Below are 72,089 nucleotides of genomic sequence, written 5' to 3'. Positions count from 1 at the left end.
GAACACCAAAAACGCCCCCGTTTCAACTGAAAGTGGAGGTGGGAAAAGTGTTATAGAAATGCCAGTAACTCCAGTTCTAGATAAAGAGACATTGTCTGTGTCTGTAATAGACAATGACGAGGATGTAATGAATTTAAATCCAACCCAACTAGAAGAAGGAGAAGATTTGTATTTTAGTGGAGAGGTTACAAGTGGGAATTCATGGGGTAATTATGACAAGGATGGCCAAGTTCCGACAGGAGCATACGATGACATTGATGATGAAATGTTGGTTTTCGATGACATTATTGCCAACGATTTTATTGATGTGGTTGATGATGAAGGTGGGGTTTTGACCCTTTGTTCTGAAGAGGAAGAAAAGGACAACAAAAGTAATAATACTAGTGTAATAAGCACTTCTGATTTGCAATCTTGTTCTTCAGTAGCTTCTTGTCTGAATAATTATGGAGTTAATGATTGGACATGGGAGGATTTAATGAATTTAGACCTTGGAAATAGTACTGAATATATCGATAATAATAACAAGATGGTTTCTTCTTTTATGGAGACTGGTAATGAAGATCGAAAACAGGAAGAAGAGATTGAAAAGAATAAGGAGAAGCAAAATGCACTTGTTACTTGGCTTTTGTCTTAGATTATTACATTAATATGGGATTTTTGTAAAAAAATACTTACTAGCATTTAGATAGGTGGTTGCCTGTTGTTGTTTTGTGAAAATTAATAATGTGAACTGGGTTTGGGTTTGGGTTTGTCTCCATGTAAATAGTATATAAATGAGAGAATGTGAATGTTAATTTTGTTTTACCATATTTTACTATTCTTTCCTGCACAAGTCAATATGTGCAACTTTTCTTTTGCTTTCTAGTCACATTAATTGGATGGTTATGTGGTCCAATCATAGAATAATTATAAGATAAAACAAAATTTGTTACTAAAATAAGAAAGATGATGTGAAATAAAATAATATTAATATATTCTTATTTAAATTTCATACAAAAGACCTTATGTATATCTAATGTATGTATAATTAATTAGGTAACATTGCAAGTACTTGTTCATCTCCGAAAATCCACAGAGACAATTCCTCTCATCAGCAAAAATCTCCTATTGCCACTAGTTCCACTGTTAATCAACTTGGGTCGTGGACTCCGGTGTAACTCATCTCACTTCGGACTTAGAAAACCTTAACTTTCATTCTGAATACAATGGTTTTAATGAAATCAAATTTGGTAACTAATCTAAACTTTTATTGCTCGTGTTGGTAACTCTAATATGTCTCTTGGTCCTCATTCATTTAATTTGCATTATATACTGTTTATTTCGAAAATCCATTACTGATCTTTTATCGGTACATGCTCTTACTACTTCTAAACTTTTTTATATTGATTTCTTTTTACGATTGGTTACACATAAAGAATTTGACAATCGAAAAGATCCGGTTCAGAGAACAGAGTAATAATGGATTATACTCTATGTGTCTTTTTACTCCCAACATGATCATTTAAGACATGCTTTACTTCCTATTGTCACATGATTTTACTTGATTCTAATAAAATTTATGTTCCAAATGGTAAGCATTCTTTGTTTTCTACGTGTTGTTTGAGTAAAAACCATAAATTGCCCTATGCTTAGTCTGATAGCGCATTACATTGTTTAACTTCTTCTTTTTTTTAGTTTTTCTATTATTTAGGCTTCCTCTTGGTGGGAAGCACCAAGAGATATAAGCGTCTAAATATTTAAAATCAATTTGTTTTTTTTTTCCTTTTCAACAATGGCACAAAAAAATCTAGGCAAAAAGCATTCTGAGGCCCCTGATCTTTAATTGTTTGGTGCATTAAGACCTCGATCTTTTATTTAGACACATTGAGCCCCTGATCTTTCACCATTTGGTGCATTAAGCCCTCGATCTTTCATTTAGACACATTGAATCCTTGATCTTTCATATATGGGTGTATTAGGTCCTTCCATAAATCAATTAATATATAGGTTTATTAAGGGCATGTTTGGTTAGGTCTATATAATTACAGCGTTTCGCATTTTCTCTGAACACTGCAACATTTTGGAGCTTTTCACGAAAAGCTCTTTTCATGAACAGTTGTTTATAGTTACTTGTTATTGATAAAATTACCCTTCTTATTTCCACAAAATGTGCTTCAATTTTAACATTATTTTTATTTTTAGAACATAATTATCGAAAAATAAGGTTTTATTGTGTTCAATAAATTTTTAATTTTTAATTTAAATTGTTTTTATTAATTTGTATAATATATTTTTTATTTTAGAATTTGTTATTTTTAGAACATCATTTGCTGTCACATTAAACATGCCCTTAATAAACCTATATATTAATTGATTTATGGAAGGACCTAATACACCCATATATGAAAGATCAAGGGCTCAATGTGTCTAAATGAAAGATCGAGGGCTTAATGCACCAAATGGTGAAAGATCAGGGGCTCAATGTGTCTAAATAAAAGATCGAGGACTTAATGCACCAAACAATTAAAGATCAGGGGCCTCAGGATGCTTTTTGCCAAAAATCTATTATCTAAATATGATTGTATTGGGGTAATTTAATTTTTATACTTTTAGATAGGTTATAATTTTACTCTATAATTATTTTTATTTAATTAAATTTATCTCTCAACAAAAATAAAAATGTGATAAAAAAAAGAAATAATATCAAAGATTATTATCGAAAAAGAAAACAGAAATAAATATGAAAAAGAAAAAGAAATAATAGAAATCAGGGGCAAATTTGCATCATTTTTTCAGCAATCCGTCTAGCAATTCTGACAACAAAAACGGACCCTGAAACAGCGAAATATCGGATGGTCAGTATTTTTCTTAGAAATTTTGGGATGTTAGCTTTCCGGAATGTCAAAAACGGAGCAAAACGGAGCTGTAACGAAGCCGGTAGAATTTTTCAAAGAGCACTAATGCAGGGGCGGGGACAGCCCGGAGCCCAGGGGGGTTCCAGCCCCCCAGTCTCCGGCACCACCTCTGAAAAACAGTAGTTTAGTCTCGGGTAGCCCCCCAAGATTATTACATTGGTACCTATACTACAGAAAGCGAAAAGTTAACATAAACTTAAAGTGGCATGGATGGTTTAACTAGTACTTAAAGGTTACAGATTCGAATTTGCCCTTCCTCGTTTTTCTTTCCTATTTTGATTTTTTCTCAAATCTGCCCTTCCTCATTTTTCGGTTCCATTTTGATTTTTTCTCTTAAATTAAAATGTCTTTTTATCTAAATTTAATTTTTCCCTTCATAAAAATATCAATGTAAACATTTAATTAATAAAAAATAATATATTTGTTGGTGTTAATTTAGAAAAATAGCATTAAACTTATAGAAATTTTTTATGTCTATATTTTTCACGTTAGATATTTTTAATTTTTTAGTAAACACACTAAAACGAAACAGTTTTATTATGTAGGAGGCTAAATTTTTTTTTGCCAAATCCTAACGGGATGGACTCTCGAAAATTAGTCCATCCCGTAGAGTTAAAGTTAGAACGAATTGATTAAAAATAATTTGGTAGCCAATTTTAACATTATAAACTCCATTACAGTAATGAATCTAATAAAGCTTAGATCATGTAGAAAATTCAAGCAAAGGAAACGACTTAATCAAACGAATCTTCTAACTACTAAACAGATAAGATAAAAGACCAGAATCCCATCGGTGTAATTCTACGTTTATAAAACTAAAAACTGAATTCTTTTTGTTAGAGTCAGGAATTCTGTTAGGATCCGAAAATGTTACGCTAGGCTCAAAATTGAATTTATGAAAAAGCCTTATAAATTGAATTTATGAAAAAGCCTTAAGCTTTGTCCTTAAAAGGATAAAATGAAGTGTAAATCGTCCCACATTGTCTAAATATCATACGTGTGTGTGCATCATCGTTGTCCGACAGGGCAGGGTTAGTATGGTGTGGACACTGTTAGATGTTGTTCTACCTCACTACGAAGAAGGTTGCTTCTCTTCTCACCACTAAGAAGCTTGTTGTTTCTAAAAATTTTATTGAGGTAGAAACGCATGTCATTGGAAAAAAGACCAGAGACCGATTTTCTATGCAAAAACTATATACTTGAGGTAGAGGCAAAACAATTGATAAAGGATATAGGCCTAAGGCAGTCATTCCATCCAACACAAAGATCTCACAGTTAGTATGACATGGGACTGAGAGGAGACTATAAGACACCGCAATTTTTTTGTTTTTAATTAGATTTATTTAATTGAGTTAAACGAATCAACCTGTGGAACCCAATTAATAAGTGGGTTGGGTCATATCAACCCATATATAAATGGATTAATTGTTTCACCCCGTTTATTAAATAGATTGAGTTGAATCGATCCATTTATTAAATATGTTGAGTCAACTCATTTACCCATTTTAACACCTCTAGATAAGAGGATAGATGGTAGCGGAAATCTGTTGTACCAAGTGGCGGAGCCATGAATTAAGATTTGGAAGGGCTAATTTTAACCGTGCGGTTGACGGTAAATTTTCAACGTCCAGCCCGTTAGGGTTGGGGAAAATTTTTTAGCCTCCAACGCGTTAACTGTAAAAATGTTATCATTTTTTAGAAACTAGCATTGAACTAATAGAAAATTAAACATGTTTACTTTTTTTTAATGGTAAGGACATAATAAAAATGAATATTAAATATGTTTACTTTTTTTAATGGTAAAAACATATTAAAAATGAATTCAAAAGTGTTATCAAAATAAAAATAAAAAGTCCATTTAAATTAATTAATAATGGTAAAATGTTTTTATAATTATTGAAAAATAAAATTAAAATAAATAATTTTTTTTTAAAGAATAAGGTTAGAAAGAGTTAAACATAGGACCTCTAAAATAGAAGTAAACATCATTAACCATCTTATCTACCTTTAAATATTAAAATAATACTACATAGACTCAATATAATTCTTTCCAAAATTCAATTCTCCAACAGTCTACTGAAGCTCGAGCCTACCCCAACCCTTGGTTCCGTCCCTGGTTGCATCCTTCTATGTCCTTGTCAAAGAAGAAAAAAAATAACATTTTATATGAGAGGGACAAAAAGAAAATAACAAGGAATTCAGGATAGCAAATTTTTTTTTTCCCGATGACAGTCTTGCTGGAGACCACAAGATGGATGGAAACAGTCCAACTCTCATCTACTTGTCAAAACTGAAAACGATACAGATTCAACACATTGCACTATTATTGAAATCCAAGTAGGAGCAAAACCAAATGAGCCGACATACCTTTTAAAAAATGCAACTCTATTTGATCATGTCCCTTCATTTGACCAAAGTTGTGAGACGTAGAGCGCTTGATGCGCCGGTTAGGAGGACCGAAGAATAGCAAAGGGATGTAGTGGTGAGGGGTAGGGGAAGACCTAAGCAAACTTGGAGGAGGGTGATCGAGAGTGATATGAGTTTAATGGGAATTGAGGAAAATATGGTAGTGGATATGACGGAGTGGAGGGAGCGAATTTGTGTCGCTGACATGACTCGATTTCACGGTTTTATATGATGGTTCATGTTAGCTGACCTCGAATTATTTTGGGACTAAGGCTTTGTTGTTGTTGTACTCTTATTAATGAGTTTGATGCTAATTATTCAATTTTCTTAATTACTGAGTGAAGAACATTTTATCCATCTTTTATAAATTCAATGTAAACTAATTATGGATAGGTATAATTTGGTGAAATATAACAATTATTGTAAAATGAAGGAAGTAACCTATTCATTGATAAAAGCTCGAATTAAAACATTAGATACCCCTGATTTGTCAAGTTGTACAGAAAACACCATATTGTTAATTTTTTTGGATCGTGTAAGGAGCCAGTAGATAGTGGTTGTTCGAATTAGAAACATATTATTGAACAAAAGAATAGATATGTGCCCTAACGCCACCTCTAGAATGTGAAAATATTTAGATCATATTTAGTAAATAGTTGTTAGCTAATTACCTTTTTTACTAACAGATCGTGCAAACTTGTTTAGTAAAACTTAGCTGATTGCTAATAGCTGTTTATATAAAATGACAAATAATAACATGTTAAAGCCTTTATTTGGGGTTAAAAAGTAGTAATTAGGGGTAAAAATGCCATTTAGAAGAGATGGAGCAATAAGCTAATTGAAAATACTTCTAAATCAGCTTTTTCAAAATTAGATTTTTAGATCTAAGAAGCTATTTTAGACTTATTTTCATCAAACACCACTATTAAAAGTTTGACTAATCAAAACTTCTTTTTTTAATAGGGAAAAGAAAGAAAAAACAAAACACCAAAATGCCCTAGCCCGGGATTAGCATAAGAAAGTTAACTCCCACATTATCTTCAAAAAGCAAAGACAGCAGGAACTCAGGAGGAAGAGAAAATAGACACGCCCATGGCCCTCTCATGGCCTTCCGCAGCAAGCCAATCCGCCATCCGATTCTGTTCTCTGTAAATATGGCAAACACTGGTAGTATCGAAAGAGGAGCAAATCATTCTAATTACTTTAATTAAATTCTGGCTCCCTAAACACAGAGCACTTATATCTGCAATCATATTAACCGTTTCGAGATTGTTTGACTCCATGAGCAGCTTTCTAATCCACAGATCCTCTGACATCCAAGCCTTGAAAATATGTCCCAGAGCTCAGCAATAAACGACGAACCCAAACCCAGATTCTGTGCAAAACCCGACAATCAAGCACCACCAGCATCTCTCAAAACACCGCCGACATCAATTCTCCTCTTCTTATTACACGACCCATCAGTATTCAACTTCACCACCCCCTCATCTGGTCTTCCCCATCCTAACAGATGAACAGCGATAGCCCCGACTAAACTATCAACTTTAAAACTCTCAATAATTGATTTAATTTTCCTGAAGAAGAACTCTATCAAATTAGGAATGCCAACATTTCCACCTCCAAACACCTCAACATTCCTCCAATGCTAAAATTGGTGGCAAACCACGGCAAACAGAATAACTCCATGTTCGAGCCCAGCCAACAACTTCCCTTCAATACCCTCCCTGAACCAGTCTTGTTCTGAACAGGAAAAGAAGGCAAAAAGACACTCTTCAGGCAAAACTTTCCTCCACACGGCCTTACTACCAACACAATCTCTAAGAACATGGCAGCAAGTTTCCGCATGAGCTTTACATCTACTACAAGCATCAGAGTCCACCAAATGGCATCTTTTCCTTTCAACATTCCTCAAGAGTCTATTTTTAGCACAAAGCCAAAGAAAACTCCTAATACGATAAGGAAGTTTCAAGGACCAAATAACCTTCCAAACTTCTAAAATAGTTTAAACTTCTAATTTTACTCCAAAAAATTCTTTACGAAATATGGTCTTAGTGTTTTAATCCCCGTCTTTTAGCCAGTGGGCTTTAGCTCTCAACAAAAGAACCATTAAGAGTGAAAACTAAGAATTGTTAATCCAATTTCAATATATTTGAGCGAGGATTGAGCTTATTTGCATGATGATGTATCTATAACCTCACCTATTTATATAGAATTATATTTATTTTAATTGGGGTGATTTTAAGTAGTTTTTAAGTTTGAAAATATTAAATTTGGTTGTGTTGCATATCTATCTATCTATTACTATTATTAAAACAGGAACCTCATTTGCCATGTGTCACTCTATTATTAATTTATCTGATGTGTCATTTTGAGGATTTTTTGAATTTTAATTTATTTTTTCTTTTATTTTTTTTAATTTTACTCGCTCCCTCAATCCAGAGTCCGCCCCTCTCCCTCTCAATCTCTTCCCTTTCAACTGACACCCTCAACTTCTCTTCATCACTACCTCACGTTAGCAAGCATTTGCAGAAATTAGATTTAACTGCTTATGCATTATTAACCATTCCTGTTTATCATCAACTCAATTCTTCTCCCTTCATTTTTACGGCTTCAACAACATATAATCCGGGAGGAAACCCATTCCTGTCGGTGCTCGAAGTGATGTCCTTATTCCGTCTGCTCTAGGTGGAGTTCTGAACAGGTTCTTGCAATTTTTTGTTTCATTAATTATCAGGAAGATGGCTACTTGAGTAAAAGTTTCATTTGTCTAATTTTGACTCGCTCTTTTTTTATGCACCAATTCATTTTGTGTTTGCTCTCTCTTTTCCTATTTCTTTTAATTGCAATCTGTTTGTTGATTGGAATTGTGGGTTCGATTAGAATTCTTTAATTTGTCAAATTCGGTTTTGTAATTCCAAACCATGTGTTGTGATTGCTCCAAACAAATGCTAACCGTTGTTTTTTGGAATTTTCCTCGACTGCTGCTTCACTAACTATTCTCTCTATTTTTTACAGAGACTAAGTCATCAAATGCTACTGTTACTCTGAATTATTTTTCTGTCGCAGCAGGAATAATATCAATCATTGAGATTCTTTCTTCACTTAATCTCAGATATGTTCATCTGCCTGATGATTATCTATTCAATTGATTCTTTTTTTTATAGTACGAATTCACATTCAACTGTCAATGGATCAGTTGATTATCTATTCAATTTGTTTGAATTTTAGGTGAAATTGGCTTGTGGAGATGCTTGGGTTAATGCTTTTTGTGTTATGTGTGCAAATTACATGCCAATCTTTCACATTTGGACTATATCAATTTAATTATATTTTTTCCACAGAAAATTTTTTAGGTGAAATTGGCTTGTGGAGATGCTTGGGTTAATACTTTTTGTGTTCTGTGTGCAAATTACATGCCAATCTTTCACATTTGGACTATATCAATTTAATTATATTTTTTCCATAGAAAACTACATTGGTAGGAGGCCATGGTGATGAAGAGACTTAGTACCAGAAGGCTGAGTAAGAATTTGGATGTACAAAGCATGTTGATGGGGCTATAGCCATGCTTTGGAGATAGTTTTCTCTTCTTCTTTCCAGGGATTCGCATAAGCAGGTTCTCTGCAGAAGAATTTCTTTGTTTTTCCTCTTTTCTGTGCATTCTTAATGTGGTTGTTCGATGCAATTGAAAATGTTGAGTATTGGGAGACATAGAGAAGATACTCTTTGAATTTATGTTGATTAGAGCACTGCAGAAAATGCTATCGGAGAGAGTTATGCAAATGCATACATCTGTCTCCATGCTTTTGTCATTGTGAATGACTCTTCTTCTCTCAAAGTTATTTCCTGAATCATGAATTTTTCATATGCCAAGTGCCCCTCAAAACCTAGATTTTATGTGTATCTCATTTGCTCTCCGTTTCCAATTTCTGACCTCTTTCTCTTATTGTTCAGATATCACATTGGATACGTGATTGTAAATGATGCGCCTAATTCATGGAACTCGTGGATTACATTATGCAGAAAAATACTTCAACAAACTTGTTGTGTCTATGCTCTTCTCTGCTGCTATGTGCAAGAGAATTCTGTTAAAAAAACAGAAGCTATTGTGCAGGAGATGTGAGACCTATGTTCGAACTATTTTATAGGGAAGAAAATCTGCTGTCCCAAATTTCCTTTCCCTTCTCCTTTCCTCCTGCCACTTAATTAAAATATGTATGAGAGAGGGACAGGAAAAGGGACATGGAAAATGGACAGCAGATATTCTTCCATAAACTAGGGATGAAGTCCAATTTTTCTTGGGGAAGTGCAGATCTACTCCTAACGTATGAAATTGTAAAGATTTTGTAACATCCCTAAAACCCTAACATATACATCTTCCCACATTCATATATGTTTTCATGATTGAATACATACATTTTAGATTCATCGCATTGTCATTAGAAGTTTCATATGCATAATGCGATTACCGTGCGATTAGTAGACGATTAGTGTATCGTTAAGATGTAACGATTGGTTAATTGAGTTAGGACTTAAATGAATGAATGAATGAATTCATATGTCCTAAATTGATTAATTTACACTTTAGGAGGGCTGAATTTGAGGTTTGTGAGCAAGCACGAGGTGTCACCCCAATATTAAGACAAAATACACCTCTTCATTTGCCAAATGATGTGCACAACTCATTCTTTATTTATTCCAGCCACACTTTCGACCAAAGCTTCAGCAAAACCTTCCTTGTTCATACCCTAAACCTCTCCAAAGAAAAATCTTCCAATTTCTTCCATTTTCAAACCAAACAAGTCAAGTTAGGAAGCATACTAGGTGATAGACACAAGTTGAAGGTTAGTATGCTGTTTTAGCTTGTTTTCTATGAGTTTGAGATTCTGAAATACCTAGATATTATCATAGGATTTGTTTTGGATGAGTTTTGATTGATTTTGTTGAGTTTTGGTGTTGTTTGAATTGGTTTTAGGCTGTCCCAATGAAAGATATGTATCAAGTGCCCTAAACAGAAATCTAGGGTACCGCTTTCAGTCATTTTGGAGCATGTTTTTCATATTGATATTCTTCGAATTTGAAGATACATAAAGAATAACATATGTTTCTATATGTGTTATGAAACCCTCTGTAAAATATGGGACTTTAATTCCATATATAGATGAAGAAAACCTAGATGGAACATGACTGCCTCGAAATTGAATGTCATATGAGGCAGCCATGTTGATGTAGCATTTTGAGGACCTTAGATTCATAATTTGAGAAAGGTTATTATACAGAAGTGTTCCTAACTACTTGAGGTATATGTCTGTAAAAGTTTTTGGCAATCCATTGTGTTTAGTGTGAGATAGGTTGAGTGCATTTTGGTAGATGCAAATCTGGATAGTCTGTTTCTTGGTTGGAAACAGGACAGAATCATTTTGCCTGCCATATATTGTGTAGAAGTGATATTAAAGTTAATTTTGGATATGTTATATCCATATATGTCTAGTTTCAGTAGGTTCAAGAATTAGGGCATTTGGATTAATATAGAGAAAGTTATGGCAGAATGTGTGCAAGTAGGTCATGTGATGATCTAAGACAAAAGGATTAGATTGCATGAACTTTGTGGAGTTAGTGTCTTGTAAATCATATAGCATTCATTAGTTTATATTTTTTATTAAGTTTATGTTAAGGCTAATTGTATAAATGTTATGTGACATTAGGAGGGCAAGGTGCAATTGAACGCACACCCGATCGTGTTGAATAGATCGAACCAAGTGCGACGGTAAGCATATTGCTTATATATGTGTATGAATGTATTGTGCCTTGTGACTTGTTGAGTGTGAGATGTGGTTGAATATGATGTGAATGATGTGGATAATGTTTGAGTGTTTGTGATACGTCATGATTGATAAGAAAGTGATATGATTGAGTATGTTGCAGTGTTATGAGTAAATACGGCATGTTGGGCCTTGTACACATACTGGAACTGGATAATGGTTGGATTATAAATGAATATAAGCTTGCTTAGATGGATATGTGAAATGGTCCAAGTTGAGAGTGCTATCCGAATATTGTGAGCCGGAAGCACATGTGTTGAGATATATGAGAACGTGAGTTGAGTGTAACTCCTCCGTACAGATGATTGTATTCCGAATTTAGTGAGCCGGAATACAGATTGGGCCCAAGGACCATTTTAAATAGATTGTCTAAGTATAGCAAGGCCTTACTTACTAAAATAAGTATTACTATAATAAGTGAAACAAGTGAATATCTTTCTATTGATAATTCTAACTTGGTACTGATGATATATTTTGATCTGTGTTCTTTACATTACTTTTGTATACATATATGCGTAATATGATTATTGAGTAGGTAGCTCACCCCTTGCCAACAGATTTTACAGGTTAGGAGGAGTTCTTTTTGCTTAAGGTCGCACCGGCAGTGTCAGTCCATTCTCATCTAGGCATTTTGGAGTCTTGTAATGTACTTTTGTTTTGTAAATCCTCTATGCAGGATAATGACTTAAACGTGTATTATAAATTGTAAATGCTTTCTCTTGTGTATAATATGTAAAGTTTATATGAGATTGAAGTTTATATGATTGAGAATTGAAAGCATGTCTATAACTAATATTGTGTGAGATATCATGTGATCCAAGTGAGGGGGTTACATTTAGTGGTATCAGAGCGGGTCTACTTTCCTAGGGATTAGGTTGTGTATGACTTGTTTTGGATTCCTAGGTTAAGACCACATAATCATGTTTTCTTATTCTAAAGCATGTTGACATGGTCATGTTTCATGTAGGGTTATTGAGTCTGATGGTGAGAATGGACAATCCGGTAATATGTCTAGTCATGGTTCAGTTGGTCATGTTCATGAGTCTGGGGGCTCAGAACATATAGGAGCTTCAGAACATGCAGGTTATCCTCAGGGTTACAACCAGTTTGAACAGATGATGGGAATCTATTTGGCTCAAGGTCAGCCTCAGCCACGTGTTCAAGCTCGTCGAGATGCGCCAGTCTTTGATAAAAATTTTGAAAGGCTTAAAAAGATGGGCGCAACAGAGTTTGAGGGTAGTACAGATCCTGATATAGCTGATAAATGGTGGGCCAAGATTGAAGATATACTTGAGAACACAGAATGTCGACTAGATTCAATGGTCAAATATGTTTCTAATCTTTTCACTGATGAAGCTTTAGAATGGTGGAGATCTATAAAAAGGACAAGAATTAGAACTGAAATAACATGGGATATTTTCAAGAAGTTGTTCACTAATAAGTACATGCCAATGATATACAAAGATAGGAAACAAACAGAGTTTTTGACCCTTATGCAGGAGGATATGTCTGTGGCTGAATACGAGCTTAAGTTTAACACTTTAGCCAAATATGCACCTGCAAATGTGGCTACAGAAGAAGCAAAATGTCGTAGGTTTGAACATGGTCTACACCCAGATGTTAGAATGGGGATTCATGCACATGAAACGAGCTTTAGATTGTTAGTAGAATCTGCACTCAAAGCTGAGGAAATTGTGAAAGATAGAGAACAACTTTTTGTAACCAAAAGGGCTAGATTTGATACAGAGGGCCAGTCTAGCAGGCCAACAAAGAGAGGTGGATTCTCAGTTTCTTCTAGAGGCTATTCTCAACAATTTAGAGGTGGTAGTAGTAGTATCCATCGTGGTGGGACTAGATCACGGGGCGAATTTGGAGATGTTTTGAGTAGTGCTCCATCTGTTGGTAGTAACAGATTTTCAGGTGGTCGGTTTAATAGTGGGTATAGAAGAGGAGCGAGGACAACATCTTTTCCAGCTTGTCAGACATGTGGACGGGTACAGAGAGGTGAGTGTTGGGGACCTTCCCTGGTTTGTGGCAGATGTGGCCGATCTCACACAGGAGAGTGTTATGGTTCATTTAAGAAGGGTACATGTTTTGAGTGTGGAGAAACAGGCCATTATCGTAATGATTGTCCCTTATTAGTTGATAGAGGAGAGAGAGTTCAACCTCAGTCTAATATATGAGGTGGTGCAGCTGGAGTGGATAGAGGCAGAGGTCGAGGAGGAGGTAAAGGGGGCAGACATGATGCTCCTATGGGTGGACAGACACAAAATTTACCACGAAATAGAGCCTTCAATATGACGAGGGGTGAAGCTCAAATAGCACCAGAGGTTATATCCGGTACAATTTCTATCCTTGATACCTTAGCTTTTGTTTTGATTGACCCTGGATCCACTCATTCATACATAACACCTGAGTTTATATTGAAAATAAATGGGAAGGTAGAACCATTAGGATATGATGTGGGAGTTATCCTACTAGTTGGGAATAATGTTATTGTAAATCAGGTTCTGAGAGATTGTCCTATAAAAGTGAGGGGAAGTGAGTTCCCTATAGATTTAGTAGTTATGGGGTTTAGAGAATTTGATATTATTTTGGGGATGGATTGGCTGTGTAAATATGAAGCTAAAGTTGATTGTTGTTCAAAGGAAGTTGTGTTACATTTTAATTCAGAATCAACTGTGTTATTTGTTGGGGAGAGAAAGGTTGTGCCGTCTTGTTTAATATCTTCAATTCAAGCAATCAGATGGATTAGAAATGGGTGTGAGGCATATTTAGCTCATGTTGTGGACACTAGGGAGGATGGAGGTAAATTGGAGAATATTCCAGTGGTGAGAGATTTTGCAGATGTATTCGTAGATGAACTACCAGGATTACCACCTCATAGGGAGATTGATTTTCCTATTGAGACCATGCTAGGAGTATCTCCTATATCAATTGCTCCATATAGAATGGCTCCAATGGAATTACAAGAATTGAAGAAACAAATAGAAGAACTACTTGAGAAGGGGTTTATACGACCCAGTACTTCACCGTGGGGAGCACCTGCATTATTTATGAAGAAGAAAGATGGAAGTATGCGATTGTGTATTGATTACAGACAATTGAATAGAATGATAGTGAAAAATAAGTATCCATTGCCTCGGATTGATGATTTGCTAGATCAGCTTAGAGGAGCTCGTCATTTTTCAAAGATTGATCTAAGATCGGGCTATTGGCAGTTGAGAGTTGCAGAAGCTGACATACCTAAAACTGCTTTTCGTACAAGGTATGGTCATTTTGAGTTTCTTGTGATGCCTTTTGGCTTGACTAATGCTCCTGCAGCTTTCATGGCATTAATGAACAAGACTTTTCAGCCATATCTAGATACGTTTGTTGTGGTGTTCATTGATGATATCCTAGTGTACTCAAGGACTGTGGGTGAGCATGAACAACATTTGAGAATTGTTTTGAAAATTTTACGAGATAATCAGATGTATGCAAAGCTGAGCAAATGTGAATTTTGGATGGATGAAGTTGTATTCCTTGGTCATGTGGTGTCAGGTGAAGGGGTTCAACCCGACCCTTCCAAAATTAAAGCTATTGATGAATGGGAACCGCCAAAGAACGTTACAGAGCTTAGGAGTTTTCTTGGGTTAGCTGGTTATTACAGGAGATTTGTAGAGGGGTTTTCTCTGATTGCAGGTCCATTAACTAAATTGCTGAGAAAGGGCGTTGTATTCCAGTGGAATGATAAATGTCACCAAAGCTTTGAGGAACTAAAGAAGAGATTGACTTCTGCACCAGTGTTAGTGTTACCTTCTGAAGGTGGTGGCTTTGTTGTTTATACAGATGCCTCGGGACAAGGTTTGGGATGTGTTCTAATGCAAAATGGGAAAGTTATTGCATATGCTTCTAGGCAACTGAGACCTCATGAGATGAATTACCCCACACACGACTTAGAGTTGGCAGCAGTCATCCATGCATTGAAGGTATGGAGACATTATCTATATGGGGAGACATTTCAGATTCTCACTGATCATAAGAGTTTGAAGTACATCTTTACACAAAAGGAGCTGAACCTAAGACAAAGACGATGGATTGAGCTATTAAAAGATTATGATTGTACAATAGATTACCATCTAGGAAAGGCTAATGTGGTTGCAGATGCTTTGAGTAGAAAGAGTGTTGATATTGTGGCTAGTATGAAGAGTTATAGTTTAAATTCACTAGTGGAGATGCGAGCCATGGATGTGCAGTTAGAAGTAAATGAAGTAACAGGTTTGATGGCTACACTACGGGTAAAACCAGATTTGAAAGAAAGGATCCAAGAAGCGCAATGGCACGATCCTTATTTACAGAAAATGCGAAATCGTGTACAACAAGGTAAAAGACCTGATATTTCTGTGGAACATGATGGGACTATGATGATAGGTAGTCGATTATGTGTTCCAGATGTAGCAGATTTAAAATCAGAAATTCTACAGGAAGCACATAATTCTCCTTATGCTATGCACCCAGGAATGACAAAGATGTACAGAAATTTGAGACCTTTTTACTGGTGGCCTACAATGAAGAAAGATGTATCTGATTTTGTTTCCAAATGTTTGACATGTCAACAGGTTAAAGCCGAACATCAAGCTCCCGTGGGAAAACTAAAACCTTTAACCATACCGGAGTGGAAATGGGAGAGGATCACTATGGATTTTGTGATGGGATTACCAAGAACAAGGCGTAGACACGATAGTATATGGGTGATAGTGGATAGACTTACAAAATCTGCTCACTTTCTACCGGTTCAACAGACAGACTCGATGGATAAATTGGCTAGACTTTATGTGGAACAAATTGTGAGATTGCATGGAGTACCTATATCTATTGTTTCAGATCGTGATCCTAGATTTCGGGGCAGTTTACAGCACTCCTTGGGAACAAAATTGCATTTCAGTACAGCTTTTCATCCACAGACAGATGGACAATCAGAAAGAACTATTCAGACCTTAGAGGATATGATGAGAGCTTGTGTTCTTAATTTCCAAGGTGAGTGGGATATACATTTACCTCTTATGGAGTTTGCTTATAATAATGGTTATCATTCGAGTATAGGCATGGCACCTTATGAGGCATTATATGGAAGACCATGTAGAAGCCCTATATGTTGGGATGTTGAAGGAATGAGGCAATTAGAAGGACCTGAGTTAGTCCAGGAAACTGTTGAGAAGATCAATGTCATAAAGAAGTATTTAAAAGCTGCACAGGAACGTCAGAAAGCCTATGTGGATCAGCACCGAAGGGAGATGGAATATAAAGTTGGAGATAAAGTGTTTTTAAAAATATCCCCATGGAAAGGAATAGTTCGTTTTGGCAGAAGAGGGAAGTTGAATCCAAGATACATTGGGCCTTATGAGATCGTTGAGAGAGTTGGACCATTGGCTTATAGGTTAGCTTTACCACCAGAATTGTCTTTAATACATGATGTATTTCACGTGTCAGTATTAAGAAGATATAGATCAGACCCAAGTCATATGATTCCTGAACCTGAGATTGCAATAGTGAACACAGACTTGACTATTCGTGAGCAACCTTTAGAGATTTTGGGACGAGAAATGAAACGACTCAGAAACCGTGAAATTCCAATGGTTAAGGTGAGATGGAGTCATAATCAAACACTTGATGAGGCAACTTGGGAGGTGGAAGAAAATATGAGGACACAATATCCTTACCTATTTGAAGCTTCTGGTAAGTGAATTTCGGGGACGAAATTCTTTAAGGGGGGAAGAACTGTAACATCCCTAAAACCCTAACATATACATCTTCCCACATTCATATATGTTTTCATGATTGAATACATACATTTTAGATTCATCGCATTGTCATTAGAAGTTTCATATGCATAATGCGATTACCGTGCGATTAGTAGACGATTAGTGTATCGTTAAGATGTAACGATTGGTTAATTGAGTTAGGACTTAAATGAATGAATGAATGAATTCATATGTCCTAAATTGATTAATTTACACTTTAGGAGGGCTGAATTTGAGGTTTGTGAGCAAGCACGAGATGTCACCCCAATATTAAGACAAAATACTCCTCTTCATTTGCCAAATGATGTGCACAACTCATTCTTTATTTATTCCAGCCACAATTTCGACCAAAGCTTCAGAAAAACCTTCCTTGTTCATACCCTAAACCTCTCCAAAGAAAAATCTTCCAATTTCTTCCATTTTCAAACCAAACAAGTCAAGTTAGGAAGCATACTAGGTGATAGACACAAGTTGAAGGTTAGTATGCTGTTTTAGCTTGTTTTCTATGAGTTTGAGATTCTGAAATACCTAGGTATTATCATAGGATTTGTTGTGGATGAGTTTTGATTGAGTTTGTTGAGTTTTGGTGTTGTTTGAATTGGTTTTAGGCTGTCCCAATGAAAGATATGTATCAAGTGCCCTAAACAGAAATCTAGGGTACCGCTTTCAGTCATTTTGGAGCATGTTTTTCATATTGATATTCTTCGAATTTGAAGATACATAAAGAATAACATATGTTGCTATATGTGTTATGAAACCCTCTGTAAATATGGGACTTTAATTCCATATATAGATGAAGAAAACCTAGATGGAACATGACTGCCTCGAAATTGAATGTCATGTGAGGCAGCCATGTTGATGTAGCATTTTGAGGACCTTAGATTCATAATTTGAGAAAGGTTATTTATACAAAAGTGTTCCTAACTACTTAAAGTATATGTCTGTAAAAGGTTTTGGCAATCCATTGTGTTTAGTGTGAGATAGGTTGAGTGCATTATGGTAGATGCAAATCTGGATAGTCTGTTTCTTGGCTGGAAACAGGACAGAATCATTTTGCATGCCATATATTGTGTAGAAGTTATATTAAAGTGAATTTTGGATATGTTATACCCATATATGTCTAGTTTCAGTAGGTTCAAGAATCAGGGCATTTGGATTAATATAGAGAAAGTTATGGCAGAATGTGTGCAAGTAGGTCATGTGATGATCTAAGACAAAAGGATTAGATTGCATGAACTTTGTGGAGTTAGTGTCTTGTAAATCATATAGCATTCATTAGTTTATATTTTTTTATTAAGTTTATGTTAAGGCTAATTGTATAAATGTTATGTGACATTAGGAGGGCAAGGTGCAATTGAACGCACACCCGATCGTGTTGAATAGATCGAACCAAGTGCGACGGTAAGCATATTGCTTATATATGTGTATGAATGTATTGTGCCTTGTGACTTGTTGAGTGTGAGATGTGGTTGAATCTGATGTGAATGATGTGGATAATGTTTGACTGTTTGTGATACGTCATGATTGATAAGAAAGTGATATGATTGAGTATGTTGCAGTGTTATGAGTAAATACGGCATGTTGAGCCTTGTGCACATACTGGAACTGGATAATGGTTGGATTATAAATGAATATAAGCTTGCTTAGATGGATATGTGAAATGGTCCAAGTTGAGAGTGCTATCCGAATATTGTGAGTCGGAAGCACATGTGTTGAGATATATGAGAACGTGAGTTGAGTGTAACTCCTCCGTACAGATGATTGTATTCCGAATTTAGTGAGCCGGAATACAGATTAGGCCCAAGGACCATTTTAAATAGATTGTCTAAGTATAGCAAGGCCTTACTTACTAAAATAAGTATTACTATAATAAGTGAAACAAGTGAATATCTTTCTATTGATAATTCTAACTTGGTACTGATGATATATTTTGATCTGTGTTCTTTACATTACTTTTGTATACATATATGCGTAATATGATTATTGAGTAGGCAGCTCACCCCTTGCCAACAGATTTTACAGGTTAGGAGGAGTTCTTCTTGCTTAAGGTCGCACCGGCAGTGTCAGTCCATTCTCATCTAGGTATTTTGGAGTCTTGTGATGTACTTTTGTTTTGTAAATCCTCTATGCAGGATAATGACTTAAACGTGTATTATAAATTGTAAATGCTTTCTCTTGTGTATAATATGTAAAGTTTATATGAGATTGAAGTTTATATGATTGAGAATTGAAAGCATGTCTATAACTAATATTGTGTGAGATATCATGTGATCCAAGTGAGGGGGTTACAGATTTACCCTTAATATCTCTAATCAATATCAATTTTACTTCTACCAGATATAACAGCTGTATAGATTTTGATCGCTGTTGTACATTTTGATTCTTGATATTGCTTTTAAAGTTAATTATTTTGCTTCAACAACATATTAAGTTTCTGATATTATTGCATTTTGATTCTTGATGCAGACGTACATAGAGTTATATGTAAGTGAAACTGAGTCTGATTTCTATTTTTCATGTGTATATATTTTGATCTTCTAATATTGATATTGTCAAGATGAATATTACTGAAATTTAATTTGGATATCTGTAGTCATATTGTGTGGAATTTATTACTCTGGAGGGTGATAACCTTTCCAGGTTGTTTCCTGGAACATCCTTCAATTGGGGTGGCTTTCAACTTGATTCTTTGCATTTCTTCGGAATCTTAACTGCTATTCTTGTCTTGCCAACCGTGTGGCTAAGAGATCTTCGTGTTATCTCATATCTTTCAGGTTTTGCAAACTTTGCTTTCTGATGTTTCTTTAGTATTGATTCATCTAACATTGATAATTGATATTCATGTCATAATTTATTCTTCATTTTTGTTCCTGTTATGCAGCTGGTGGTGTTTTAGCAACAGTTGTGATCATTAGTTGTGTAGCTGTACTTGGTACGGCAGGTGGAGTTGGGTTTCATCAGTACCACAAAGCGTTGTGTTGCTATAATTTTGTTAATGCTAAAGCAGCTACAACTTATTAAGATTATTATTTTTTCATTTAAAACAATGCAAAATAAAAAGTAGCAAGGGGGAGAGTTGCTGACATATGAACTCCAAGTTCTTCCACTTCCAAAAGTGCAGGAGAAATTGTAAAAGAAACTTTTGTTAAGTGATGAGATTCATTTTTATCTTTTATTATCAACCTGTTGAATTTTTTGATTTGTTTAGGCTTAAGCAATTGTCCTTTTTAATTTCCCTTTCTAATTATCCATGTACTAAGTTTAATACGAAGTAATAATTAATTATACTGATCTACTCTACTTTTATTTGAAACTACAAACTTTGTTTTCTAATGTTATATTCTTTTAAATTTTTTTCTAAATTATTGTCACTTAATATGTGTATTATAAATTTTTTTTTTCTTCAAAAAACAAGTGTATTATAACTTAAATTAACTCAAATTTCTAACTTATCAAATCTCAAATTCCTAATTATTGTACTATCAAATTTCTAATTATTGTACTATCAAATTTCTAACTTCTAATCTAACTCCATAAAATCTCATATGGATCAAATTTCTATCTTCTAATCTAACTGAATTTTACTCATTTTTTATCACTAAATTTCAAAATATAATATAAAACTCATTCAATTTTATATTTTTTTTAAATTGTAACTACTAAACTTATGAACTTAAAATTGAAATTTTCAATAATTTGTAATATTCTAAATCAATTTTAATTTTTTAATTTGTTTTTATTTTGAGGCCATTTAGCTGGTTAGGAGGAAAAAATTAAATGTTTAAAAAGAAAAGACTATCCTTCACTAATGGTTAAAATTTACATATGGATCCAATAATTAATAAACAATAAAAGTCAATTTAAATGGTACGTATATATCATTGATTTTAATTATAATAAATTATCAATAAAATTTGAAAATTTATTCATGTTTATCTATGAATCTAATAGCAAGATCCCAAATTTTAAGATTTATTCATATGTTTAAAAGACTTCCCACTTAACCGTCAATATAGATAAATAAGAAATTTAAATTAAAAAAAAAGAAGATAAACATAAGATATATATTAGTTATTGTTTCAAAAAAAAACATATATATTAGTTAGATTTTTTGGACTCTACTTCCCACTTAATCAATCTAACCCAATCTATCTAACAAATCATTCCTATATTTTTTGGACTCTACTTCCCACTTAAACCGAAAAAGATAATTTTATTAAAAAAAATATAATTGTTAATATGGATTAAACTTGTGAAAATTAATAAATTTAAATTAAAAAAAAAAGATAAGCATCAATCTATCTAACAAATCATTCGTATATAAAATTTACCAATTTTAATTTTAAAATAACTCTTCAAATATAAATCTATATATACTATTTATGGGTTCATTGTTTTATTACGTTTTTTTTATATTCATTCCCTTTGAATCTCAAAAAAGTAATGGCTCCAAAATACGATTTCGTCTCCGACATTAATGCGACTAAAGAAAAATGGAGGTTCAAAGCTCGAATCATAAGACTATGGAACATCTCACAACAGAAAAATGAGGGATTAGGCATGGTATTTTTAGATGAACATGTAATTTTTTCAAACTCTTAACATAATCATAATTTTAACATGTTTATTTTGTGGTTATGCTTAAATAAATTTATTTTCATGAAAAACAGGATTCAACTATTGAAGCTCAATTGTATCAAAATTGTCTCAAGAAGTTTGTAGATGTTTTAGAAGAAGGAAAGACATATGCCTTTGAATGTTTCCAGGTGATTGAGAATGGAGGAAAATATAGGGCGTCAGCGCATAAATACGAGTTAAGGTTCATGTATAAAACATGTGTACAAGAAATAGATTGTCCGCAAATTAAAAAGTCTTTTTTTTTATTTTACATCAATAAATGACGTTCTCTCAAAAGCAGTGGATCTTAATTTTTTAATTGGTAAGTTTGTGAATTTCAAACAATATTATTATTATTATTATTAATTATATTTAATTTTCTTATATCTTTTATTGGTTGTCAGATATAATAGCAGTGGTACTGTCTATTGGTGAACATGTAATTTTGATGGACCATCAGTAAGAAACAATACAATTTTTTTTGGATCATTTATCATTTTTTGAAATACGAATTAATTAAACTTGGACATTTTCTCATAATGAGTGAATTACAATTTTTTTTGGCTTAATACTAATCCATTATTATTTTTGTAATTTTATCTAGCCAAAATGAAATTAAGTGCACTTTTTGGGATCACTATGCTGTAGACATTCAATCATACTTTGCATCAAGTAATTATCCAAAAGTAATCATTTTTCAATATGCAAAAATTGGAGAATGGCGAGGTAAAGTTATTATTATATATTCTTTCGATTATTGTATTATTTTAACTTTTGGTTAAATAAACTTTAATTGTTCAACTACATTAAAAAGGTTGTGCAACACTATCTAATTCGATAAATAAACTTTAATTTTTCAATACTTCTCTATTGTTCTCAAATTGCATTACAAGTCCGGAATCAGTTTGGAATCAAACATGGCATTTACTTTCCGATGACATCCTATATCGCCAACGAAGGCTCCTTAATAACCAAGGTAATACATTTATAATGCATTCTTTAATTTATCTTTACTTATATTTGAATTCAAAAATTTCACATAAAACATAGTAGGATGGATATCAACATTGCATTGTTTATTTACAAAATCAAAATCAATCAAATATATGATAATAGAAATGAAAATTATGATCCAATAAATAACACTTTTATTTTCTGTATCATATTTTGTTTTCTAGATTTGCAAATGGATGATGAGCAGTTAAAAAACTTCACACTTTCTGAGATAGAGAAAAATCTGAATAGAAATGGGAAAAGCTTAAGAGATTACCCTTCATTACCATTCCCAGATGCATGCCTAATTGAGGAAGGAAGAAATAGTCTCATTCAAGATGAACTTGGTTATGATAGGGGGTTGTTGGAAGAAGAAAGTAACCATCTTATATTGTCTTTAAATAGTGATAAAAAAATGGTGTTCGAAACAATTATCAAGGAAATTGGATCGAAAAATGGTGGTTTCTTTTTTGTTTATGGATTTGGAGGATCTGGGAAGACATTCATATGGAGGACTTTGTCATCTTTCCTTAGAGCTAAAGGTGATATTGTCCTAACAGTAGCATCAAGTGGAATTGCGTCTCTCCTTATGCCTGGTGGTCGAACTGCACATTCTCGATTTGGTATACCCATACTAATCACTGAAGATTCTACTTGCAACATCAAACAAGGAAGCCCATTAGCTGAACTACTCATTAAAGCACAACTTATTATATGGGATGAGGCTCCTATGGTTCATAAACATTGTTTTGAAGCATTTGATAGGACTTTACGTGATATCATGCGCTTCCAAAATAGTAATAGCATGGCTTTGCCTTTTGGTGGAAAGGTTGTTGTTTTGGGTGGAGATTTCAGACAAATATTGCCTGTTATTCCAAAAGCTAGCAGACAGAACATAGTATCATCTACAATAAATTCATCTTACTTGTGGAGATATTGTAAAGTACTTCAGTTAATCGAGAACATGAGGCTTCAAAGTCGAGATTCAAATACTGATACAGAAGAATTAAGATCTTTTTTTGAATGGATCTTAAGCATTGGTGATGGAACAATTGGTGGGGAAAATGATGGAGAAGCTACATTCGATATACCCGAAGAATTACTCATCAAAGATGTTGATGATCCTATTGGAGCCATTGTCAAAAGTACATATCCAAGTATCATTGAAAACATTCAAGATCCAATATACTTACAAGAACGTGCCATTCTTGCACCTACATTGGATATTGTTAACAAGGTGAATGAGTATATGTTGTATGGATGGCCAGGAGAAGAAATATGTTACTTGAGTTCAGATTCTATCTGCAAAGTTGAAAGTCATTCAAATAGCCATGAAGATGTGTATACTCCTGAATTTTTGAATACTATTAATTCTTCAGGATTGCCGAATCACAAGTTGACATTAAAGATTGAAATACCTGTTATGCTACTTCGTAATATTGATCAGACTCTTGGGCTATGCAATGGTACACGATTGGTGGTAACACAATTGGGAAAACATGTGATTGAAGAATCAAAAATTACAGGTTGTAACATTGGACAGAAGGTTTTCATACCTCGGCTTACTTTGACTCCATCAGACATCAGATTGCCATTTCGATTTCAACGAAGACAATATCCCTTAGTTGTTTGCTTTGCTATGACTATCAATAAAAGTCAAGGTCAATCACTTGCACATGTTGGATTATATCTTCCACGTCCTGTTTTTAGCCATGCTCAAATGTATGTTGCGGTTTCAAGAGTCACAACAAAAAAAGGATTGAAAATTCTTATTTGTGACGAGGAAGATAATACATCTAATTGTACCCAAAATGTAGTGTTTAAAGAAGTATTTAATAATACAGACTGATTCTTAAAATACAATTTGTTGAATTACTTTTATTTAGTGTACAAATAATTTTAAATTATTGTTTAAATAAATAAATTTAAAAAATTTATACATGAATAATTTTAATAGATAACATAATTTATTTTAGAATTTATTTTTTAAAAAATAAAACCCGTGCATTGCACGGGTCTACAGCTAGTTATCCAATAAATGGAACAACTAGTGCAAACTGTTCTTTCAAAAAAAAAAAGCAACTGTTTTGGGCTACAATCAGTCCAATGGGCTGGAAGCGGGTCAAAAATCGGGTAAAGTGGTCTGATAGAGGAACCACGTGGAGAACAACCGGAGATTGTTACTTTTACCATTTATGGTTAATCTTATGATTGAATAGACAAATTTAAATGTATTTTTGGATGAGAACAATTAATTCCAACTGCTTTTTGTGTGAATTATAGGATTTATTAGTACTATAATTACTTTCTCCTAGTATTAGGAATAAATGTAGCTAACCATCAACCCAATTATTTTTTTGTTGGTAGACAAAAGTTTAGGTAAGAGTAGGTCTACTATGATGTTTGATTCACAAATTAAAGAAAAGATAAAACGTAATTATCATTATAATATTTATTTTTACTTAACTAAATGTAATCATAAAATTTTATTTACACGGTTAAAATCAACGTAAAACATAAAAATGAGAAAAATACAAAAAATGGAAAACCGAAAACACGAAAAATATGAAAATGCGATAAAAAAACACGAAAAACAGCAATTTTTTGTTAGATTGAAGGATGAGAATAGAAATTACCATTTTCTTTCCAATCGTACAAAATACTCTGTTCTTGATTGTAGTTCTTCTCATGGTAGATATAAATATCTATTTGAATGTCAATTTTATCATTACCCTATGAGTTTTTTGAATTTCGGATGCAAAGGTTCATCATTTCATATAATGATACAGATATGTGGTAATAACGTTGATTATAATCGTAAATCAACAAAGAATTAATCTCTTCTCTAATTTAACTAGAAGGAATGAATCTCATCAAGGTAGAAACCTTACTACCAATGAGAAAATATATATGAAATATATTTATAAAAGTTAAGTGTTCTTATAAATTTTGGGCTTAAATACATTACCAACCCTAGGTGACTAAAGACTAAAACCCCCTCACTTAATACCACAATCTCAACTAATAATAGGCGCATAGTGGGGTTTTACAAAGCATAATGGCAGGATAGAAAATAAAGGCAAATGACAAGACAGTAAATAAAGAGGAAAAACAGTAAATACGATGTGGCAGGATCAGTGCAGGATTTGTAAAACTTGGTAGCTAAGGCAGGTCACACGACATGTCGAGTGACACATCATGTGGCTGTAATTAGTCTCTCCCACACATTGGAGAATGAAGTTGACTTAGCGTGTGGATGCTTCAAACCAATTCTTAGAATGGCCATCATTATAACATACACAGCGTGTGGCATAGATGACACGCCATGTGAATTAATAAAAAAGAAGCACAAAACAGCTCGAATCCCACACGTCGTGCGGGTAAGGTCACACGACATGTGACATGTTCTACTCATTTTTTGGACCCCTTTGCTTACTCATATGACGTGTTTCTATTTTCACACATCGTGTGAGCCCTGTTTCATGCTTTTCCGACTCATTTGTTGATGCCTTTATCATTCTCTCATTCTCTAGAAGAATTGGACCCCAATTCTTTCGTAATATACTCAAGAGGTGCATATGGCTTGTATGTGCTTACACTAAAGGAGTGTGACATCTTTCCTAGCCAATTCTGAAGTGCAATATGGTAGGCGTTTGTATTGACTTTATTAGTGACCTTGTACAGACCATACTTTTTCGGTCGAAGTTTGCTACTCGGCACGCTTGCAAATCACTTCTTACTCAAGTACACCATGACTTCGCCCCAAACCTTAAATTGAATGTGCCTTTAGTGCAAGTCAACTTTAGCCTTTAGCTTATTTTTCCGCTCTTCACGGGTCTTTTTTACCTCTTTATGCATTTGTTGATATTTGTCGCCCTTTGGGATGTCTACAATATCAAGATTGTGATTGGGTGTCTTTATGTAAACCATTTCAAAGGGTGACCTTCTCGTTCCCAAGTGGATGGCCCCATTATAAGCAAATTTCACTTGAGTCAACACTAAGTCCCACATTCTCGGCTTGTCTTGACACTTGCTTCTCAAGAGGTTTTCTAAAGTCCAGTTGACCACTTCGGTTTGCCCATCGGATTGGGGATAAACAGTGATACTAAATTTTAAAGTTGTATCAAATAAGGCCACAAAGTTCTCCAAAAATGAGTCTGAAATTTAGTATCTTCATTTGTCATAATGTTCTTCGGGATCCCGTGTGACTGCACTACCTCTCGGAAGAAAAGATTTACAATGGCTAAGGCGTCGTTGGTTTTTCGGTATGGAATGAAATGTGCCATCTTTGAGAACCGATCAATTACTATGAATATGGAGTTCCTCTTTGTATTCTTGGCAAACCCAACACAAAATCCACGGATAAGGGTACCCACCAGGGGCGGAGCCAGCCCAGCGCTCGGGGGGGCTCCGGCCCCCCCGGCCGTCGGCTCCACCCTTGAATAGTATGCCTTCGTCAGTGGACAACCCTCCTAATTTTAATTCATATTAGTGTATTTGCAGTGTTATTACAATATGTTAAGATAGATGAGTTGGTTAATACAATAGATCAATGGTTCAAACCTCATAAAGCTCATTTTCTTAAACCTTATTGGCAAAAATCATCCTGAGGCCCCTGATCTTTTATTGTTTGGTGCATTAAGCCCTCGATCTTTCATTTAGACACATTGAGCCCCTGATCTTTCATTGTTTAGTGCATTAAACCCTCGATCTTTCATTTAGACACATTGAGCCCTTGATCTTTCATATATGGGTGTATTAGGTCTTTTTGTAAATCAATTCATATATGGATATATTAAGGGACTGTTTGGTTCAACTATTAGCTAATAGATGTTGTTGTTGCTGTTAGTTGTTGTAGTAAGCTGTTTGTTGTTGTTGTTGGTTGTTTGTTATTAATTGTTTAATTATTAGTGTTTGGTAAAATTATACTGAACTGTTACTGTTAATTTATATTTATTTATAATGTGGACATGTTTTAAATTAATCTACAAATAAATTATAAAATAAAAAATATATTATACAAATTAATAAAAATAAATTATATAAAAAATAAAAAATAAAAAATTTATTGAACGCAACAAAACTTTATTTTTCGATAATTTTGTCCTAGAAATAAAAATAATATCAAAAAGGAAACACATTTTTTGGAAATAAGAATGATAATTTTATCAATAACAAGTAACTACAAACAACTATCCATGAAAAGAGTTTTTCATGAAAAACTCCAAAATGCTGCAGTGTCCAGAGAAAATACTAAACGCTGCGGTTATATAAACCTAACCAAACGCTATATTTCCTGCTGTTTGGAGTAAAACGCTAATAATTAAACAACTAATAATAAACAGCTTACTACAACCGCAAACAGCTAACAGCAACAGCAACAACAACATTTATTAGCTAACAATTGAACCAAACAGTCCCTTAATTCACCCATATATGAATTGATTTACAAAAGGATCTAATACACCCATATATGAAAGATCAAGGGTTCAATGTGTCTAAATGAAAGATCAAGGGCTTAATGCACCAAATAATGAAAGATCGGGGGCTCAATGTGTCTAAATGAAAGATCAAGGGCTTAATGCACCAAATAATGAAAGATCGGGGGCTCAATGTGTCTAAATGAAAGATCAAGGGCTTAATGCACCGAATAATGAAAGATCAGGGACCTCAGGATGCTTTTTGCCAACCTTATTAGTCTTAATTATTTGGATGTTCTCTTTATCTTCTTAACCCTTTTGAATTAAATTTTTTTTTCTAAATCAATTTTTTACTTTTAAAACTTAAAAACTTATTTTTTGAATTAAAGTTTACTCAATAAACATTATAATAAATTCATCCAAAACGATAAAGTTTTAGGAGATTGAGGCCAAAAAAATTTTGCCCAGCCCTTACGAGTTGGATTTTGAAAAAATTCAACAACACTGCCCGTAAGCTAAAATTAGCCCCCCCAAATACAAAATCCTGGTTCCGCCACTGGTTCCCACACGGTATTCAACATAGGTAAAGGCATATATAGTCCCCAATTGGTTGCATGTCCTTAGCAATTGGCACATATAGAACCTCTCCACTAAATACGTTACATCACTCATCATCTTCGGCCAAAAGTAATGAGAACTCACCACCTCATACGTCATCTCCCTTCTAAAGTTCCCTCCAAGGCTTCCCTCGTTTAAAACCCGAATCATTGGTAATATATTATAATATTTATATAAATATTCATGTTAGGAATAGAATGGACAACAAAATTGACTTCGAGGCAGCATTTAAAATATTTTTACTCCCGATCTCCTGGATCTTGTTATATTAATTAATTGATAACAATTAATTATTCTAATTAGAAAGGTTTTATCGAGTTTACCTCTTGAAGCATTGAATCTTTGAATCTTTGATCCTTGAAACAACTTTGAAAAAACGTCCACGAGTAAAATGTCTATGAATCCCCATCAAAAGCGAAAAGCAGAACCCAGTTGAAACATCACTGCAAGAGGATACCATCTGCATCAACACAAAGAAGGAGATGTACTAGAAAACTAACTAAGCAGGCAGGGAGAAGAGACAGAGGCGACGTAGGAAATGTAGGGCGTTCCCGAAGAAATTGAGCCACGCCCTAGCTACATCAGAACAATGAAACCAGATTCTAAAATCAAAACCTTAGAAACTCGACTAAGCTCGAAGTTATGGAGGCGCATGTGATACATGCATTAGTGAAGAAACATGGGTCAGGGCAATGACTACCACTTGGAATATGTGGTGACATGAACAGAGACTTGGAACCTTATGTCCAAATAGTCTACTCATAAGGGCAAACAGTGAAGCTGAAAGAAATAACTCAAAAATACAAACCCATAAATTTTTCACCCAATGGCAGAAAACAAATTCTGGAATCTTAATCCAGGAACCTAAGATAGAAGCCAAAACAAGGATCTGATACCATGTTATAAACCATGCAATACACTAGATACCATGTAGACTGAGATACTACATTGATATATTTTAACTTGTTACAATACACATATATATAAGTTATACAAGAAAAGGAATACAGTTGTAATAGGGAGACCCATTCTGTTACAGTTGTAACAACATGTGTCTCAGTCCATAACATCCTTACACACTTTAACAATCACATTAAATGAAATAATAAAATTATAATTTTTATTCGGATAACAATTCTCCTAAAGCAAGGGTAGGGAAATGCAAATGCAAATTGACAATTGTACCTTTTTTTTCACGTAGAATAATAGAATGTATATTTGTGCAAACAAACAACGCTATGTGTAATATAGTTTTTGAATGTTAATTCAAGCAGTAGACATCATTTAATATGAAATCGTAAGGCAACAAAATATATGGTATTCATATACTAAAAAGAGTAGAATGAGTTAGAATGGTATGAAAATAGTTTAATTAACTTATGAGATGAAGCAAAAATTGAATGCAATCAAGATGAAGCAAAAATTGAATGTAAGTCTAAGTAAAGAGAAAGGAGAGAGGGTCGTAGGCATGATCAAGTACCCAGAAAGCTTTGTAATTTGTTGTTGTGTTTGCCAGAACGACGTTCTTTGGGTATTTTCATAAGCATAATCTTGGGACAATTGGATCATTAGACCTATAAAAAGACAACGAAGGGTCGACAGGATATAAAAAACAAGGGAATGGTCGAATGAAAAATAAGTGGAAAAAACGAAAATATCCATAAAAAGGCTAAAAATGAATAAGAAGAATTCAATTAAGAGCATCTCGAAAAGACTTTTAGTTTTGCTCTCTAAAATTAATATAGACAATTGACTTTTAGTAATTTGACAAGTGATTAAACATATAATCTCCAACGATATTTATCATCTTCACTCCATATTTATTATTCTATCATTAAATCTATTAATTATTATTATATATTTTTAAATTTTAACAACAAAAAGACTGGTGTAACATTTTTTTCACTCAACTAGTTTTTGGCCCGTGCGATGCACGGATTCATCTTAATATATAAATCTATATAATATAAAACAGTAACGATGGAACTGAGGTGTCACTTCCTCCTTTTTTACTGATAAAAAATATAATATATAATATATTAGTTTTTATTTTATTATTATATTTATCTATAAAAATATTATTTAAAGTAAATGTGAAAATCAAATAATAATATTTAATTTATATAACATATTTATGTCATTAATTGTAATTATTAGATTGTATTTTTATCAATTTTTATATATTTATATATAATAAAATTAAAATTAAATATATTAAATTTTTTATCACTAAAAAAGGAGGAAGTGACACCTCAGTTCCATCGTTACTGTTTTATATTATATATAGATGTGTAGAGAATTAGAGAGATTTTAGGGATTAATTTAAATTCTGTAGAACTCTTAGATATAGTACGGATACAATAATATTTTTATAGATAAATATATATAATAAAATTAAAATTAATATATTAAATTTTTTATCACTAAAAAAGGAAGAAGTGACACCTCAGTTCCATCGTTACTGTTTTATATTATATATAGATATAGATGTGTAGAGAATTAGAGAGATTTTAGGAATTAATTTAAATTCTGTAGAACTCTTAGATATAGTACGGATAAAATAATCTTTTTATAGATAAATATATATAATAAAATTAAAATTAATATATTAAATTTTTTATCACTAAAAAAGGAGGAAGTGACACCTCAGTTCCATCATTACTGTTTTTTATTATATATAGATGTGTAGAGAATTAGAGAGATTTTAGGGATTAATTTAAATTCTGTAGAACTCTTAGATATAGTATGGATAAAATAATCTTTTTTATAGATAAATATAATAATAGAATTAAAATTAATATATTATATATTATATTATATTTTTATCAGTAAAAAAGGAGGAAGTTACACCTCAGTTCTATCGTTACTATTTTATATTATATATAGATTTGTAGAGAATTAAAGAAATTTTAGGGATTAATTTAAATTCTGTAGAACTCTTAAATATAGTACGGATACAATAATCTTTTTATAGATAAATATATATAACAAAATTAAAATTAATATATTAAATTTTTTATTATTAAAAAGGAGGAAGTGACACCTCAGTTCCATCGTTACTGTTTTATATTATATATAGATTTTACATTTTGAACGTCAAATACAAACATAATTTTCTCTAGATTCAAAATATATTATTTATTTCATAAAAAAAATATTATTTATCAAAAAAAACGAAATATATTATAGTTTTGTACAAACTTACAGGAGATGGACCTCTCATATATTGCCACGTCAACATAAACACGTCAAAAGTTTGCTATATGAAAAAGTCACCGAATGACACTAACTAGCTAACAACTATCCATTCCAACGAACGAAATTGCCCTGGGCGAAAACGTAACAACGGATCACATTGCGCCACGTAAGAAAATCGACGGTGAAGCCCATGATAAGTCGTGAAGAGTCATTCCTCTTAACATTTCCTGCATAAAAATCCAACTACATTTACAGTGTCTCTACCCGAAAGTCCCGCCGTAGCTGAAACAGCAGAAAAAAAGAAGAGAGAAATGAAGTATCAACAGATCTGGGTAGCCTTTGGCACTTTGGCCTTGTTAGCCGTATCAGCTTTAGCAGAAGATGTCGTTGTTCTAACGGAAGAGAACTTTGAGAAGGAGGTCGGTCAAGAAAGAGGCGCTCTTGTCGAGTTTTACGCCCCTTGGTAAATTCTATATCTTGCTTAACTTCTGTGATTTGAGCTCAGATTTGACTTCTTAATTGTCCGATCGTTGTTCCTTGATTCATTGATCTGTTTAAGCTTGATAATTGTGAGCCGACCGTCTTTACTCCATCAGTATTTAATCCCAATCGATTTCATTGATTTTCCCCATAATCTGTCAATTGAAAGCAATGGTAGAATAAGTTTGTTCAATGATCTGCAAGCGGGAGGAAGTATGTCTAATTGTTCGTTTCATATGTGATTTCTAGTTCAAACTTCTAAATATGCGTTTAGGTGACAATAAGATATTTGCAATTTTTGATGTTGTGAACATTATCACATCGTTTTTATTTGAATATCTTTGCAAAATCTTATGTTTATTTTCCCAGTTTTGCTTTTTGTGAGGTCACGTTTGTGTATAACGATTGAGTCCCCCATTGACTGTCGCTTACACTTCCTTAATTTTGGATATGATAGGTGTGGACATTGTAAAAAGCTCGCTCCGGAATATGAGAATCTTGGAGCTAGCTTCAAGAAGGCAAAGTCCGTTTTGATCGGAAAGGTCAGCTCTCCTAAATCATGATACAGCTATATTGGTTTCATATTTGCTTGGGACTGTTAGGTTATCCTTTTTACGAGCCCACATTCTAATTATTGTGTAAACCGTGAATTTCACTTATATTGTTCTCGTTCGTAGTTCCTTTATTGACTTGTTGCCGCATCTTGACATAGGTGGATTGCGATGAGCATAAGAGTGTATGCGGTAAATACGGGGTTTCTGGATATCCAACACTTAAATGGTTTCCTAAAGGATCTTTGGAACCCAAAAAGTGAGATTCATTCCACTACAAAATACCCCGTAAATATTGGGAATATTCCAAAATTCTTGCTGTTTTGTACCCTTTCATCCTATACTAATGAGCAAATGGAAACTTGTTTTTGTGGTGATTATAGGTATGAAGGACCACGTACTGCAGAAGCTCTTACTGAGTTTGTTAATGCTGAAGGAGGTAATTGTCTTTCTCGAAATGTTGTTGTATGCCAACTGTTTAATCAAAGAGACTTCTACATCCCGTATGTGTATTTGACAGTGCCAGCATAAAAAATGCACAACCAATTATAATAGCAATTGTTTCACTATAATTTTCCCTCGCCCTTCTTCTCAACTGCATTAAGTCTATGACCTTTTGTCTCGTGTGGTCATATTGTTGTGAACTTGCCATATTGTATTTCAGAGCATGCACATCCTATGGGCTATTCTGTCTTGTCTGCAATCTGTCTCAAGGTTTTGTCATATCATATTTGTAAAATAACTGGTCACTATGTTCCCTTTTTGTTCTGCATCATAGTCTTACTGTCTTTGTCTTTTTTTTCTTCTTCTTATTCTCTATGGAACTCTTCATGACCAATCATATTCACTCAAAACCTATGGCTGTGTTTCCCCTTTTTGTATTTTTAATTTCAATCACCACCTTTCGCTTGTGTTCTTCGCTTATGAATATTTGAGTTCTGTGAAAAGAAATAGGAGTTCCTAATCAAATGTCATTTACAGGAACTAATGTGAAGATAGCTGCAGTCTCATCCAGTGTAGTGGTGCTGACTTCTGATAATTTTGATGAGGTTGTGTTGGATGGAAGCAAGGATGTTTTGGTTGAGTTTTATGCCCCATGGTAAGCATGTATTTGATGTAATGTAACAAGTATTTTCACCTCTGCAATATTTTCTGTAGTTTAGAAATTTTTTTCTTGCTTCAATTTATGTAAATTTTTTTATGGTGCCTTATGTTAATTAAGTTCCAAATTTTGTTTCTATTAGGTGTGGTCACTGCAAAAGCCTTGCTCCTGTAAGTGATACATCTTATATTGTGAATTTGTGATTGTATATAATTGGCCTTTGTTCGTACTATGTCCATTTTACCCTATTTATTGCTGGATCTTTTCCATAAATGCAAGGACCTGACATTTGCTTTCTTTTGGCAGACTTATGAAAAGGTAGCAACAGCATTCAAATCGGAGGAAGGTGTGGTGATTGCCAATCTTGATGCTGACAAGTACAAGGATCTAGCTGAAAAGTGAGGACAGCGTGATTCATGAGCTCATTTACCTATTGTTAACATTATAATATTTGAGAATCAATATTGATGATCTATGTTATATGCAGGTATGGAGTAAGTGGGTTCCCAACTCTCAAATTCTTCCCGAAAGGCAAGAAAGATGGGGAAGACTACGAGGGTGGCAGAGACTTAGAAGACTTCGTAACTTTTATTAATGAAAAGTCTGGAACCAGTCGTGATGCGAAAGGGCAACTAACTTCAAAAGTTAGTCACTGCATTAAAATATGAAGTTCAATATTCTCTAAGTAGGCTGGTTTAGTAACATTAAACACTTGAAGTTGAAATATTAGTCATTTGTTCTTTTTTTATTTGATAGGCTGGTATAATTGAATCTTTGGATGCCTTGGCGAAAGAGTTTGTAGAGGCAAGCGATGATGAGAAGAAAGCAGTGTTTGATCTGATAGAACACGAAGTTGAGAAACTTGAGGGTTCTAGTACCAGGTTTGCCTCGATATCTGAATATCCACTATAGTTGTTCTGCATTGAACTATTTTCCTCTTAAATCTTGTGTAAATTTAGGAATTGACAGCATTCATCTCTTTCCTTTTAGGCATGGAAAAATATACTTGACAGCTGCTAAGAAATGCATGGAGAAAGGTTCTGATTATGCCAAGAAAGAAATTGAGCGGCTGCAGCGTATGCTTGAGAAGGTAATCTTAATTGGTTAAAATCTTAGTTAAAAGCATGTTTTGAGCTAGAGTAAGACTCAGTTTGTTCCCATTATTTTGTGGTGCAGTCGATTAGTCCAGCGAAGGCCGATGAATTTACACTGAAGAAGAATATCCTGTCGTCATTTGCTTGAAATGGTGGGATTTTTGGATCTTATCACTAGCTTTAGATTCCTCTGCCCCCTCTCTGCCCCCATCTGATTAATTACATAGGAAATCCATGGAGGAAGGTTTCTTCTTCTCACTCATGGTGTAGCGGCCTCAACTCGATAGGGCATTTATTTTATACCATTCCTTTCCTTTATTTTGGTATTTCTGTTGACAGTAACAGTAATTTCAGTTTTTGAGATGAAATTTCTGAACTTTTGGCGCTCTTCACCCTTTAAACAAACTATATCTCCTAATTGACTGAGCACAAATTTTCTGATCTAATGGCATCAAAAGCAGTTGAGCTGCTGCTGGAAAGGTATATTTACTTTGCATTTCACTATTTAGAATTTTCATTTTGAATATATTCACGCCGATAAGAATTCTCTTCTTTATTGTAGAGAGATTAAAATGAAAGAGTTCAATTGTTTCTACTCAAACTAAACAAGTTAATAACATTGGGAACATGCAGGGTATTTGTCACTAGTATTTTAACTCATGCCAATAGCATTTGTTTGACATAAAATGTTGAATCTACCAGCATCAGTATTGTTGAAATCAGTAAAACTGAAGTATTTGTACAAAAATGTTTTATTAGAATAGTACCGACTCTGCAGGTTTACTCGTACTAGCAATTAAGTAAACTAAAGGCCTGTTTGGATTATCTGTTTGTTGTTTATTGTTGTTGTTTGCTCTTACGGATAGGTAGTAGATGTTAGTTGGTTTTTTTGCTTTAGAAATGTTATCAAACATTTTTTTTTATTTCCTGTTTAGGATAAAAAGGCAAAAACCAATTCTGAAAGATGGAAACTGTCATTAAGTAATAAACAATAACAAAGCTTTAGTCTCAAAATGATTCGGATCGGCTAATACGAACAGTCATATGTAACATATTTTGGTTCATATCCATAAAATGTAGCTTAGTTTTATGCTAGCCGCCACAATCCTATCGCGACCCTCTCCTTTATCCGGGCATGGGACCAGCTATAAATGCCATCAAGTGATACTCACAGGCGGAGTTATAACTATTAAATTCAAATTATGATGAGTAAATGATGAGAAATTCAAATTATTATCTTATAACAATTGGAGTAAAAACATATCGTTAACTTAATGGATTTAGTATATAAAAAAACAACTTTTAAAATTGCATTCTATGATTCCAAATCACTTTAAGGAACAAAAATGCTAAAAAGCAAGAAAATGTATAAATATGAAATTTGGCAAGTGAAAACAGCTCCGATAAATAACACATGTTGTAAAATCAGATAAAAGGGGCATAGAGTGGTGCACAGTTGGTAACTTTTCTCAATCGATTAATACTTGGAATTAGACCAGTCCATGGGCCGGACCAACCGGGTTTTTATGTAAAATTGCTTAGTCCAAGCCCAGCCCAGCCTGCTATTAATTTAGATAGGCTAGGACCGGACTGAGCCCGGGCTTAAAAATCAAATCCTAAGACCAATCCATATAAACCCACCTAAAATATATATATAATTTTTAATTATAAAAAATAAAATTTATACTTAAAATTAAATATTTAATATGTAAATATATAAATTTCTTAATTAATATTAATAGACGGACCGGGCTGGGCCGGTTCGTACTATTTTTATTAATCCCAAACCCATCCAAAAAATACGCGGGATTTAGCGGGCTTAAGCCGGGCTGGGCTTAACATCAATTTTCATTATCCAAGCCCGGTCCAAGGGACACAGGCCTGGACGGGCCGGGCAGGTACCAGACCCGTGGTCATGTCTACTTGGACTAAATGATTTTAGACAATCTCTTAAAATTAATTGGCAAAAAGCATCATTTAGGCCCCTATCTCTTTTTTTTTATCCATTGTACTTGCATTTGAAATTTGAGTTTTGGATGTGTAATGTGGTTATAGAAAAACTGGAAAAATCATTCAAAATGTAACAAATAATTTTTTTTATATAATTTCAAATACATATAAAATTAATAACATCTCTTTAACAGAATTAGATGTTCACAATTTACTAATTTGGTGATTAAATAACGTCTTTTTAACAGAATTAGATGTTCACAACTTACTAATTTGGTAAGCAAGAGCTTAATTGAACTAAAAATAAATGATTAGAGGTTTAATGTATCTACATAAAAGATCAAGAGTTTAATGAACCAAACAATAAAAGAACAGAAATTTAATGATATTTTTTGTCAAATTAATTCTACATGTATCTTTATATTAATGAACCAAATAATAAAAAAATTATTTATTCCTCAAAAATTAGAAGCAATTTGATCTCTCAATTCATTCATCTGAGTTGTTTTAGGATCCTCGTGATTTTCATTCATATCGATATCATTTGAAGTATTCAACGAGTCATGCGGAACAAAATTGGGATCTTGATCGAAGCGCAAAAATGTTAGATCAGCTAATGATGTTCTTCGAATATAATTATGTAGTACCATTGATACAATCACAATATCTCTTTGTATATGAAATGAATACGAAGGCATCAATCTTAAAATTTTCCATCTGTCTTTCCAAACTCCAAAAGTCCGTTCAATGCAACTTCTAAGAGACGAGTGCCATTGAAAGTCTCTTTAGATCTTCTTGGTCGACCACCACGTTGAAAATCAGGCAAATGGTATCTTATTCCTTTATATGGTGCAAGATATCCTTCAATTTGTGGATATCCAGTATCAACTACGTAATATTTTCCTACATATATCATCGCGAACATAAAAAATAGTATAGTGTACATGTAAAATTTATCTATTAATAAACTAAAGCATTAATTTATTATTTTTATATAGTTAAAATACTAATTGATAAAAAAAAAAGTACGATTATACCTAAAGGAGGCTTAGGAAACTTTACTTCTTTTTTGTGAATAGCATATTGAAATAGTCGTCCATCATGAGTAGTGTCTTTCCAATTAGTCAATACAAAAGTGAATAACATATCAAAGCTACAAGCAGCCATGATATTTTGTGTAGACACACATTTTCTACCAATAAATCGAATTATGTCTTTCTCTTCTACACAAGCTGGTACATAAGTTCCATCAATTGCTCCAATACAATCCTATATAAATTTCGTTATATAAAAATTATAATACTAAAAATATGATGATAAGAAAAACAAAACTATAAAAACTATGATATTACTTCAAAATATGGCATATATCTCTCATCGTTGAGAATTTCTGGAGGTGTTGCTGAAAATGTTGGATCTTTAGGCTTTATTAAGTCAACTGAGAATTGTAACATCGTCTTTAATACTTCATGAAAAATCCTGCTAATCGTCTCACGAGAGTGTTGAAAGCGTTCTTACAATCCGATTTGAAGCTCCATGAGCAAGAATGTATCTTTTTTTTTAATATCATCACATAGATTTATCAATGTACACTTGTCCATTCTAAACATATTAATACATCTCTTTTGGTTCCCTCTCATTATTTCTAACAACCACATATACCCCGTTTGAAGTGAATCCATACATGGTTCTTTTATAATATATCTCAAATAATGTTGAATAACAAATTCAACATTATACATCGTTATTCTCCAAATATCACCATCTTCCTCTTCATAATCAATAATGATCTTATGCACAATATTCATATCTACCGAAGATAAAATAAAAATAAATTTCAGAAATAATTTTTTAATATAAATCTAAAATAATATCATAAAGATAAGCCACTCCTAATATATTCTTTTTTCCTTTTAAGCCACTCCATAATCTCCATTGTTTTTTCATAATATCCCATTTACTTTTTAATTGGGTTTTAGTATATTCTATGCCCACGGTTTTCAATTCATTTTCTATCCATAACCATCCCTTTTACCCCATCCCCCACCGCTCCTTTTGCCTAGAGTAGTGCCTCGAATAGAAATTTCAAGAAACATATGAAATTGTTCATTGGTCCTTTTAATTCTTTCACTGTTAATCTTATCTGTTTGACTCATAGTGCTACGCATAATAAAAAAAAGTACAATACCAATCTTATTAAATTGCAAGTTTGAGGTGAAGGAATATAGTAGGTAAGAATTATTAAGAAAAGAGCTTGAACAATGGCATTAAACATAGGAAAGACAATCACAATGCACAGGTCATGGAAATCAGAGTTTTACATTCAGTTAAGATTTACTTTCTTCACTTGATATCTAGGTTCTAAATCTTCAGTACATATCCAAGGCACAACAAAATATATATTATATAAAAAGAATGTTGACGAAAGATGGTTAAGATCGAAGCATTCTGATTTATTGAAGGTGAATCAATCCATGTAAGTTTAGGATTAACAGGTCATATAGAATTTGAATTAAGATGAAAGTAGAATTGAATCCTTTTAAAAACTAAACAGGGATGAAACTGAAAATTTCACATTTGATCGAATAAGATCTAGCATTTTCTGAAAATTTATATTTGGAGAAATCAATCCTTGTAAGGTCAATATATAAATCCCTTGGGATAAAAAAAATAAAGAAAGAAATAAGCTACCATTTATATTTTTTTAAGAATATGGGAATAAAAATTGGATTAATTTTGTCAAAAGCTAAATAGTTAAAAACAACATTTCATGAAAGTTCCAAGTTAGAGCTTTTCTTGAACCGCTGCTGTTTCCTCCAAAACCGCTAACCGCTGCCGTTTTATAATCATAAACAAACATTATATTATTAGCGGTTTGGTATGCTCCTGCGAAAAGCTGAAAAAAAAACACCTTCTTTGAAGGACAATAACCTCCAAATTCTCAACCACCAAATCTAAGACTGAAAATACAAAAATATCTTTACAAATTAATAATAAGTAATTACAATGAAAGGAAATTCTAGCAAGGTTAAACACAAAAAGTTATTATGCCCCCAAAACAACTTCTCCACTAGCAAACAGCTTACCAGCCACATCACTACAGCGCTCGTAAAATTTTGCTCCAAAACTCAATGAAAATCTGTGAAAATCAACCCAAGATAATTAGAATAAATCATAAAGCATAAAAATTTAATAATTGCAAATTAAAATCTTGTGTCACATAGGCTATCAATATCTAATTGACTGGTTAATGAGGAAGGTAAAGCATATAGCATAACAACCATACAGTTGTACAATAATTTGCATTTCCTTTGAGGCCAAAAAAGAACTCGTGATAACTTAACAAACGCCACAAATCCAATGAACAAACGACATCTATTAGCGTACAACAGATTAATTTTTAACTGCTGCAGGTTACAGAAATCTCATAATCTTATGTTAAGAGTCGGCTTGACAATCCGAATCCAGCTAAGTTTAACCCCCAGGTTCATCTTTTATATTCAAATTCAACGCTCTGCAAGACTTCCCGTCATTGAATTCAGATTCTGAGGCACTCATTGAAGAGCACTCCTCAATCTGATAATCTCTCTCGTCAACTAAAGACTTCATATACGAGCAGGGCCGCTCTTCAGCTTCTATATTAGATACAGGCTCCTGCCCTGAACCAAAAGGCAACTCAAACGTTGATGCTCCGGAAGGCTGTGTCCTCATCTGCACAGACCGCAGGAGTGCAGCTCTCCTTAAGTCAGCTGAGTGGCAAATATCACTAGGAGATGAAGGGAACCGACCCTCCGAGTCTGAACCTCGTTGGCGAGACTGTGAGCAAGAAACGCTAGTAACAGTGGTTCCATGAGCTGTATATGAACTAGTAGAAGGAGCAGAAGATAACCCGCCAAATGGTCTTTGATACCTATACGGAGAAACTGGACTCGTGGGAAGACTGTCTGGTTGTGATGAGCAAGTAGTTACAGGGGTCTCACAAAATCTAGAGTCATCTGAGTCTTCTGACATTGGTGAATATTGCATAGACATTTCATCCCTGAAATAATACATTTAAATAAACATAATTAGTGTGTGGATTAATCAAAAAGAAAATGCTTTCAAAGAACATGGAACGAGGAAGAACTTTATATTAATATTATTGTACAATCTAAGGCAAGAAATTTCTCTAGAACTCAGATAGTTTCAACTAGTGCCAAAATCAAGACAAAAACATAAGCATACATGATTGCTCGCTATACTGATTTGGAGATCTAGAAGATATGATGTTGTTGCAGTAGAAGAAAACTTGGAAGGTTTGGAGATTCAACAAGCAGAATTATACAACTAAATGAAGTTAGATAGAAAACCATTTTGTGTGTCTTTATAATAATAAATAATAAACAAAAGAACATATCCTGATCGTCAAATTCATGATGAGGGCTGTGACCAGCAGGATAAGGAAACATCTGAGGGACTTGGTGTTGGGTTTTTATAGAACGAACTATCATTTCTCCACTTGAAAACAAGCTAGCATTTCAAGTGGTATCCATTTTGAGAATCCATAGTTACCCGTAAACGCCAAATCTTGTGTACATTTCATGCAGTATCTAGGAAGATGTACAGTAATTACACAGCAGTCAGATGCCAATGCACCGGAGTTAATGAGGCTCCAAGCTACTAACTGCTTGTAAAGGCTTCTCAAGACTAGCCTAAAGACAACAATGACAAAAAACAAGGCCCGTGGTTAGTGACGGATCCAGGATTCACTAACAGTGGTGCTTGGGGTGTCCCTGATGATCTACGGGTGCTCAATTGATATTTTTTGGGTGCTTTTGTAGAAAACGTTAAAGCTCCTTAGGTAACTTCCATAGAGTTTTCCAACAATCAGAGGATGCCCAAGCCCCCTTGCCCCCTGGATCCATCACTGCCCGTGGAGGCTGGAGCTATACCAGAAGTCCACAAAAGCATGCAGAAGTACCTAGTCCGCCGCATTTCATTTTGCTTGCAGCATATTGCTACATGATGCTTTGAGCATGGGAGCTGAACATTGCTTCATGTACCAAAAATTCTAAACCAAAAGGCATCATCCCCTGCTTTTAACCCTTCTGGCGGTACTTTAAAGCATTATGGTGACTTGGAATACTAACATGATGTAAGTAGGCTGACATAACCAGCAAGCCATGGGTTCGACGGTTCATTACAAACCTGAGATTAATGCCATAGTAAAGGGCAACATAGTGATAAAACATAGATAGGAGAAAACGCATAAGAGCAGATTATAGTCCATATATGTTGGGAACCAAATCCCCCTTGCATTTACAGAAAAACTATGCTGAACAGAAACGAAAACTGGACAGCATAGTTATTAAAGGCACACGCGCACCATGGCGCAAGGGGTCCTGGAGCCATGGCGCATGGCACACGGTGATGGCGCACGCCAAAGCGACACAAGGCGCATTAACAAAAATAAATATAAAACTATAAATGATAATATTTAAATTCTAGAAATTATAGATTCTAAATCAAAATGTTATAAATATTAAACCATGACTAATATAATATTCTGTTTGTACACTGCTTATTTACATATGCTTTGTTTCCTTTTTCTCTGCTTTTTTCTCTCTTTACATCATTGTATTTTCAGTTGTGCAACTGTCTCTTACTCTTCCAATTCAAACGTGTTTTCTTTGTTTCTTATTTATTTTGGACTATTAGATGTGTCTAATCCAAGGGTATAATAATTAAAACACTTTTAAAGACCCTAAATACATACCTATGCCACAGAGAGGTACGCCAATCTTTGTGCCTTGGTGGACAAAGGCGCGCCTGACTGCACCTGCCATGGAGGGTGGAGAGGCGCTAGGTGTCACAAGGACGGATCTTGACTATGCCAATCCCCGAGTGATGCTGAGACTTCCTCAAGTCCTCGGCCAGTCAACTGATACCGAAGGGGTCTATCCCCTATACGCGACCCATCAATGCATATGTCAACATTCCGTCCTGGAAGGTTCCCCGTATATTAAACCTCTCCCTATAAGGGTCACGCACTATGAGCTATCTTGAGCCCATAGTGTCCATGGTATTGCTACCGTACATGACTTTGAGTGTCATGATGATATTACGGGGGAACATCTTTATCAGAATTTGCTTCTCACTTCGGGCAATTAGTAATAACTTAGGGTTCCACCCCTATCGCCTCTCTTTCCCGTAGGCTAAATGCCCGACTCTCTTCGTCCTTGGGAATTCTCCTTAACAGACCTATTTAATAAAGAATATAATATAATTCAGGTATGGAATGACAGTCGAATTCAGTCCCTAATGGACTAAGGTGGATCACTTAAGCTAGTACCGACTATTGGCCTAGGGGTGGCGGAGATCCAATGCCAAGGGAGTCCTTGTCCCCTCTAGTGTTCCTTATACTAACTCGAGATCCACCCTCAACAGTTGATATGTTCCATTCGTCACTACTCGTCGAAGCCTCTTCGTACCCTTGCCTATGCTTAGGGTTGAGTTTACCAACGGGCCAAACTCCCCCCTTACACTCTCCCGACTTGGAGGATCAACGTCCTTGTTGATCGAGCTTGCCTCTTCAGAGAGTTCCACTCAAAACTCGAACACTATCGAGGTTTGGCACAAGTCATCAGCCCTTTTTATTTCCCAAACTGATCTTCACTCGCTTCTGAACTCTGCTTAGTTTCCGCGCTGTTTATTTGTCTCAGAAAATGATTTCAACTTCAACCAACTCTCGGTTTCTCCAGCAATCTACAACTTAAAATATTTTCAAACCAACGTACCCATTGAATTGGAGTTTTCATCGAAGGCTTCTCTCATGTCGCTGCCATAAACTCGCTCCTTAATAATAGCAAAAGAAAGTTCTCAGAGTTGAAAAAAAAAGAAAAATCTATTATTAAGGATCTTCATCTGAGTCTTCTTCCTCTATACAAGGTCTTTCACCTCGTTCTTCTTCTATTATACATCATAATATATCCCGCCCTTCAATATATCTAGCATATTATAGCATAAGGGGTCCAATTCCCCGTTCTCCCCTCCCCCACCTGAATCGTTGTCCCCACACTTGGGATTAAAAGGGTTAGGCACACTAACGAAGAACCCTGATATCAATTTGCCATTGAATCATTCAATGACTCTTGTCTCCACTTGTACATATTCTCAACGTTTTGGTCACGGTTCTAACCTTGGGCATGCCTCCCAAACGCAATGTCTCTTCCCAAGTTTGCACCTCACAAAAGAAAGAAAATAATACCATAGTATCTACAATATAAAAATGTGAATGTTGGTAGCTGAATACATTTAATGTAAACGTACCAACATTCACAACAAAACAAATCATCAAGAAAATAATATAACACCACCCAGTACTCACAAGGCAAAGGTACGACCACTTACACAGATGTTCAAATATGAAAGAACTTTGATTTACCGAAATATTGAGGTTCGATGTTGATGCAATTCCGCTAGGTAGAACCTGTTACACCAATTGTTTGATAAACATCCATTTTGTTGCCCGTATCAATCACTTATTCTTGTCCGCATGATCGTATTGGATCTCTTCAACTATTTGCCGCAAAGATGGAGGGGGAAATACAAGATAGGTTTGGTCTTGTCTATTGAAGGTCCCCACCTTGTTTCATTCCATGTCCCTATGTATGTCACCCCACCTTGGTCCATACCTTGAGTCAACAAGGACGCTTGAGTACTACTGCCTACCCAAGCTTTTGTTCGATGCCACTCGAACCTTGTACCTCGACTTACTATGTTGGGCTGCTTCTACCTTCTACCTCCTAGTGAGTTTAAAGTTGAAGTCGAAACATGTCAAATATTAATATGAAGTGCATCTTTAACTACTAGTTTGAGCTTTTAGTTCAAACGGTTTCATGACATAGTATCAAAGCCTCTTTGACCAAGTGGTCTAGGGTTCAATTCCTGACAACCTCATTTATTGATTTAATTGAAGGACATGGTAATATGGACCTGTGTGCATTCGCGTGTGGGGGTGTGTCAGATATTAATATGAAGTGGATCTTTAACTATCAGCTTGAGCTTTTGGTTCAAACGGTTCCATGAAAAACACAACAATGAAACCCCAAGGTTCTTCATTGGTCCCTCCGAAAATGGAAATAGAAACAAAACGCATAAATGCTACTATGAAGAGGAGTTGGTATTTCCTTGACTACACTAACAATGTGGCTGCTCCTTATTTTTCTCATTCACACAATTAAATACACTGTCTAATTCATCCATTAATATAATAAACTTCAAATACATCAGAGACGGGACTAGAAGTTTCAAAACCAAAATCACATGCAAATGTTATAAAAGTGTAATAAAGCCATAACTAACCTGGCATAGAACATGCTATTGCTATCAGACCTAGCTGGAGACTCCATAAGATTTTCAGAGAGTGGCTCTCCAACAGTTAATCCATTCAAGCTTGACGCCATTATCTGAGGGGAAAAAACATGAATAGAAGATATATTGAAGAACATCCAAATAAAACAAAATAAAAGAAATAAATAAAAATTTGGCGTCCATAAAGAAACAAACTTTACCAATATTCAATTCAACAAGTAAAAGACAAAAAATCAGTAAATAAAACCAACGAGAGCCCATTAACAGACCCATCAGGGGAAGGGGGAAACCCTTTGAGAAAGGACACAGGAGCATAGAATATCGAAGAACAGAAAAGGATCAAAAATTAAAACAGAAATCAAAGAGAAAAGGACAAACCTCAGTTAAATAACGCTTATGAGAATGAAGATTGTCGATATAGACCTCATCTTCAGGATCTCTGCTTCGCTTTCCATTGGGCGATGCAGTTGGTGTGGATGTTGATGCCGGTGAAGAATTTGAATCCGAACCCATTTTACTTACTTTTGTAATCTCATTAAGCTAAATTGAATCAAACATTACGATTCTGCATCAGGGAAGTTCTGAGATTGGCTATCTGTGTTGCTTTGGAAGTTAGAATGCGAGAGAAAGATGGAATTGGAATGTGGTTGTTTCAGTTTGTGATGGAATGGGAAGTGACAAACAGCTGAGCTGAGCCCAGGCCAGGTGTCTGCTAACCTTCTCCCCTGTAAAATGCTATGAAGTTTGTAGGCAAGTATGATGATATTATGTCTTTTATCTCAACTATTCTTTTAGCCCATTCAAGCCCACGAACTTATTAAGTAATTCATCTGAGCCCTCCAATTTCTAAAGAAACAAAAAGGTTTCTTAGTTATAAAATCATATTACAAAAAATAATTCTCCACATATGTATTTTCTATATATCATAGATAAAAATATATTTTTATATCCCAATTCATAAATTTTAGAGGTGTTTTGTTGCTCATTTTCATGTTCTTATTGCGTTTTTCACTTCAAAATGGAAAGTTTTACGTGTTTAGTTAGAAAACTCATGTTTACCTTTTACAACTAAAAAGTAGCATTTTATAAAAGTTAAGAATCTTTACTTTTTGGAAAAGCCAGCTTTTTCAAACAATAAACAACAAAATAGCAAATAGCAAACAATAAGCAAACCAAATGAGCCTTAAACCCTCAGACAAAATATACTAAACCCCTTATTTATAAACACTAGCTTTTAAAATATATTAAAAATACCGATTTACTTAATTTGACATAATTCAAAAAAAAAAAAAATGAAAGTTGACATAATTCAAATTATTACTTAACATAATTATAGATAATTTTTTAAAACTGTATTCTCCTATAATATTTACTACAGCGAATCACAGCGAATCAATTAGATCTATTTCAAAACCTTTTTTTCTTTTCATAAATGGAGAAACTTGGCTAATTAAATAATTATTAAAAATAAATTAATTGGGTCCACTGTTACTATATTTATATCGACATAAGTAATTAAAAAATTACACTCCATAAATATATCAGAGAAGTTTAAATTGCATCTTCAATATCATAGATTGTTATAGAACAAGTAATAGTAGACAGTGTTTGAAACTGTTTTTTTACACAACGGCGAGAAACACACTCCGTCTATGATTGAGTTTATAGTCTTTTTCTCTAGAAATGACTTCATTGTCTTTCAATGAGCCAAATCTATGTGATGATAGACAAAACTGTTATGTTTTTCCATAAAGGAAAATATGATAACACCCGTATACAAAGTTGGACGACAACTATCCATATAGGAGACGAACCACAACCATTGATAAAGAGGAAAAGAACGGGCGTACCTACTGGCTAAAAATCGGAAGAAGACTCCAAAATCTGAATGAAGAATACAAGAGTTTCTTAGCGGTTAGGTTTAAGTCACAATATATTTATATTCATATTAGTCTATAGTAAGAAAAATTTAAATGAATTATTTTATATTTATGGATCATAACTTAATTGATTATGTAGACTGATTTTATTAGAATAAATTTTATGTTTGATTTCAAATATATCCATAAATGAACAGTGTAACTATAGTTAAGTTGTTAATTTTTGTAGGCAAATAAGATTTTATCAAGCAAAACATTATAATTTTTGGACAATGCCTCTTCTATACAACTAGGAATTTAAAAAAAAGAACAAGATTATTATTAGAAAGAAAAGAATTTCCTAGCAACAACATACAAGAGTTTCTTGGCGGTTAGGTTTAAGTCACAAAAAAAATTCTCACGACTCTTTAGAAGCAGTCTTGGATGATTTTGCCATAATCTGAGTAATCTTTCTTAATTGAGGCAATACTGTCTGCCACAATTTTTGAATCGATTTCAAAAATAACTTTAGAAATATTCATACTGCAAGCCCACTAAATACTCCTAAATAAGGTGATAGCTTCCACTAGTTTCACATCAAAAGACCCATCCGTCAAGAAACTACAACAAGCAATAAAATTACCCTCATAATTTCTAAGCATAACTTCACCCCCACCCCACTTTTATCCACCACTGTGAACAAGGCACCATCTTAATCGCATTTAACAAACTCTACTTAAGGTTTGGACTAGCACACAACATGCTTGGAGACTAAAGAGTTAGCAACAGAAGGAGCGATCTGAGCTTCTTCCCATTTAGAGACAATTTGTTTGACTTGGGAAATAATAGTAACTAAACATGCTTGCCATTCCACGTCACATTATTTTGATGCTGCCAGATGCCATAGAGGACCACCACCACATTAATAACATCATTCGCAGCATGTTGTTCAATGGAATCGATGAACCATTTTGAAATTTCTTTGAAATCTCCAGTTGGATGATTCAGCCCCGCCACCTACCAGCAATTCAAAGCAAATCGACATATATAAAAAAAGGTGTTATTTATGCTCTATATCTCCTATGCACATCAAACAAGAAGTATGTATATTTAAACCCCTAAAGAACAGTTTTCATATAAGTTGGTAAGCACCCTGAGCTAAGCTTCCAAAAAAAGAATTTGATCTTTGGAGGTACCCTAAGATTCCATATATGCTTCCAACCAACACTTCTTACCTCATTTTTAACACAAAATTCAATTGCTTTATAGCCTGGCTTGGAAGTGTAATTTTCATTAGCTTTGAAATTCCACATAAGAACATCCTAATAATGTTTAAAAGGGACGATCATATTACAAACAATATTAGCCTTTTTAGTATTAAACCAAAACTCAAATTTTCATTCATCCCAGATTCATGTTCCTAGAATGAGCAACTCGGAAACAATGGCATCTTCAACCCCTATCCAACAAGTTGAAGAAATAAATTTGTGTGGATCATCAACTAGCCAAGGATCCTTCCAGATTCGAATTTTATATACATCATTAATTCACCATCTTAACCCAGATGAAGCACATTGATCGAATTTCACACCCACCTCCAAAATAAAGATGGGGGTAGTGCCCAATTTGGAAGCTAGGAAATAGTTCTTTGGAAAATATTTCAATTTGAAGATTTCTCTAACCAAAGAATTGGATTAGATATGAACTTCCAACCTTATTTAGCGTCAAAAGAAAGATTTAAAAGCTTATCCAAACCTTTTTCATCGTTTTGTAAACAAAGTATCGACCAAGCAACCCAATGCAAGTTACATTTACCATTGCCTTTCATACCCACCAAAATGAATTCATCATTTTCTATAAATCATCACAAATAGTGTTAGGAAGAAGGAAAGAACTTATGCAGAAAGTGGGGAGATCTTGAGCCACAGACTTCAGTAGACTATCCTTCCTAGTAGTAGACAGAAAATGATTACCCTAGCTACTTAACCTCTTTCTCATTCCATCCTTTAGGAAGCTGAAAATACTAATCTTAGACCTCTTAATAAGAGATGGGAGACCCAAATACCAGTCTATGTCAAATGGAGAGATAATCTTCAGGAGATTACAGATATTGGAACAAAGGTCATCTTGAATATTTGAACTGAAAAAATTTCCAAATCTATCCAGGTTAATTGCCTGACCTGAAGCTTCTTTATACTTAACAAAGATCTCCAAGATAACCTTACATACTTCCATAGAAGCTCCAAAGAATTAAAAGTTGTCATCAGCAAAAAAATAAGTGAGAAACATTAAGAATCCTAGTACAAATTCTACAACCCTGAATACTAACATTAGCTTCAGCTCTAGTGATGAGTTTAGATAACACTTCAGCATAAAGAATAAAGAGATTAGGCGACAAAAGGTGGCCTTGTCTGAAGCCCCGTCCTGAAGAAATAGACCCAAGATCACCATTCATAAAGACTGAATAAGACACAAAGTTGACACATAGCATAATCCATTTAATCTATGCAACATTAAACCCTATTTAAACCATCATAACCTCTAGAAAAACCCAATCCACCATGTCATAGGCTTTACTATATATCAATTTTCAGAGCTACATTGTCCACACTTTCCCGATTATTGCGTTTCATATAATGAAGAGGCTCGAAAGACACTTGAACACTATCAATAATAGACCTCCCAGGAATAAAATCAGACTAACATGCACTAATCCTATCGGGAAGAATAAGCTTTAAGCGATTAGCCAGGACTTCAACCACAATCTTATAAAGGACATTACAAAGAGAGGTCGACCTTAAGTATTTCATAAAATTAGGAGTGTCACACTTCGGGATAAGCACAATAACAATGTCACTAAGATTAGCTGGAAACTTAGTAAGCAACAACTAACCAGAGAAATCATTAAAAATAGGGAAAATTATAAAATTGGGTCAAATGGGAGGCCCATTTACATATTTAGACCAATTAACCAAGCCATTACATATCTAGATTATTTATTTGTGATTTTCCCAAAATGCCATTCATGTATATATAACAACTTAGAAATTTCTTACGCTTTCTTCTTTCTCTCTTCGTTTCTTTCTTAGTTTGCGAACTTGGCACTTTATTTTTAATCATCGACTCATATATACGTAAAATCTTTCTTCTTGCGAACTTGGCACTCCATTTTTTATTATTTTGTACATTTTTCCCAGGATAATACTTTCAGTACATGATTTTACTTCGCAGTTTCGCAAACTGCGAAGCCTGCGAAGATAAATACTACTTCGCAGAATGAGTTTTTCTTCACAGTTTTCACAAACTGCAAAGTAAAATCATGTCCTGAAGTAATATTTACCTTCGCAGACTTCGCAGTTTCTGAAAAATGTGAAGTGGTATATTTACAACAAGATTGTAACAATAATTATAACATTAAAATCATAATATTATCAAAATTTACAATAAGATTATAATAATAATTCAAAACCTAAACCCCAGTAATGGTGTGCTTCCAGAACATTTGCTAAGAAGTTCAGAAGCAAAAGAAAAATTCAGAAGAAAAAGGAACTAGAACATTTGGTCTTCACCATCTTCATCATATCCCAATCACCCCTCACTATGATTGATGCCTTTGTATTCAAGATAAGTGGGTCACTGTGATTGATGCTTTTGTATTCAACCTTCACAAAAATTAAGTCATTTTAGGAAAATAATGAAAGAAACGCTTCGCGGAAAGCGAAACTGTGAAGTGTGCAAAGAGAAATACACCTGAAAAAAGAATGATTTTGCTTCGCAGAAAATGAATCTGCGAAGTCTGCGAAGAGAAATACAAGGTAAAAAAATGATGATTTTGCTTTGCAGGCTTCGCAAAATGTGAAACAAAATCATTCTGCGAAGTTATTTTCTCAAGAAAATACTACTTCAAAGGATGGTTTTGCTTCACAAGCTTCACAAAATGTGAAGCAAACTCGTTCTGTGAAGCCATTTTCTGGAAATAGAGGAAGATGAAACACGAGAAATATAGTAGATACTTACTTTATTTCTGTCTTTTGCCATTGAAATCGACAATAAACATATGATAAACGCAGAACAACGTCGAATAACGATGTCTTTGATTCGCACAAGAAGAAAGAAACAACGAGACGAAGAAGAAACAAGAAGATAAAAAACCATGCCTTCACAAAAACAGAGAGGCAAAGAGAGGAAGAAGAGACGCGATGATGAAAAAATGGAGGTGATTCGCACAATATAAAGGAATGGGGAAGATGAAACGATGAACCTGATAGAAAGGAAGGGGGAAGATGAAAGGTTTGGGGTATTTTTGGAAAGTCACAAATAAATAGTCTAGATGTAATTGGTCTAAATATGTAAATGGGCCTCCCATTTGAAAAAGTCACAAATAACGATGTCTTCGATTCGCACAATGTAGACGAAGCCTACCTCGACAGGCTTTCACCCGCGGGAGGTCCGTCATGACTACTACGGTGCTATTTGGACTCGAGGTCCACTAGAGAAAACGACTAGCTCGGTAGGACCGGTGTCGGAGAAAGAGTCGCCACCTGGATTTTAGGTCCGAGAATGTTACCGAGATTCCTTGCAGGAAGCAAGTGGGTTCGGAAAGTTAGGTACGCTTGGGGAAGGTTAATATCTCCTCGAAAGGAAATATTAAGCACCCCCAAAATCGCCCGGTGAACCCACCGGCCTCCTACTTAGCATTTCTAAATACAATCAGGCTATTAATAACTCTTTTAAGCTTTTTAAATTCGTGAGATGTATGTGATATGTGTGAGTTTTCACAAAGTTTTAAAAATCCGTTTTGAAATATGATTTGTTTGGAAAAAAATCATTTGTTACATGTCATATTGCACATTTGTATACAAAAGAAAATAAACAACAGAATATTACAACCTCAAAAACAATAAAATAGGTACGAAATTAAATACAATTACATCTGGATATTCCCGGGTCTTCAATCCGCACCAAAACAATGTTTCTACATACTCATATCCACCAAAATAAAAAGGTTAGAAAGAAATAGCATAGCTATATAATTAATTGTGGTGTAAAAATAGACAAAGGACTAAATTGAATAAACTTACAAAGTTTATTTAGGGACCTAATTGAAAGAAAGAGGGAAACTTTAAATTAAGGACCAAGGTGAATAAAAGATAAAGTTCTAAACTAAGGATTAAAATGAATAAAACAAGAAGTTCTAAATTAAGGACTAAAATGAATAAAATAAAGCTATTAGGTTAGAAATAAAAATAAATAGAAAAGAAAGTTTTATTATAACTATTGGTGCCTGAACTATCATGAGATAAAATTTATCTCGAGTTGATTCGTTTATCTCAGATCATTGTTATAAACGAAAAGAACCAATTAGATCAATAAATATTATTAATATCAGATTCAAAATAAAAGTATAAAAAAGAGTAGATTGATTGAAATAAATAAAAAGGCTCAAAACAAATGATTTAACTCGTAAATCATTGCTTTAGGGTTAAATTAAATCAATTTAGGGATCAAATATATACAATATATTTGATAGCCTATTGACAATAGAAATCAACAATAAAAAATAGAATAAGAAAAAGGGGTGAACAATTAATATTTTACAGTACCAAATATTAACAGGATTTGTCTCTCAGAAACCTTTACCTAGGTTGTTGGATGATTGGAAAAATCACAAATATTGGAACACGGGTGATGAGAGCAGTAAACTAGAATTTATTCGTTATGGTTTGGTAGAATTTCGGCTATCTATCAGTGTTTTTTCGTCCTATTTTCGTCCCCTCTTTGGCTGCCAAAAGAGCTGCTATTTATAGGAAAATATTAGAGCTCAGGGCTAAAATTGAAAAAAAGAATAAGATGCAGCGGTTAAAAATGGAATTGTGGGCTTTAGGTTTGTGCAAAACCTAAAAAGGAGCAAGGAGGCACGCATGGGCCTGCTGCTGGGCCCTGCGCGGGCCAGCGGCCAGCAGCAAGAGCCTAGCCGCACCAACGGATTACCGTCGGAATTTTCCGTCAGTAATCTGTCCAAGCATTTCTTTTATGTAAAAAATGATCTTATCGATCTCTGATTTTGACGATTCTCATGCCATTGGACTCGTTTCGACAAGATGGACATTTTTGCGTCTAACGGCCTAAGGCTAAAACTGACCCGAACTAAGGTTATTTCCTATTTTATCCCGAATTTTACTCGAAAACTTCAACTAGTCACAGATTCTTCGTTAGATCTCCGAATTGAGTCCGGAAAAGTGCATTATGACACTCTCCGGGGACACAACTCACTCAGATATCCAAAAATTCTATTTGGTGCTCTAAAAAATTTGGTTTTGAATGGGAAAGGGTTTACTTTGACTTTCTAACGAGGAATTTTTCCGTGATCCACTTTCGATCATATTTCCAATCATCTTTAAAAGGTTTTCATCACAGGGCTACGACTCCAGTGTCTACATACGAGATATAATTTTTTAAATCATTAATCTTGATTGAATTCTTTTCTCCTTCTCGTGGGAGCTTGGGTTTTCTCCTTCTCGTGGGAGCTAGGGGTTGTGGCTTGGTTATTTTGAGGTTTGTTTTCTCTTTCTCAGTTTTGTCTTCTCTCTTTTAGATATGTATTCTTTCGGTCTCGGATCTGTCTTTTCTCTCTCAGATTTGTCTTCATTCGATCTCGGATCTGTTTTCGCTCTCTTATATCTGTCTTCCCTCTCTTAGATATGTCTTCTCTCTCAAATCTGTCTTCTCTCTCTCAGACCTGTCTTCATTCGATCTCAGATCTGTTTTCTCTCTCTCAGATCTGTCTTCTCTCTCTCAGATCTGTCTTCATTCGACCTCAGATCTGGCTGCGGCTGGTTAGGATTGGAAATGACTTGCCTTAGTTGGAACTGTCGGGGCCTCGGTAACCCCCAGACAGTTCGGGTTCTGGGTGAGTTACTAAAGACTCACAGGCCACAGGTGGTGTTTTTTATGGAAACTTTGGTGGATAGTGGGCGTATGGAGAGGTTAAAGCGACAGTTTGGTTTTGATGGTTGTTTTGCTGTTAGTGCTAAGGGACATAGTGGGGGTCTGGCTATGTTCTGGAGAGGTGCTTTGGGCTATGGTATCAAAAGTTATTCTGGTCATCATATTGAGCTTAATGTCCAAGATAGAAGGATAGGGTCTTGGCATTTGATTGGTTTTTATGGTTTTGCTGATAGAGGAAGGCAATCTGAATCTTGGTCTCTTCTTGGAACTATTATGAATGGTTCTATTCTGCCTTGTGTGGTTATTGGGGATTTCAATTGTATCATGCATAGGGATGAGAAAGTTGGTGGTCCTGACTACCCTTCCTACCTGATTAATAGATTCCTCAATGTTGTTCAGTGTAATGATCTTCATGACCTTACTATGAGGGGAAGCAGGTTCACCTAGGAAAGAGGCAGGGGTTCGGCCAGTTGGGTTCGTGAAAATCTGGATAGGGTTTTGGGTTTTGGCAACTGGATGGTGCGCTTTATTAATTACAGATTGACAAATCTAACTGCTTCCTATTCTGATCATTCCCCGCTCCTTCTTGAATTCTGTCATGTTGAGCCTAGAAGGAAATCCTATCCGTCTAGGTTTGAGGCTGTTTTGTTCAAAGAAGTTGGGTTTGATGATGCTGTCAGATCTTGTTGGTAGAATAGCCATGGTGGCCCAGTCATATGAAGGATTAGGGCGTGTGTTGCAATTACTGATTACAGAGATTGGATTAGACATAGCAATCCTTTGAATAATCCAAAGAGTTGGTTTATCACGCAGATTAACAGAAATCAGTCTCATGCCAATGCTGGTCCAAAACGAAGGGCGAATTGCCTCAAAGTCAACCATTGGTTCTGCTAAACAAAGAAGATCAGGTTTATGTTGCCTACATAAATCAGAAAGGTACCTCTGAGTGTTAGGGTTGAGGAGCCCCCTACAGTTCCAGAATAGAACTGTCATTCAAAACGAATAGGGGGTTTGATGGCCCGTTTCGCCCGGGATTTCTCTGCCTCATGCTTTCCGCCTCTGCGTGCTTTCACAGTATGCCATATTTCATCTTCTTGCTCTGCCTAATCTGCCCAGGAAAGAGTGGGAGAAATGTTGTTGTTGCCAGGAGAGTCTGGCCTCTCCACATCATCAACCGACTCCATTTGTCCCATGGGGCTCCCAGGAAACACAAGCTCTTTGTCAGGGCTGACCTCCACAACATCAATTTTCTCTACAAGGCCAGCTACAATCCTGGCTATGGCAACTGCCACAGGGACAATTGCATGATTCACAATCGCAGGAGTATGTTTCTTAGTCGGCGGTTTTTGAAAAGATCGACTCTCAGGTGGTTTTTTTATTTTTCCTGCAGTCATACGCCGAATGACCAATAGAGGAGCAAACTTTGTAGAACTGAGGAAGCCTTTCATAAACCACCTCAATCCAGATATTTTTCCCAGCCCTCTCAACTCCTAGCTTCGTCGGTAGTTCTCCTGCTAAGTCCACATCCAACAACATTCTAGCAAAGTGCCCAAAATCACCTTCAAGGGTGGCTTTGTCAAACCGAATCAATCCTCCAATCCCTGTTGCAATGTCTGAAAGAATTTGTCTATCCCAATATTCCCATGGAAGAGAATAGAGACGAACCCAAACTTGTGCATTAGTGGAGCGTTCGACATAAGGATCAAAATCCGGCACCCAAGGCTAAAGACGAAAAGTGCCCGGACGGGTATTCACAATCCCCTTATTAACAACCAGATCATGTGCTTCTTTGGAAGGCAATATCACTTGAAAATATCCTTTACCAATCGCAATTAGCCGCCACTGAGCAGTGATTCCCCAAATCTTGGTTAAACTTGCCTTGAGATCCGCCACTTTCCAAGGGGAATCCCCTTTAGATAGAACGAGTCTTCCGATAAGAGCGTGTGAACAAAGAGCAATTCTCCTCTCATAGGCAGATTGAGAAATCCGAATGGATTTCAGACCTCCGATGTCAGTAACCATAGCAGATGATTGATGAACCTCAGGAATACCACGTTTAAGAACAGAGGAGAAAGACGGCACAGGCTTATCGCTAGTAAGGGGATGAGGCTGATGAAGCAGATCCGAAGCGAAACGGAGTTTAGGGTTGAAGAGAACTCCGATACTAAGGAAATCTTCCTGATGAGAAGCCATGGTCAACAAAAGACAACGGCCAAGAACAAGGAAAGCGACGACAAGCGGGGACTCAAGAAATCGCCATCCTCATTTTTCTCTAAAGAGAGAGCAATTTGCAGGACCAGTATAATTTTAACTTTATTCAGAATCACCAAAATTTTCTTTAATTATGGATTTTAAAAATGAATCAGTAAATTAAAACAATACAATAACAACAATCAAATTTCAATTCCTTCAATTTGGTATTGATTTCAGGAGTCGATTCCCCCAAAAATACAAGCATCAGATCACGAAGACACAAGGTTGGAGGAGAGCCACTGTCGACTTCCTCCTTCTCCGATCGGATCTGAGGTGAAACCAGAGCCGCGTTAAGGCAACCGCAGAAACCAAGGCTCCACGGAAACGACGAACGGCGACGGAGCAGGCAGCGAACAGAACCGACGGGAACGGCCGATCGCGAAACGCCGCTTGACTATTGCACGACGATGACAGCAGAGGATGACGGCGGCGAACAGAACCGACGGGACAAACGGCCGATTGCGAGGAAGACGATGCAATGCCACTTGACCAGAGGCGGATTGCACGGCAACGATAGCAGAGGATGACGGCGGCGGACGGCGCCAGACACCAGATCGAAATCGATTTGGAGAAGAGATGGCCTCTAGTATCACAAACAAACCCCAAAATAAAAAAAAATCAATTACATCATCTTCTTCGTCTCTCTTTATTTTTTTTTTCTTCTTCTTTTTCTCTCATTTTTGTTAATTTTTCGCTCTCTAAAATCAATTGAACATAAGAGCAATGAATGTAATAATAATAATAATAAAATACTATGAACAACTCACCATCAACAAATCTTCACACCTCGATTCTTCTGTTTCTTCCTGTTCGTTTCGCATATACTCTTCGTTTCGCTTCTTATTTGGTTCAGGCTCATTTTTTCCGAGGCCTGTTTTCCGAATTCTCTTCAAGGTAGGATTTGTGTTTTCTGTTGTTGTCATTCCTATTTGCCTGATTGGAGATTTTCTATTTCAGTTTTATCGGTTTTGATTTTGTGTCGGATTGATGAATGTGGGATTTGATTAGTCTTCTCTGTGGGATTTCTGCAAGTTTCAGTCTTCTCTCATGCTTAAATGAGTGAGCTTGATTTCATGTCATTTGTAACCCGTATCATTGACAATGAACAATGTCAATTTTTTTTTTCAATTTATCTTAAATTAGTACTGTTTGTCAGGTGACAACATTGTTAAGTTTTTGCATTTTCTGATTGTAAACTGAAGAGAATCGAACATCACTTTTTCAACAAAATAATGATAACAACATAATATATAATATAAGGGCCGGCCGGGCCGGGCTGGGCTTGGGATTTTTAGGCAAATCCCAACCCCAACCCATTGTTTGTGCGGGCTTAAACGGGCCTGTAAAAACTCTTGAAATACTAACAATTTTGTAAAAGCCATAATAATGGTTTATAAATATATATGTTAGTGTTGCAAAACCAATTGTCTCAACATCACATGATTAATGTACATTTTAGGATTTTGAACATCAAAATTTATTTTTATTTACTTTCATTTTGAGTTCATATCTAGCATAATCCAAATTCTTCAAGAATAAATATCTTATCATGTATTAAAAAAAATAAAAAAATAAAAAAATAATAAAAAATATCTTATCATGTATTAGACGCTTACAATCTCTTTGTCTAGATGATTGGGAAAAAAACTTAACTTCTTGATGATGATGATGATGATATGTAGAATCCATGATTAAAAAAATGAGAAAAGAACTTAGAATGGTAATAATGATAGAACATAATTTATAATTAAAATAAACTTCATTGTAAGTATAATGTTTTAGTATCTCTTTAATTATTTTCTTCAATATATCTCCAACTTCAATGAACAACCATTGTGTGAAACTTTACATTTGTCCGTACCAAAATGCATAAAAAAAATACAATCCATATCAGTTAGATATACCCAAATTAAAAAAATTAGTGGATTTCACCAGGTTTTGAATTTGGAAAATTAATCTAACTTCAATTAAATCTAACAATTGAGTTCATGTAAAGCTGAAAATCTAAATTTTAGTTAGATTTGACAATCGAAACAATTACACCTAGTAACCTATACTAAAAAAGAATGCAAACATACAAAATCTTTATTTTAGTCATTTTGAAAAAAATACAAATAAAAATGAAACATAGATAAGGTAGCGAGCGGTATAGAACATGGATAACGGTAGAAAGAAAGTTTCATCTCTAAAAAAATGGGACTATAACAACTATTGTTTTATAAAAATAAAGTAACAACACAATTGAGAACAAAATAACTACTACATGTATAAATAAAAGCGAATAATTACCTTCAGAAATATAAGGAATTCCTGTAATTTTTGACACATTTGTGTTTTTCGATTTTAGTTGTCCATGCATCTTCTATTCATATCAGATTTCTTCAATTGGAGATATCAAAGTCTGAATTCTCAAAATTCTTGAAGAAAATGCTATTAGATACTCTTTATGTTCCATTATATTAGACATTTGGAGTGTTTTTCATTTTCCAAATTATTATACGTTTTACAATACCAATAATATTTTATCCATTTTTTTTCCTTTTTTACCCCTTACTAAATCATCCGTTCAACTATACTATTAATGGCAATTTTAGTTCCCAATATATTTTCTTAATGGTTCTTTCATTTTCCAACTAATTTTAATTTAGTTTCCAAGTAATTTCTTAATTGTGATGTGAAGTGTGTTTATGGATTAGTACTATTTAAATAGAATTTCATTCCATCTATACACTAGGCCCAAAAAAAACCCGTAAAAAATAAAACTGTCACGAGGCTCGCTGCCGTCTGATGGACCTTCAGACGACGGTTGGGTTCTATCAAGTGAAGGCACGTCACATGACATAAACCTATCTATAGGCTGTCATATTAAGCATGTTATGATGACAACTTATTCATTATTACCATCACCTATAGGGTCATTGCATGACATCCTAATAATTAAAAACGTCAAGAAGATATATGAGAAATTGGCATATTGGTATTTGAGAAGACAGTTTGTATAATAATTTCTGTCGTTGTAGCTTGTTTCAGATGACATAGGTCTTAATCAATTAATTATGTCAATGAATTGGTTTTCAAATGACAAATTCGATTATTTTTGTGTCTTCTTATTATTGTTTAGATGACATTTTTTAATTAAATGTGGCTCTTTGCTTTCTTCTTCGAATGAATTTCTGGTTTTTACATGAATAATGAAACATACTCAAATGAACATGAAATTTTGTATATCAATTATTTAAATTAATTGGAGACCAATGCTCATAATATGTTTACATTTGTACAAATAAATTTCTGAATTAAAACTCAAAAAAAATAAGAAATACATATCCAATGGGAAACAACTTGATGTATCGTTGCATATCTTAAACTTGTTATTAGGTATGTAATCCCCAAGTCTTGATGTCTGCGAAATCAGTTCACGACAATTTAGTTGTAGCATATATGTCAAGCAAACATACAAGCTTAGTCAGTTCATATAACAATATAACTCATAAGATCATGCTTCATAGTCATACTCAATGAATATATAAAGTATAAGAGCATGGCCAATCATTTCATACCTATTCAACTATAAACAGAACATCAACCATAAACATGATCATGCTTCATACACATACTCATGCCTGACTAAGGTATACAAACGAAATCAGTTCATAGTAATTTAGTTGCAGCATATATATCAAGAAAACATACAAGCTTAGTCAGTTCCTATACCAATATAACTCATAAGATCATGCTTCATAGACATACTCAATGAATATATAAAGTATAATAGCATGGCCAATCATTTCATACCTATTCAACCATAAACAAAACATCAACCATAAACAGGATCATGCTTTATACATGTTGTCCTGTAAACAGACTCTAGCAAGTGCACTAGATACAAGTAATAAATTGATAAGTGAGTATCGTCTCCACAGGGATTGTGTAACCCCCTCACTTGGATCACATGATATCTCACACAATATCAGTTATAGACATGCTTTCAATTCTCAATCATATAAACTTCAATCTCATATAAACTTTACATATTATACATAAGAGAAAGCATTTACAATACACGTTTAAGTCATTATCCTACATAGAGGATTTACAAAACAAAAGTACATCACAAGACTCCAAAATGCCTAGATGAGAATGGACTGACACTGCCGGTGCGACTTTAAGCAAGAAGAACTCCTCCTAACCTGTAAAATCTGTTGGCAAGGGGTGAGCTTCCTACTCAATAATCATATTACGCATATATGTATACAAAAGTAATGTAAAGAACACAGATCAAAATATATCATCAGTACCAAGTTAGAATTATCAATAGAAAGATATTCACTTGTTTCACTTATATACTTATTTTAGTAAGTAAGGCCTTGCTATACTTAGACAATATATTTAAAATGGTCCTTGGGCCCAATCTGTATTCCGGCTCACTAAATTCGGAATACAATCATCTGTACGGAGGAGTTACACTCAACTCACGTTCTCATATATCTCAACACATGTGCTTCATGCTCACAATATTCGGATAGCACTCTCAACTTGGACCATTTCACATATCCATCTAAGCAAGCTTATATTCATTTATAATCTAACCATTATCCAGTTCCAGTATGTGCACAAGGCTCAACATGCCGTATTTACTCATAACACTGCAACATACTCAATCATATCACTTTCTTATCAATCATGACGTATCACAAACACTCAAACATTATCCACATCATTCACATCAGATTCAACCACATCTCACACTCAACAAGTCACAAGGCACAATACATTCATACACATATATAAGCAATATGCTTACCGTCGCACTTGGTTCGATCTATTCAACACGATCGGGTGTGCGTTCAGTTGCACCTTGCCCTCCTAATGTCACATAACATTTATACAATTAGCCTTAACATAAACTTAATAAAAATATAAACTAATGAATGCTATATGATTTACAAGACACTAACTCCACAAAGTTCATGCAATCTAATCCTTTTGTATTAGATCATCACATGACCTACTTGCACACATTCTGCCATAACTTACTCTATATTAATCCAAATGCCCTGATTCTTGAACCTACTGAAACTAGACATATATGGGTATAACATATCCAAAATTCACTTTAATATCACTTCTACACAATATATGGCATGCAAAATGATTCTGTCCTGTTTCCAGCCAAGAAACAGACTATCCAGATTTGCATCTACCATAATTCACTCAACCTATCTCACACTAAACACAATGGATTGCCAAAACCTTTTACAGACATATACTTCAAGTAGTTAGGAACACTTTTGTATAAATAATATTTCTCAAATTATGAATCTAAGGTCCTCAAAATGCTACATCAACATGGCTGCCTCACATGACATTCAATTTCGAGGCAGTCATGTTCCATCTAGGTTTTCTTCATCTATATATGGAATTAAAGTCCCATATTTTACAGAGGGTTTCATAACACATATAGAAACATATGTTATTCTTTATGTATCTTCAAATTCGAAGAATATCAATATGAAAAACATGCTCCAAAATGACTGAAAGCAGTACCCTAGATTTCTGTTTAGGGCACTTGATACATATCTTTCATTTGGACAGCCTAAAACCAATTCAAACAACACCAAAACTCAACAAACTCAATCAAAACCCATCCACAACAAATCCTATGATAATACCTAGGTATTTCAGAATCTCAAACTCATAGAAAACAAGCTAAAACAGCATACTAACCTTCAACTCGTGTCTATCACCTAGTATGCTTCCTAACTTGACTTGTTTGACTCGAAAATGGAAGAAATTGGAAGATTTTTCTTTGGAGAGGTTTAGGGTATGAACAAGGAAGGTTTTGCTGAAGCTTTGGTCGAAATTGTGGCTGGAATAGATAAAGAATGAGTTGTGCACATCATTTGGCAAATGAAGAGGTGTATTTTGTCTTAATATTGGGGTGACACCTCGTGCTTGCTCACAAACCTCAAATTCAGCCCTCCTAAAGTGTAACTTAATCAATTTAGGACATATGAATTCATTCATTCATTCATTTAAGTCCTAACTCAATTAACCAATCGTTACATCTTAACGATACACTAATCGTCTACTAATCGCACGGTAATCGCATTATGCATATGAAACTTCTAATGACAATGCGATGAATCTAAAATGCATGTATTCAATCATGAAAACATATATGAATATGGAAAGATGTATATGTTAGGGTTTTAGGGATGTTACAGATTGTGATACAAATAAATAAGAGACATTGTTGCTAAACAGTGTGTGTTATACAAGTGGCTTCCTTTATGGTTGTTTGTTTGATATTGGTTGTTTTAGTGACTCAGGCAGGATACTCAATCAAGGAAATAAGGTTACTTTTCAACGATTAAAGGAAGAGAACAGGCTTTACATGACCGAAAACGGTGTGTTACATCTTACAACATTCGATGAATAAAAGATAATGCCAACGAAGCCAAAGTATTAGTTTTCGAGTGAGTTTGAGTCAACTGTCGTGTGTTCTCAAACTCCTAAGATTTACTAACATCTTTAGCATCCTAAAGATACGTTCTTTCTAGCATTAAGAACAAAACTGCATTTCTAGATGAGAAAACCCTCGACACAACCTTCTAACTTATCAGCTTCGAAGTTGGGAGATCAATAGAGATATCGGTGAAGATGAAAGCAGTGTCCTAACATTCATCTAACACATACATACATGCTTACGCAAGAAAGTTAAATCCTCATTGATCACAACATTGGCAAAATACTAAATATCATTAAAACGTTGTAAAACTTACATCACCGGGCCGGCCATGCCGTGCCCGTTCAAAATGTCTACTCACTCATATCGAGCAGTGAGCAGAGGAAGGTTGTTGTTACAGCTTGAGACTCCATGAGAGCTCTCTTCTCCTTCTATTCTACTTGTTAAAAAACTAAAGCTAAGAAAATAAAATATATCTGATAAACCTTCTCTGCTTTTCCTATTTAAAGGGAAAAGACCGAGACTGTCCAAAATTGGTACAACTTTCGTACCCTTCTTACAACAAAGTCAACTACTTACTACAATTATCAAACTAAAGAAATGATTAACTTTTAGATTAACCCTTGAACACTCAAGGGGGTGAGACTTCAAATCATCATGCTACTTTGGGCAATCCCATCGCCACACACTTTCACCTGCCCCTCCTGCCGCTTTCCTTTCACTGCCACCAATGATCTGTCGCTGTCCGTCATTGGATAATCCGGCGTTTAACCGCTGGATACAAGTAAGGCTCCACTCCTCATTGGCATTAGCGAAACAAGCTGTTTCCAGCGAGTTTAGCATTTTTCTTTGCTTATCTGCACAAGGACATTAATTAGCCCTTATTCCTTACAAAATGATATAAAAATTACCCGAATTCCCTTATAAATTATATGTTGATCTTATTCAATTTCATGCCTAACAAATACCCCCAAATTGAACCTTTGCTTGTCCTCAAGCAACAAATTGTAAGAAGAGAATAAACAAAAAGGGTTAGGAATGAAATTAGCTTAATAACTGAGAACGACGAGTAAGGAAACATAGAACGTTTGGCACTATTAGGAGATGAACAGATGCATGCTAAGGTTTCATCGAAGAGTAAAAGCTTGTTTTGAAAATTGTGTCCTTTTGCTCAAGAAATTCCTCAAATCTTAAAATTTAGACTTCCTTTTTCACAAAGAGTTACCAACAGCCAGACATGCCTCACTAAGGAATGGAATACTTCACTCACTCTCACATGGCATCTTTTTGCCATAGGAAAACAAATGCTATTTCACTTCTCAGCTCAGACACCACACCCTTAGGGTGTGAGTTTGCCTATTGATCCCGAGTCTATGGGTCAAAGTTCCTCCTAACATAGTCCAAAGGACTTTGTAAAGGTTGTAATGTTAGGCTAGGGCTCTGGTTTGACAGTGAAAAGCTATTTCAGTGTATGAATTCTGTCTTTTTGCACTTTATTTATCATACGCATCCTATAATGATTGTTGTTTACACACACTTTGTCTACACAACCTGTTCACTCATAACCCAGTACTCTTTTGAATATAAAGGTTCCTTCCTCCCCACATTATGTTCCCTAGTTCATTCAATCTTTTCCTTAAACGATGTTTGCTCAATTGCTTATATTCGCATAACTTAAGCACATGATTTTTATTTTAAACAATTGGCAATTCGAGGCATAAGACAGAACTCAAGGTATTTTAGAGTTTAAGTGAAGGGAGAGGGCTATTATTTGTGGTTATTCAGAAAGAGCAGGTTATGGCTCGACTTGGTTATCCTAATAATTGGGGTGCATAGCATAGGTGCCTTTTGTGTAGCGGAGGGGATAACTAAATGCCTTTTTCCTCCTATGAAAATCAGAACCAATCACCGTTTCATCAGGGTACCAAGGCAAATTCTCCCTAAAGATAGTGAGTGCTGGCCCACTCAAAAAAACAATGCATACCATGGATGCATTATAAGGCTCAAATTCTCACTATTTTCGGGGAAAATTGCAGTAAGGCCATGATTACTAATTTTGACAGAGGAATTAAAGATTTCAAAATTTTTGGAACTTCCTGAATTAGGGAACACGAAATACACACAAGCAATTAACACAACCTAACAACAAATAGCATGCACAGTCTGCTCTATGATTCCTACTCAGTTCTCTAGATGGAACAAACATAAGCGGAAAGAAAACAATGGAAGCAGACAATAATTACCAAGGATATGCACAAGGATTCTCAAGGGATATTTGTTCTACATCAAATCACTAAATTAAACCAACCGATTTGTAGCATTTATCATGTTATTTCCGCACAAATTATAAATTGTGATGCACACAGCACAATCCCCACCCCCAAAAGAAAACAAAACATTATCCTCAATGTTAATAATCACGGCAGCAGATTGTACAAGATAGGCGGAACAAAACATGAAAGAGTAAGGGTGTTAGAGGTTACCAGATGCTAGGACAGCGAATATTTGGTCAGATCAGGCGTGATGGGAAAGAGAGGAGTTAACCTCTCTATCCACAGGGGCAGGAATACCCTCCTCCTTTGAGGAGGCGGCAGCGTTAGCCTTAACATTGGCACTAGCAGGTGTTTCAGGCACTTGTCTTACCGGACTTTTCACAGAGAAACCAGAGGGGCTTTCTTTGGCATGCTCCTCAAAGCACAGGCTCTTGAGCATATCGATCTCGCCCTGTTGCGATGCGTACTTTTGCTCCATGGCGAATATCATTTCGCGGTTTGCCTGATTCTGGGCAAACATGGCATTGAATCGATCCATCACATCCTCGCAGGTCATCTTTGCACATTTCTTATAAAATGCCAAGTCTTTAGGCTTCTCGACTTGCTCGGAATCTGACGACACTGAAAGGGTAGGCTCGCTTTTCCTTTTCCGGCTCTCAGTCTGCCGAGATGTAACAAAATCAGACATCCAGACCCACTTCCCATTCACAATCTTTCCGAATAACATCTTTTGGAGGCTCTTGAGATCAATGGGGTCAGGGTGATTCACAATCGTGAGACGAGAGTGGTCTTTAGGTTTAAAAACCCTGATTGACTCCGCAATTCTGGTGACTATGCTGCCACAACAGATGACTGACGAGTTTTTCTTGGAAAAAGCGCTGATGTACTCTCCAAACCAGAATCCCAAATTCATTCTCGGTCCAACTGCCATACTCCACAATGCGGTGAGATCTGCATGTGGCATGGTGGCTTGGTTTTCCCGGGCGAAGATTGTACCAGAGATCAACTTGTGCAAATACCGAACAGCATAATCATCGATATTGGACGCCTTGGTCGAACTGCCGTCATAATGTTTCTGTCCTGAAAGTGATTCCCAGAAGGCCACAGGGTCGAAAACATCAGGCGTTGTGGTGAATGCCTCTTTATAGCTCTCGGATTCTAGATCGTCATCGTCGGCAGCACCAAGCATCTGGTTGAACAAGTTAAGCGAAGGCCTTTGGGAGTGACCCATGAGCCTGAAGCAAAACTTTCCCTCTTCATCAGGATCGGTTATCTCCGCATTGTGCTTAAAAGTTGCCAAGAACTCGAGTGTTAGTTCCCGATAGGCCGGTTCCGTCATTTCAAAGAAACATTCAAAATGACCAGACTTCATGAGGGTGCGTACACGATCCTCGAGCTTAAGCCTTTTTAGGGTTTCCCAGCAAACTGTTCGGATGGGTCCGAACTGAAGTTTCGCTAGCTCATCATAGTATGCCTGAACAGAGGCGTCTTCTGGGAGAGTTTCTTGACCAGCTTCTCATCTGGGAAAAACGCCACAGTGCATGGTTCCGCCATTTTTGCCTTTGCTTTTTCTTTCTTGGAAGAACCCTCAATTTTCACGTTTTTGCCCGAGCCTCGGGTCCTCATTTCGCTTTCAAGTTTAAGTAGGGTTTTCCAGTGGTATAGGGCACAGATCATGAACTGCCTTTGTGAAAAGAAATCTCAAAGAAAAGAAAGAAATATGGTGATAGAAGGACTGAATTGAGATAAAGCTTCTTTAAGTAGGGAAACGAGGCGTCTTCTTGCCAATCTGTCAGTTTGAGGCCGAATCAAAGTCGGCCACCTGGACAAATCGGCAGAAAGGTGCGTGTTTTTGAATCAGAATGAGGGTAGATGAACGGTCAAGATTTAATTTTTGGCATTTATATCCCCCCAACCGTTCAATCTTATCGAGGAGAAAAACAGGTGGTATGATTGCCTATTTGGCATAGGAGTGGACGTTCCACTTTTCCTAGCTTTAATAACAAATTCCTACCGCCCAAATCTCTACGATTTTCCCTTTCCCTACAACACAGGTACAATTGTACTACCTCACCCTTGGAAGGATTTTTAGGTTTTACAATTGTGCCTAGGCAGAAATTACTCAAGATGAAATCAACTTCAAACACACTTTACACCACGGAAATAAAAATAAAAATAAAAATAGAAAGTAAAGATAAAAATCAATAAAATGCAAAGTTACTTGTGCTACAATTGGTGTTTGTAGCGGACACCCTGTTCTCTTGCTTTTACTGTCCTGGGGGATCCTGGAAATGAACAGTATCGATCTTCCTTGTGTGATCGTTCTCTAAATATGGTTTTAATCTTTGTCCGTTCACCTTAAAAGGATCACCCCCATCTTTGAAAATTTCAACAGCTCCATATGCAAATACACGGTTTACAATGAATGGTCCTGACCATCTTGACTTGAGCTTTCCCGGAAAGAGCCTCAATCGTGAATTGAAAAGAAGGACGTTTTGTCCTTCATGGAACACCTTGTTCATGAGCTTTTTATCGTGCCACTGCTTGGTCCTGGCTTTGTAATTCACCGCATTTTCGTATGAGAACAGCCTGAATTCCTCCATTTCGCTCAGCTGTAAACTTCTCTGTTCACCAACAGCCTGTGTCTCAAAATTTAAAAATGTTAACGCCCAAAATGCGCGGTGTTCCATTTCCACCGGCAAGTGACAAGATTTCCCGTATAACAACCGAAAAGGAGACATTCCAATCGGTGTTTTATAAGCGGTACGATATGCCCAAAGAGCATCATCGAGCTTGTTTGCCCAATCCTTTCGAGAGTTGCCAACGATTTCTCTAAGATTCTTTTTATTTCTCTATTGGAGATCTCCACCTGCCCACTGGTTTGTGGATGGTAAGGTGTGGCAACCCTGTGTGAGACTCCAAGTTTTCCCATTAATTTTTCAAATTTTGCATTACAGAAGTGGGTCCTTTGATCACTGATGATCGCTCGTGGGACCCCGAATCTGGCGAACAGTCTTTTCAGAAATTTGACTACCACGCGGGCGTCATTGGTGGGACTTGCTATTGCTTCGACCCATTTGCTCACATAATCCACAGCCACTAGGATGTATTTATTCCCTTGGGAAGTTGGGAATGGTCCCATAAAATCTATGCCCCAGATGTCAAAAATTTCGCACACGACTATGTTGGTTAGGGGCATAGCATTTTGAGCTGAAATGTTTCCCGTTCGTTGGCACTCATTGCAAGTTCCAACGAATGCATTAGCATCCTTAAAAAGAGTGGGCCAGAAAAAACCTGATTGGAGAACCTTTGCCGCGGTACGGCTTGCACTATGGTGTCCTCCTGCTTCGCGGTTATGACAGTGGCTGAGAACATCCTGTCCCTCTTCTTGTGATATGCATCTTCGAATGATTTGGTCCGCGCACAACCTGAAAAGGTAAGGGTCATCCCAAAAATAATATTTGATTTCGGAGAAAAACTTCCTTTTTTGATTTGTGGATAGGTTGTGTGGTTTGAGCGAAGTTGCAAGGTAATTAGCTATATCGGCGAACCATGGCGCAGACTGCGCCGCATACAGATGCTCGTCAGGAAACCTTTCCACGATTTCTATTTGTTCAACCCTGCCCTTGTGATCTATCCTTGACAAATGATCTGCAGCAACATTCGTCGTTCCCTTTTTATCCTTAATTTCCAAATCGAACTCCTGCAGTAATAGCAACCATCGGATCAACCTTGGCTTAGCATCTTGTTTCGCGAACAAGTATCGCAACGCTGCGTGATATGTGTGAACAATCACCCTGGATAAAACCAAGTAGGGCCTGAACTTGTCGAAAGCATACACAACCGCCAGAAGTTCCTTCTCGGTAGTTGTATAGTTTTGCTGGGCAATGTTCAATGTTTTGCTGGCATAGTAAATAGGTCGAAACCTCTTCTCAATCCTCTGTTCAAGAACAGCTCCCACACAAGTGTCGCTCGCGTCGCACATTATTTCAAAAGGTTGCTCCCAATCTGGTCCTGCTAGTATAGGTGAGTTGATCAGCTTAGTCTTTAAGAGCTCAAAGGCCTTCAAACAGTCTGCATTAAAAGAGAACTCGGCTTCCTTATGGAGTAGGGCTGACAATGGAAGTGCTATCTTTGAAAAATCTTTTATAAACCGACGATAAAACCCTGCGTGCCCCAAAAAACTTCTCACATCTTTGACGTTCGCAGGCACACCCAGCTTCTCGATTACTTCCACTTTTGCCTTGTCCACTTCCATCCCTTTCTCAAAAATTTTATGCCCTAGGACAATTCCTCCATTGACCATAAAGTGGCACTTTTCCCAGTTCAAGACTAAATTAGTCTCCTTGCACCGCGCGAGCACCGCTTCAAGGTTGATTAGACAGCTATCGAATGAACTTCCATAGACCGAGAAGTCATCCATAAAAATTTCCACAGTCCGCTCCACCATGTCATGAAAAATTGACATCATACATCTTTGAAAAGTGGCAGGAGCGTTGCACAGTCCGAAAGGCATCCTTCTGTAAGCATAAGTCCCATATGGACATGTGAACGTGGTTTTCTCTTGGTCGTCGCAATGAATTGCGATTTGGTTGTATCCTGAATACCCATCAAGAAAACAATAGAATGCATAGCCCGCCAGTCGTTCCAACATCTGGTCAATGAAGGGTAAGGGGAAATGGTCCTTCCTTGTGGCTTCATTAAGCTTTCTGTAGTCGACGCAAACTCTCCACCCTGTTATTGTTCTTGTGGGTACTAGCTCGTCCTTTTCATTTAGGACTATGGTTGTTCCGCCTTTCTTTGGCACAACGTGGACAGGGCTTGTCCACACACTATCAGATATTGGGTAGATAATGCCAGCATCGAGAAGTTTGATCACCTCCTTTCTCACAACCTCCTTCATGTGGGGATTTAGCCTACGTTGCGGCTGAACAGTTGGTCGGTGGTCCTTTTCCATCAAGATTCTATGAACACAGACTGCCGAGCTAATTCCTTTTATGTCATCAATTTTCCATGCTATTGCCGCCTTGTTTCTTCGCAAGACCGCCATCAGTTTCGCCTTTTGGTCAGGAGTTAATTTTGATGATATTATGACAGGACTTCCACTTGGTGGTTCCAGGAACGCATACTCGAGATGTTCAGGCAACGGCTTCAATTCTGGCTTAGACACAGGCACAGTGGGTACCTCTGGTGGTTCTTGATGAGTTGGAACAGTAGGATCTAACGGAGGTGTCGGAAAGTTGCTTTCAATGGAACAGCCTGTTTCTTCGTATATGTTCACCTCTCTCCCCAATAAAGTTTCTAATGTGTCCTGTTCCTGAAAGTAGTAAGACTCTGAAAATCATCTAAGAAACAGCAAGTGTCATCATTATTATTCGCACGCCTCATTGCTTCATTCATTTTAAATATCACTTCCTCACCATTTATCCTTAAGAATAACTTTCCCTCTCCTACATCTATCAATGCTTTTCCTGTTGCTAGAAATGGTCTTCCTAGGATAATAGGGACATGCAAATCTTCGTCAATATCCATTATAATGAAATCAACGGGCAAAATGAATTTTCCTACTTGGACTAACACGTCTTCTACTACTCCCCTAGGATAGCATACAGAACGATCAGCTAATTGAATAGACATACGAGTGGGTTGTGGTTCTCCTAACCCGAGTTGTGCATACACAGAATATGGCATTAGGTTTATGCTAGCTCCTAGATCACAAAGTGCATTTTCAATAGTCAGCTTCCCAATTGAACAAGGAATCGAAAAACTCCCTGGATCTTTTAGCTTCTTTGGAAGCTGCTGCTTGTTTTAGAGTATGGACGAACAGTCTCTGTTGAGTTGTATCATGGAAATGTTCTCCAGTTTCTTCTTGTTCGACAAGATATCTTTGAGGAATTTTGCGTATGTCGGCATCTGTGCCAGTGCTTCCACAAAAGGTATGTTGATGTGCAATTTCCTCAAAGTGTCCAACACTTTAGAATTCTGCTCCTCCAACTTCTTGTTGATCAGCCGTGTTGGATATGGCACCGGTGGGACATACGGCTGTGGTGGTTTACAAGCCCTTTCCTCCTCTTGATTTGGCTTACTTGCTTGGTTATCCTTCCTCGTTTCTTCATTTCCAGGAACAGCTTGTTCCAGTTCCCCTTCAGCCTCTTTGGATGTTCCTGCACGCTCAGCCTCTTTGTTAGATAAAACGACTGGTTGAGTTTCCTTACCAGACCTCAAGGTGATTGCCATGACGTCGCCTTTAGGATTTGGCTCAGTATTGCTCGGCATTATTCCTTTTCCTTTTGATGTGGACGCGGCGATCTGGTGGACTTGTGTTTCCAGATTCTTGATCGATGCATGCGTCCGTTTCATGAACTGCATCATCATTGTTTTCATATCTGGTTCGACTTCTTCCTTTTGTGGCACAGGTTGCTTATAATGCTGCTGAGGTTATCTTTGGTAATGTCCTCCTTGCTGTTGTTGATACCTCGGCTGCTCTTGATACTATCCTTGCTGGTCCGATTGGCCTGTCCATCCAAAATTTGGATGGTTCCTTGTTTCCGAGTTGTAAGTGTTAGAGTAACGGTTGGGCTGATTCCTCTGATTGTACCCTGTGTAGTCGCATTCAGCCCATGTGCCTTTTCCTTGCTTTACTCCAGGACAGTTGATATTGAAATGAGCTCCTCCACAAAAACCACAACTTTCAGTGAATGGTGGTTCACTAAATGGCGGTTCATTGTGAATGGACGAGACATTTATCTTTCCCAGCTGCCGGGTAAGCTGTTCTACTTGGCTTGTTAGTTTTGAAATGACATCCTCGTTTCCTGTCCTTTTTCCTTCACTTCGTGACGAATGCCAGTTGTAACTCATGCTGACCACTTTCTCTATTAGGTCATATAAAGCTTGTGGCTCTAGATCTTCCGGGTTACCATTCGCGATAGATTCGATCTGGATTTTGTAAACGTTGGTCGCGCCATTGTAAAAATTTTGCATTTGCATCCACATGGGGATACCATGAT

The 72,089-nt window shown here is 35.5% G+C and overlaps 4 protein-coding genes and 1 long non-coding RNA gene across 11 annotated transcripts in view; 4 read left to right on the top strand and 1 right to left on the bottom strand.

Annotated features, from left to right (window-relative positions):
• Positions 1–730, top strand: part of LOC136220281 (myb-related protein 330-like) — a 3,746-nt gene extending 3,016 nt beyond the window's left edge. Inside the window, exon 3 of the mRNA XM_066008082.1 lies at positions 1–730. This exon is cut by the window's left edge and continues 204 nt beyond it. Within this exon, the coding sequence (XP_065864154.1) occupies positions 1–634 (634 nt within the window). The 3' untranslated portion in view covers positions 635–730.
• A 7,011-nt stretch (positions 731–7,741) lies between these two features.
• LOC136217690 (uncharacterized) lies at positions 7,742–13,314 on the top strand. 7 transcript variants are annotated; one of them, XM_066004321.1, is made up of 5 exons: positions 7,742–7,985; positions 8,316–8,916; positions 9,255–10,144; positions 11,006–11,067; positions 12,090–13,314. In XM_066004321.1, exons 3-5 carry the CDS (start codon positions 9,845–9,847, stop codon positions 13,303–13,305), a joined length of 1,578 nt encoding a protein of 525 aa, XP_065860393.1. In that variant the 5' UTR covers positions 7,742–7,985; positions 8,316–8,916; positions 9,255–9,844; the 3' UTR covers positions 13,306–13,314. The 7 variants fall into 7 exon arrangements, with proteins under 7 accessions (XP_065860393.1, XP_065860394.1, XP_065860395.1 ...); XM_066004322.1 differs by having other exon boundaries at positions 7,742–8,001; positions 8,767–8,916; XM_066004323.1 differs by having other exon boundaries at positions 7,742–8,001; positions 9,255–9,635.
• A 6,059-nt stretch (positions 13,315–19,373) lies between these two features.
• LOC136217689 (uncharacterized) lies at positions 19,374–20,102 on the top strand. The gene is made up of 3 exons (XR_010683524.1): positions 19,374–19,389; positions 19,499–19,679; positions 19,787–20,102. It is a non-coding gene; the product is annotated as an uncharacterized lncRNA (long non-coding RNA).
• Positions 20,103–31,925: 11,823 nt separating this feature from the next.
• LOC136217688 (probable protein disulfide-isomerase A6) lies at positions 31,926–35,370 on the top strand. The gene is made up of 11 exons (XM_066004319.1): positions 31,926–32,214; positions 32,689–32,773; positions 32,944–33,041; positions 33,166–33,221; positions 33,764–33,881; positions 34,027–34,054; positions 34,191–34,282; positions 34,372–34,528; positions 34,641–34,765; positions 34,875–34,974; positions 35,061–35,370. Exons 1-11 carry the CDS (start codon positions 32,063–32,065, stop codon positions 35,124–35,126), a joined length of 1,077 nt encoding a protein of 358 aa, XP_065860391.1. The 5' UTR covers positions 31,926–32,062; the 3' UTR covers positions 35,127–35,370.
• Positions 35,371–39,889: 4,519 nt separating this feature from the next.
• Positions 39,890–46,011, bottom strand: LOC136217687 (uncharacterized). The gene is made up of 4 exons (XM_066004318.1): positions 45,659–46,011; positions 45,272–45,375; positions 40,215–40,967; positions 39,890–40,067 (listed from the first exon to the last, which is right to left on the bottom strand). Exons 1-3 carry the CDS (start codon positions 45,791–45,793, stop codon positions 40,403–40,405), a joined length of 804 nt encoding a protein of 267 aa, XP_065860390.1. The 5' UTR covers positions 45,794–46,011; the 3' UTR covers positions 39,890–40,067; positions 40,215–40,402.
• Positions 46,012–72,089: the final 26,078 nt, after the last annotated feature.

Source organism: Euphorbia lathyris, chromosome 2 (genome assembly GCF_963576675.1).
Source record: "Euphorbia lathyris chromosome 2, ddEupLath1.1, whole genome shotgun sequence".
Taxonomy (NCBI): domain Eukaryota; kingdom Viridiplantae; phylum Streptophyta; class Magnoliopsida; order Malpighiales; family Euphorbiaceae; genus Euphorbia; species Euphorbia lathyris.
Note: the sequence above shows the minus strand (reverse complement) of the source record. Positions and strands in the feature narration are given on the sequence as shown.

Bases quoted from the DNA above. Each gene is read 5' to 3' on its own strand.
- LOC136217690 (XM_066004321.1), top strand. From the start codon at position 9,845: ATGAATGAATTCATATGTCCTAAATTGATTAATTTACACTTTAGGAGG. The intron at 10,145-11,005 runs GTTAGTATGCTG...ATGTGACATTAG, and splicing joins GTGATAGACACAAGTTGAAG to GAGGGCAAGGTGCAATTGAA. The intron at 11,068-12,089 runs GTAAGCATATTG...TGTTTCATGTAG, and splicing joins AGATCGAACCAAGTGCGACG to GGTTATTGAGTCTGATGGTG.
- LOC136217688 (XM_066004319.1), top strand. From the start codon at position 32,063: ATGAAGTATCAACAGATCTGGGTAGCCTTTGGCACTTTGGCCTTGTTA. The intron at 33,882-34,026 runs GTAAGCATGTAT...TGTTTCTATTAG, and splicing joins GTTGAGTTTTATGCCCCATG to GTGTGGTCACTGCAAAAGCC. The intron at 34,283-34,371 runs GTGAGGACAGCG...TGTTATATGCAG, and splicing joins TACAAGGATCTAGCTGAAAA to GTATGGAGTAAGTGGGTTCC.
- LOC136217687 (XM_066004318.1), bottom strand. From the start codon at position 45,793: ATGGGTTCGGATTCAAATTCTTCACCGGCATCAACATCCACACCAACT. The intron at 45,376-45,658 runs GTTTGTCCTTTT...TTTTCCCCTCAG, and splicing joins ATAAGCGTTATTTAACTGAG to ATAATGGCGTCAAGCTTGAA. The intron at 40,968-45,271 runs GTTAGTTATGGC...GTATTATTTCAG, and splicing joins AATAGCATGTTCTATGCCAG to GGATGAAATGTCTATGCAAT.